General features: G+C 40.1%; 3 protein-coding genes, 1 long non-coding RNA gene and 1 other non-coding gene across 9 annotated transcripts in view; 3 read left to right on the top strand and 2 right to left on the bottom strand.

The window, feature by feature from the left end:
* Nucleotides 1-22361: 22361 nt before the first annotated feature.
* On the bottom strand, nucleotides 22362-33075 carry rps27.2 (ribosomal protein S27, isoform 2). Of its 4 annotated transcripts, none has more exons than XM_061881687.1 (4): nucleotides 32963-33064; nucleotides 32604-32712; nucleotides 29446-29556; nucleotides 22362-22937 (listed from the first exon to the last, which is right to left on the bottom strand). In XM_061881687.1, the coding sequence occupies exons 1-4, from the start codon at nucleotides 32966-32968 to the stop codon at nucleotides 22909-22911; spliced, it is 255 nt and encodes an 84-aa protein (XP_061737671.1). In that variant the 5' UTR covers nucleotides 32969-33064; the 3' UTR covers nucleotides 22362-22908. The 4 variants fall into 4 exon arrangements, with proteins under 4 accessions (XP_061737671.1, XP_061737670.1, XP_061737669.1 ...); XM_061881686.1 differs by lacking the exon at nucleotides 22362-22937 and adding an exon at nucleotides 26969-27108 and having other exon boundaries at nucleotides 32963-33075; XM_061881685.1 differs by lacking the exon at nucleotides 22362-22937 and adding an exon at nucleotides 26969-27104 and having other exon boundaries at nucleotides 32963-33075.
* LOC133540265 (small nucleolar RNA SNORA13) lies at nucleotides 28291-28422 on the bottom strand. Its single transcript, XR_009803595.1, has one exon. It is a non-coding gene; the product is annotated as a small nucleolar RNA SNORA13 (small nucleolar RNA).
* Nucleotides 32972-36721, top strand: LOC133539630 (uncharacterized). Of its 2 annotated transcripts, none has more exons than XR_009803454.1 (4): nucleotides 32972-33504; nucleotides 33577-33668; nucleotides 33741-33832; nucleotides 35589-36721. It is a non-coding gene; the product is annotated as an uncharacterized LOC133539630 (long non-coding RNA). The 2 variants fall into 2 exon arrangements; XR_009803453.1 differs by having other exon boundaries at nucleotides 35577-36721.
* A 3629-nt stretch (nucleotides 36722-40350) lies between these two features.
* On the top strand, nucleotides 40351-63324 carry rab13 (RAB13, member RAS oncogene family). Its single transcript, XM_061881683.1, has 8 exons — nucleotides 40351-40825; nucleotides 43021-43081; nucleotides 45099-45159; nucleotides 45251-45328; nucleotides 51085-51174; nucleotides 51366-51431; nucleotides 55924-55974; nucleotides 61050-63324. The coding sequence occupies exons 1-8, from the start codon at nucleotides 40702-40704 to the stop codon at nucleotides 61119-61121; spliced, it is 603 nt and encodes a 200-aa protein (XP_061737667.1). The 5' UTR covers nucleotides 40351-40701; the 3' UTR covers nucleotides 61122-63324.
* A 3478-nt stretch (nucleotides 63325-66802) lies between these two features.
* Nucleotides 66803-72089, top strand: part of fam189b (family with sequence similarity 189 member B) — a 44748-nt gene continuing 39461 nt past the window's right edge. Inside the window, exon 1 of the mRNA XM_061881679.1 lies at nucleotides 66803-67675. Within this exon, the coding sequence (XP_061737663.1) occupies nucleotides 67442-67675 (234 nt within the window). The 5' untranslated portion in view covers nucleotides 66803-67441. The remainder of the gene's footprint in view (nucleotides 67676-72089) is intronic.

The raw sequence follows: 72089 nt of genomic DNA, 5'->3' as shown, positions 1-72089 counted from the left end.
GCACACACTTTGTCAAAATCTCTCCAAATAGCTCTCAAATAAATGTTTGTGCTGCAAACATTTTTTGATCTATTAACATAAAATTATATTGTGAAAAATGTTGCAAAAGAAACATAGCAATGTAAAAGTTGGACAAAAAGGTTAAAAACCCCTGTTAATGTTTTTATATTAACGTGTGAAACACCACCACAACTTGGACACACCTTGTCAAAATCTCTTCACAATTGTCTCAAACGTTTGTGCTGTTTATTTGTCTTAGTTTGGTATTTTTTTTATATTTTTTTACATTAAATTTTATTTTTTTAAATGTTGCAAAATAAATGTAGCACAAACTTTCCAGTGGAAAAGTTGGGCAAAAAGGTTAAGAACCCCTGTTTAATATTTTTTTATATTAACATGTGATTATTCATAACCAGTACTCCCTCTTATCAAAATTTCCCCAAACCTGTATCATTCGTTTGTGCTTTAAATTTTTTTGGACTTCTATACTCTTTTGTTAATGTTTTATTATTCATAAACAGCCCCCCTGCTTTGATTTTTAAAAAATCCTTACACATTTGTCCTAATAGTTCGTACTGCATATTTTTTTCTACTATAGTTTTTATTGTTTTATCATCTACCATCACCATAACATGCACACACTTTGTCAAAATCTCTCCAAATAGCTCTCAAATAAATGTTTGTGCTGCAAACATTTTTTGATCTATTAACATAAAATTATATTGTGAAAAATGTTGCAAAAGAAACGTAGCAATGTAAAAGTTGGACAAAAAGGTTAAAAACCCCTGTTAATGTTTTTATATTAACATGTGAAACACCACCACAACTTGGACACACCTTGTCAAAATCTCTCCATAATTGTCTCAAACGTTTGTGCTGTTTATTTGTCTTAGTTTGGTATTTTTTTTTATTTTTTTTTTACATAAAATTTTATTTTTAAAAATGTTGCAAAATAAATGTAGCACAAACTTTCCAGTGTAAAAGTTTGGCAAAAAGGTTAAGAACCCCTGTTTAATGGTTGTTATATTATTAACATGTGATTATTATGTAACCCCTCACCCCCCTTCTTATCAAAAATAACCTAAACCTATCCTATTCGTTTGTGCTTTAAAATGTGTTGTCTATTATACTTTTGTGTTAACATTTTATTATTCATAACCAGCCCCCTACTTTGATTTAAGAAAAAATAAATCAAAATTGTGCTAATAGTCTGTGCTGCAAATTTTCGGTCTTATAGTTTTTATTATTGTTTTATTATTATTCATCCCCATCACCATAACATGTACACACCTTGTCAAAATCTTTCCAAACTTGTCTCAAACGTTTGTGCTGCAAAGTTTTTTTTTTGTCTATTACTTTATTTTTTTACAAAAAATTAAAAAAAAAATTTAAACAAACGTAGGACAAACTTTCCAGTGGAAAACTTGGGCAAAAAGGTTAATAGCCCGTTTAATGATTGTTATTTTAACATGCGTATATATTGTTTTATTATTCAAAACCAGCCCCCTACTTTAATTAAAAAAAAAAAAAAAAAATTAAAAAAATGAACAAAAAAGCCCCCCAAAGTTGTCCTAATAGTCCGTGCTGCAAATTTTTGATCTATTATAGTTTTTATTGTTTTTTTATCCTCTACCACCACCATAACATGCAAACACTTTGTCAAAATCTCACCAAACTTATTTCAAATGTCTGTGCTGATAGTTTTTTTTTTTTTTTTTACATATATTTATATATTTTAAAATGTTGCAAAACCAAATGTATCAGACGATTGGGACGAGAGATTCTGACAAAGTGGAGGGTGGTTATGAATAATAACAAATTATTACCAAAATAAACTATATTAGTTCATAATGTAAAAGCTATAACGGAAAAAACAAATGTAGCACGAAAGAGAGGGACGCACTTGGGAAGATTTTAAGGTGTGTGTGTGTGTGTGTGTGTGTGTGTGTTTGGGGGAGGGGCTATGAATAATTACACAATAATACAATAACTATGGAGGTTAGCATAAAAAATATTAGTTCGACAAAAAAAATGTGTAGCATTAATATTTGTCACTAGACTGAAAAGTTATTTTAGAATTTTAATCATTGAATTAAGGAGGTGGCGACTTGTCCAGGGTGTACCCCGCCTTCCGCCCGATTGTAGCTGAGATAGGCACCAGCGACCCCAAAGGGAAAAAGCAGTAGAAAATGGATGGAATAATTGAATTAAGGAGGTGGTGACTTGTCCAGGGTAGAAAATGGATGGATGGATGGAATTAAGGAGGACCAATTTCTCACGTTGATAAATAAAATAAAGTCCCTAAAACTAATGGAATATTCTAAGACTTGCTGTCATGACCCCATTTCACTCAATAATTGAGCCAAAAATATGTTTATATTTGCAATGTACAGGACAAGCAGTAGAAAATGGATGGAATAATTGAATTAAGGAGGTGGTGACTTGTCCAGGGTAGAAAATGGATGGAATTAAGGAGGACCAATTTCTCACGTTGATACATTTTGGGCAATGAAGTCCCTAAAACTAATGGAATATTCTAAGACTTGCTGTCATGACCCCATTTCATTCAATAATTGAGCAAAAAATATATTTTTATTTGCAATGTACAGGCAGACCAATTTATATTTGCAATGTGCAGGACAAGTGGTAGAAAATGGATGGATGAATGGGACAAACGGTAGAAGATGGATGGATGTACAGAATTGTAGACCAATTGCACAATAGAATACGTTTGTATAAGACAATTGTGATTTTTGTCATGTAGATTATCGGCACGTAGATTTGTGTCAAAGTTGACAAGGCAAATCAATATCTTATTAATCAAGGATTTTTTTTTTTTTTAGAATATAAAAAACTAAAATAGAGCTGAAAATAGGGGACACTTTGGTCACCACTGTTTTCTAAAACTCTTCCGTGTCAGCAGCATCACGTAGGCCTGCTTCCCGTTTCCCCGGCAACCACAGTTGGCAACACGTGCAGGTCTGTACATGAATGTGTGTGTTCTCGGGTGCAAAGGCGAGAGTGGGCAGAAGAAACAAGATGAAACGAGGAGTGATGTTGAGCAGGACAAACAAAAAAAAAAAAACACACAGCTTTGAGGAAACGTAATCAAACCCCAGCTCTCGTCTTCCTATGTTGACTTTATTCTTTTTTTACACTTTATGATGTCGTCACTGATTGGCTTCCATCCATCCATCCATTTTCTACCGCTTATTCCCTTTGGGGTCGCAGGGGGTGCTGGTGCCTATCTCAGCTACAATTGGGCGGAAGGCATGGTAAGCCCTGGACAAGTCGCCACCTCATCGCAGGGCCAACACAGATAGACAAACATTCACACACCAGGGCAGGGGTCGTGAACCTTTTTGTCTGAGAGAGCCAAGAAGCCAAATATTTTAAAATGTATTTCCGTAAGAGCCATATAATATTTCTTTTTAACACTGAACACAACTAAACGTGTGCATTTTTAAGTAAGACCAACATTTCCAGATTATAATAAGTCTCTTATTCTTTGTAATAACATTGTTATTCTGAAGCTAACAGTGGGGGGAGCGTGGCCTGCGAGCCTGTAGCAAAGCGGGATGTTGCTCTGTTATAAGCAGCAGCCAGGGGGAGAGACAGTGTTGGGGTTGGTGCTGGAGCCAGAGCGCGAGTGAGGACGAAGGAGAAAGACAATTGCTGGAAAGCAACTGAGAGACTAATTAAAAAAAAAAAAAAACAGTATTTTACCCTAAAACAGGCTCTCATGTCGGTGCTTGGTGGGCTGAAGAACCCCCAGGAGGGCAAGCCCCACACTAACCAATAATAAATAAATTAATTCTTACCATTAACGCAACTTTGTGAACATAAAAATGCATGAGAATGTTTTATATTTTTAACGTTATTTTTAACACTATGATTACAAGCGGAATTATTCATTACTTATCGTGTTAAGCAATGTCAGTTCAGATTTATCCGAGAGCCAGATGCAGTCATCAAAAGAGCCACATCTGGCTCTAGAGCCATAGGTTTCCTACTCCTGCACTGGGGCCAATTTAGTGTTGCCAAGATTGACTTCCTTACGTTCAAAATATTCCATAGCAAATAATGTAGTGCAGGGTTTATTATACTTTCCACCAAAAAAACTCTTCCTGTGCTGTGCTCTTAATTTGGTGGATTGGTTTCCTGTTTGGTGCCGTTTTGCGGTTGTTTTACTGCTGTCTTGGGAAGTTGCTGGAGGCAGTTGTGATTGTTGGAAAGCATGCGTTTGATATTATTTTGTGGTTTTTACTTTTTATTGATGTACAAACCCCGTTTCCATATGAGTTGGGAAATTGTGTTAGATGTAAATATAAACGGAATACAATGATTTGCAAATCCTTTTCAACCCATATTCAATTGAATGCACTACAAAGATAAGATATTCGATGCTAAAACAAAAACTTTATTCGTTTTTGCAAATAATAATAATTAACTTAGAATTTCATGGCTGCGACACATGCCAAAGTAGTTGGGAAAGGGCATGTTTACCACCTTTTCTGTTAACAACACTCAAACGTTTGGGAACTGAGGAAACTAATTGTTGAAGCTTTGAAAGTGGAATTATTTCCAATTCTTGTTTTATGTAGAGCTTCAGTCGTTCAACAGTCCGGGGTCTCCGCTGTCGTATTTTACGCTTCATAATGCGCCACACATTTTCCATGGGAGACAGGTCTGGACTGCAGGCGGGCCAGGAAAGTACCTGCACTGTTTTTTTAGGAAGCCACGCTGTTGTAACACTTGTCTTGCTGAAATAAGCAGGGGCGTCCATGATAACGTTTCTTGGATGACAACATATGTTGCTCCAAAACCTGTATGTATCTTTCAGCATTAATGGTGCCTTCACAGATGTGTAAGTTACCCATGCCTTGGGCACTAATACACCCCCATACCATCACAGATGCTGGCTTTTCAACTTTGCGCCTATAACAATCCGGATCATTATTTTCCTCTTTGTTCCGGAGGACACCACTTCCTCTGTTTCCAAATATAATTTGAAATGTGGACTCGTCAGACCACAGAACACCTTTCCACTTTGCATCAGTCCATTTTAGGTTAGCTCGGGCCCAGCGTTCCTGGGTGTTGTTAATAAATGGCTTTCGCTTTGCATAGTAGAGTTTTAACTTGCACTTACAGATATAGCGACCAACTGTAGTTACTGACAGTGGTTATATGAAGTGTTCCTGAGCCCAGGTGGTGATATCCTTTACACACTGTCGGTTTTTGATGCAGTACCGCCTGAGGGATTAAGTCTGTGATATCATCGCTTACGTGCAGTGATTTCTCCAGATTCTCTGAACTTTTTGATGATTTTACAGACCGTGGATGGTAAAATCCCTAAATTCCTTGCAATAGCTCATTGAGAAATGTTGTTCTAAAACTGTTCGACAATTTGCTTACAAAGTGGTGACCCTCACCTCATCCTTGTTTGTGAATTACTTAGCATTTCATGGACGCTGCTTTTATACCCAATCATGGCACCCACCTGTTCCCAATTAGCCTGCACACCTGTGGGATGTTCCATATAAGTGTTTAATGAGCATTTTTCAACTTTATCAGTATTTATTGCCACCTTTTCCCAACTTCTTTGTCACGTTTTGCTGGCATCAAATTCTAAAGTTAATGATTATTTGCACAAAAAAAAAAGTTTATCAGTTTGAACATCAAATATGTTGTCTTTGTAGCATATTCAACTGAATATGGGTTGAAAAGGATTTGCAAATCATTGTATTCTGTTTATATTTACATCTAACACAATTTCCCAACTCATATGGAAACGGGGTTTGTATATATATACATAGTATGTATGTGTCTGTGTGTACAGTCCTGGTCAAAAGTTTACATACACTTGTAAAGAACATAATGTCATGGCTGTCTTGAGTTTCCAATAATTTCTACAACTCTTATTTTTTTGTGATACAGTGATTGGATTTGGTGATTGGTTCTTGTATGAATTTACGGGTCTACTGAAAATGTGAGCAAATGTGCTGGGTCAAAAGTATACATACAGCAATGTTAATATTTGCTTACATGTCCCTTGGCAAGTTTCACTGCAATAAGAACGCTTTTGGTAGCCATCCACAAGCTGCTGGTTGAATTTTTGACCACTCCTCTTGACAAAATTGATGCAGTTAAGCTAAATTTGTTGGATTTCTGACATTGACTTTTTTCTTCAGCATTGTCCACACGTTTAAGTCTGGAGTTTGGGAAGGCCAGTCTAAAACCTTAATTCTAAAGTTCAAGTTAAACTTTCGAATTAGACGAGACTAGACTGAATTAGTCATTCCTTTACCACTTTTGAGGTGTGTTTGGGGTCAGCGCCCTTTTGCCCAACCCACCCCTTTGACCACTTAACTTTCCTCCAGGAGATTTTATCTTTGTCCATGTAATGTCAGATGAAACAAAAATTGATCTGTTTGGCCAAAATACCCAACAATATGTTTTGGAAGAGAAAAGGTAAGGCCTTTTTAATCCCAGGAACACCACACCTACCGTCAAGCATGGTGGTGGTAGTATTATGCTCTGGGCCTGTTTTGCTGCCAATGGAACTGGTGCTTTACAGAGAGTAAATGGGACAATGAAAAAAGGAAGATTACCTCCAAATTCTTCAGGACAAGCTAAAATCATCAACTCGGAGGTTGGGTCTTGGGCACAGTTGGGTGTTCCAACAGTACAATGACCCCAAACACACGTCAAAAGTGGTAAAGGAATGGCTAAATCAGGCTGGAATTAAAGTTTTAGACTATCTCTCTACACATGTCTATATGTATATCTATATGTACATAAGTATATAAATGTATGTATATGATACAAGTGTGTATATACTTGTGTATATGTGTAAACACATACATGCACGGGTGAATGCGTGCGCATATACGCATTCCGTATTTTCTTGAATTGCCGCCGGGGCTCTAATTAATTTAAAACCTCTTCTCACTCCGGCACTTACCAAAGGCATACAGTAAAAATTTGAGTGTGATGTAAGGATACCATCATGAAAAGCACATTTAATAAAAAAAAAAAAAACCTTATTATGGTCTTACCTTTACTTATAAATGAAGTCCATGCCGGCTCCTTCCGATCAAAATCATCGATAACTTGTTTATAGAAGTCTTCCTTATCTTTCTTCAGTTTTAAAAGTCTCTCTGTCTCGATGGAGATCTTCCTTTATTACCTTCTGCTTCGATTGAAAGTCCAGTTTAGAAAACTGCTATCAGTTAGCTCGGCTCCTCATGTGTAGTGCGGGCGATGACCGAATTATCCTCGGACAACTCCCCCTCCCGTTCTGCTCCGTGGGTGATCTCTTTATCCCACCTCTGCCACCATGAAGTGTTATTGTATAAATAATACACTGGGTATTTAGGATTGGAACATGCTTCATTTCAGCCCGGTTGTTTACATAGCCAGCATGGGAGTAGTGGTGTTACATCCTTAAAGGTCCGTCGTGCACCCCTCACGTCAAATCGGTTCCCAGCACATATCACGTCACTCGTTGTCACTTCTTCTGCAGCCGAGTAGTCGCAAAAAGGATCACTAGCGCCCTCTACCACCAGGAGGCGGGAGTCATTTAATGACTCATACTTGACACACGCAGCTACGGTATATTAATAAAACATAGCTGCTTACTGTTCTTTTTAGCATATTCAATAGTAAATAAGTTGTCATTTTTTAGGAATCAAGCCAAAATATTACGCAGGTGGAACAGTTACCTTGCATAAATAAATAGTAAAACTATATTACAAAAATTGATTACTGTATTTCCTGGAATTGCCGCCGGGGCGCTAATTTAAAACTTCTTCTGACTCCTGCGCTTACCAAAGGCATGTGGTAAAAGTAAGCATGCGCTAAATAATTTAAAACCTCTTCTCACATCGGCACTTACCAAAAGTATGCAGTATAAATTTGAGTGTGATGTAAGCTTGGACCTTAAATCCTACTGAATAGCTCTTAATCCACTTCCCTTTTACGCGATTTCATTTTACCGGTATTGAAATCAGCCTCTATTTTGAAAATGATGACAGGGGGAAGTGTCACTCGTGACGTCACGAATTTGACCCGGCGGTAATACTGAGCATGCGCTAATTATTTTGCAAGCGAGTTTGTAATTCAGACAGGTGCATACAATATGCACCTGTATTCAAAGGCAATTCAAATACGGTATATTTATTTATTATCTGTCTTATCCAGCCACTCAGGCAAATCATTACTTTATAGATGCCCATATTTGCTGTTTCATATTTACTTTAGAAAAGTGTTGGATACTTAACTCTATGAAATGTTTGGGTAGAATTGTGTTAAACAAAACCCAGTGGCTTTTTAAGTAATAGCAGTGGTTGCTATGCTAGCTGAACATCCGATGGTGACCATCATCTCCATAGCAACCAACGAGTCCCCTGCTTATATAGTAGGCTGCATGCTCGGGGAGACGCTGTACCAGTGAACGTGAGAAGAGGGTTTTTTTAATTGACCTATTTTTCAGACCACTTGAAATTACTTGAAGGGAGAAGAGGTCTGCTTATTTTTAATGATGCCGCCGGGGACTTGAGCGCCACTTCCTCCCCTGACAGGACTATTACTGCTGGCACTACCTGGAAGTCCCCTGCACAGCACAAAAAGGAACATTCCTACTTTGTTTCTGTGTGTGTGGCCCTGATAAGTGGTGCAGACCGCCTTATTTAAATGACTTTTTGCCTGTATTAAGTGGCTTTCACCATGGAGACACTCATTTACTGTGCATTCATTATCTTGCTACCTGGGGTGTTCTGCTATGACAGGGGTCGGCAACCCAAAATGTTGAAAGAGCCATATTGGACCATCCATCCATCCATCATCCTCCGCTTATCCAAGGTCGGGTCGCGGGGTAAACAGCCTAAGCAGGGAAACCCAGACTTCCCTCTCCCCAGCCACTTCGTCTAGCTCTTCCCGGGGGATCCCGAGGCGTTCCCAGGCCAGCCGGGAGACATAGTCTTCCCAACGTGTCCTGGGTCTTCCCCGTGGCCTCCTACCGGTTGGACGTGCCCTAAACACCTCCCTAGGGAGGCGTTCGGGTGGCATCCTGACCAGATGCCCGAACCACCTCATCTGGCTCCTCTCGATGTGGAGGAGCAGCGGCTTTACTTTGAGTTCCTCCCGGATGGCAGAGCTTCTCACCCTATCTCTAAGGGAGAGACCCAAACTCATTTCGGCCGCTTGTACCCGTGATCTTATCCTTTCGGTCATGACCCAAAGCTCATGACCATAGGTGAGGATGGGAACGTAGATTGACCGGTAAATTGAGAGCTTTGCCTTCCGGCTCAGCTCCTTCTTCACCACAACGGATCAGTACAACGTCCGCATTACTGAAGACGCCGCACCGATCCGCCTGTCGATCTCACGATCCACTCTTCCCTAACTCGTGAACAAGACTCCTAGGTACTTGAACTCCTCCACTTGGGGCAGGGTCTCCTCCCCAACCCGGAGATGGCATTCCACCCTTTTCCGGGCGAGAACCATGGACTCGGACTTGGAGGTGCTGATTCTCATTCCGGTCGCTTCACACTCGGCTGCGAACCGATCCAGTGAGAGCTGAAGATCCCGGTCAGATGAAGCCATCAGGACCACATCATCTGCAAAAAGCAGAGACCTAATCCTGCGGTCACCAAACCGGAACCCCTCAACGCCTTGACTGCGCCTAGAAATTCTGTCCATAAAAGTTATGAACAGAATCGGTGACAAAGGACAGCCTTGGCGGAGTCCAACCCTCACTGGGAATGTGTCCGACTTACTGCCGGCAATGCGGACCAAGCTCTGACACTGATCATACAGGGAACGGACCGCCACAATAAGACAGTCCGGTACCCCATACTCTCTGAGCACTCCCCACAGGACTTCCCGAGAGACACGGTCGAATGCCTTCTCCAAGTCCACAAAGCACATGTAGACTGGTTGGGCAAACTCCCATACACCCTCAAGAACCCTGCCGAGAGTATAGAGCTGTTCCACGACCAGGACGAAAACCACACTGTTCCTCCTGAATCCGAGGTTCGACTATCCGACGCAGCCTCCTCTCCAGTACACCTGAATAAACCTTACCGGGAAGGCTGAGGAGTGTGATCCCACCATAGTTGGAACACACCCTCCGGTCCCCCTTCTTAAAGAGAGGAACCACCACCCCGGTCTGCCAATCCAGAGGTACCGCCCCCGATGTCCAAGCGATGCTGGACATATTGGACCAAAATTACAAAAACAAATCCGTCTGGAGCCGCAAAAAATTAAAAGCCATATTACATACAGATAGTGTTTCATGAGTTATCAATTGAGTTATGAGGACTTAAAATGCAACTAAATGAGCTCAAATATAGCTACAAATGAGGCATCATGATGCAATATGTGCTACAGCTAGCCTAGATAGCATGTTAGCATCGATTAGCTTGACCAAATATGTCGGATTAGCCCTCCACACAAGTCGATAACATCAACAAAGCTCACCTTTTGTGCATTCTTGCACAACGTTAAAAGTCTGGTGGACAAAATGAGACAGAAAAAGAAGTGGCATAAAACACGTCTTAGAGAGTCGGAGAAAGTTAGACATGTAAACAAACTAGGGTGAGTTCAAGGACCGCCAAAATTAGTAGGACAAAATTGTGCTCGGCAAATACTCATATCAGTTAAGCATGTTTAATATAAACAGTGTGCTTTGTAACAATTAGGGATGTTTGTGTCATGTTTGTCCTCCTACAGAAACCATTTTAAAACAAAAAAAAAAATTTTTCCCCTCACCTTTTTTCATTTATTTTGGAAAAAGCTCCAGAGAACCACTGTTGCGGCTCTCGAGCTGCGGGTTGCCGACCCCCGTGCTATGGTTTCAAACATGCAGCAAACAAATATAGTATTTACCACTTTTTATGGGCATTTTGAGACGAAGTCCTGCAGTGTATCTACAACAGAACCCAAGGTTTTAGCTTTTGGAAGATGTTGGCACTAGCTCAGGGGTAGGGAACCTATGGCTCTAGAGCCAGATGTGGCTCTTTTGATGACTGGATCTGGCTCTCAGATAAATCTGAATAAATAATGATAAATAATGAATAATTCCACTTGTAATCACAGCGTTGAAAATAATGTTCAAAATATAAAACATTCTCGTGCTTTTTTTATCCATCCATCCATCTGTTTTCTACCACACCTGTTGAAGAAGTTGTGTTAATGGTAAGAAGTAATTTATTTATTATTGGTTAGTGTGGGGCTTGCCCTCCTGGGGGTTCTTCAGACCACCAAGCACTGACATGAGAGCCTGTTTCAGGGTTACAATATTGTTTTATTTTTCAATAAGTCTCTCAGTTGCTTTCCAGCAATTGTCTTTTTCTCTATTGTTCTCGCTCGCACTCTGGCTCCAGCCCCAACCCCGTCTCTCCTCCTGGCTGCTGCTTATAACATGTGATTAGATAACAAGGCCCAGGTGGTCCATCTACGCACCTGTCGCTGATTTCGAGGCTAATCCTGGCTGCAGGCCACGCCCCCTCCACAGTTAGCTTCAGAATAACTATTTTATTTATTTACTTATTATACTCTAGAAAAGTTGGTCTTACTTAAAAATGCAAGCGTTTTGTTGTGTTCAGTGTTTAAAAAAAAATATTCCATGGCTCTTACAGAAATACATTTTTAAATATTTGGCTTCTTGGCTCTCTCTGCCAAAAAGGTTCCCGACCCCTGCACTAGCTGGAATGTTCCAGGCATAAGAAAATGCATATTGCAATAAGGTTTTTTTTTTTTTTTTTTTTGACTGTAGATGTTTGAAATCATGGATGGCGGACTGTTCACATTGGAATGGATACGGAATCTATACCCGTACTCAACAGTACCGATTTTTGGTACTTTCTTTAATAAATATTGTTTTGGATAATAATTTTTTTCTTATCACATTTCTGAGTCTCATTTGCAAGTCCATCCATTCAACCATTTTCTACCGCTTGTCCTTTTTGCGGTCGCGGGGGGTGCCTGTCTCAGGTGCATTCGGGCGGTAGGCGGGATACACCCTGGACAAGTCGCCACCGCATTTGCAAGTATAAGTTGTAATTACAGCTGCACGTCCTATACCAGGGGTCGGGAACCTTTTTGGCTGAGAGAGCCAAAAAGACAAATATTTTGAAAAATATTTCCGTAAGAGCCATATAATATTTTAACATTGAACACAACTAAACGCGTGCATTTTTAAGTAAAACCAACATTTCTAGAGTATAACAGGTCTCTTATTCTTTGTAATAACATTGTTATTCTGAAGCTAATTGTGGAGGGGGGTGGCCTGCGGGCCTGCAGCGACAGGTGCGTAGATGGCCCATCTGGGCCTTGTTATCTAATCACCTGTCACTCTGTTATAAGCAGCAGCCAGGAGGAGAGATGGGGTTGGGGCTGGAAATACAATTGCTGGAAAACTGAGAGATTTATTGAAAAATAAAACAATATTATAACCCTGAAACAGGCTCTTATGTCGGTGCTTGGTGGTCTGAAGAACCCCCAGGAGGGCAAGCCCCACACTAACCAATAATAAATAAATAACTTCTTACCATTGACGCAACTTGTTGAACCGGTGCGGTAGGAAACGGATGGACAGATTAAAAATGCATGAGAATAATTGATATTTTGAACGTTATTTTTAACACTGTGATTACAAGTGGAATTATTCATTACTTATCGTGTTAAGCAACGTCAGCTCAGATTTATCCGAGAGCCAGATGCAGTCATCAAAAGAGCCACATCTGGCTCTAGAGCCATAGGTTCTCTACCCCTGTCCTATACGTTAGGTGTGTTGGCTAATCAGTCCTTGCTGTGTTTTTGTTGCGCCCTAAAAAGTGTTACTACTGTAAGGATTGTACTTATTGCGCACCATCTTTGATTGTAACGTCCATCTCAATTGGAGTTTTCGTTAACAAATTTGGAAGGTGTTGAAATCGCCATGTACAATCGCTAATGCTAAATCGGTAGCATGTCAAAGGCAAAGCGTCAAGCTCGCGCATTTTTGGAAAAACTTAAGTTGGAGCATTTTTTTTTGGGAGTCGTTATTTTGTTGGCATTGACGATTGCAACAAAACCTAGAGGTAGTTTGGCTGAGTCTGCTCTCAGTGCTGCTGGAGTGATCGCCAAGGTCCCAAGTGTCGACTGAGGTATGCGCAACCTAGGTATCGTAACGTGGTACAGTTGGATTTTAAGTTAGGACCGGTGGGATTCAGTACCCATCTTGATAATCAATCAATCAATCAATGTTTACTTATATAGCCCTAAATCACTAGTGTCTCAAAGGGCTGCACAAACCACTACGACATCCTCGGTAGGCCCACATAAGGGCAAGGAAAACTCACACCCAGTGGGACGTCGGTGACAATGATGACTATGAGAACATGATACTGTGATACTGATGACTATGAGAACATGAGAACATGATACTGTGAAAGATCAATCCATAATGGATCCAACACAGTCGCGAGAGTCCAGTCCAAAGCGGATCCAACACAGCAGCGAGAGTCCCGTTCACAGCGGAGCCAGCAGGAAACCATCCCAAGCGGAGGCGGATCAGCAGCGCAGAGATGTCCCCAGCCGATACACAGGCGAGCAGTACATGGCCACCGGATCGGACCGGACTCCCTCCACAAAGGAGAGTGGGACATAGAAGAAAAAGAAGAGAAACGGCAGATCAACTGGTCTAAAAAGGGAGTCTATTTAAAGGCTAGAGTATACAAATGAGTTTTAAGGTGAGGCTTAAATGCTTCTACTGAGGTGGCATCTCAAACTGTTACCGGGAGGGCATTCCAGAGTACTGGAGCCCGAAATGAAAAAGCTCTACAGCCCGCAGACTTTTTTTGGGCTTTGGGGATCACTAATAAGCCGGAGTCCTTTGAACGCAGATTTCTTGCCGGGACATATGGTACAATACAATCGGCAAGATAGGATGGAGCTAGACCTAGCGGCAGCATGTAGATGCTGAAGAGTGCAGGGCCAAGGACCGAACCCTGGGGAACTCCACACGTTACCTTAACGTAGTCCGAGGTCACATTGTTATGGGAGACGCACTGCATCCTATCAGTAAGATAAGAGTTAAACCAAGACAGGGCTAAGTCTGACATACCAATTCGTGTTTTGATACGTTCTAATAAAATATTATGATCGACAGTATCGAAAGCAGCGCTAATTATATCTCTTAATTAATATCTCTTCCTTTTATGAGAAAAAACTGCATTTTTAAAAATACTAGCATGCACCAAAAAAAATATTATTTTGAAATCATCCCCATTAAGTCATCCAGCGGCTATTAAATGATAAAATCATATTGCTGAATAAACAAGTTGAATATTTGTATTTTTGACAACCCATATATGCACAATTGCCTCTTGCCAGATTGCACGTACTTTCTGGACGTACTAAAAGATGCAAAACTGCGGCCGCAGAACAGTTAAAATCTTGATAGATCACACTGCATGTGCTCAATAATTGTATTTGCATCGTCTCCTCCCAGTATTGATGATGATAAGCATACAGTCTGTAGGTTCTAAATGGGTTCCGCTCACATTTAGTAGTTTATCTTTGCGCGTGCTGTTGAGTTTGCACTTGTTTTAGTACACGCAAAACCTTAGCTCAGGCCCTAGGTTTATCAAATGAATACAATTTTTTCCGGACCAATTCATTGAAATCTGATCATGTCTCACCGTAATGATTGACCTGAAAATGGCATCAGAATATACACCTTGAAAAACTTCAAAAAGCTGATTTCCTTGCATATTTAGTGATTCATAACGTTCAATTTGCATTTCACCAGCAAGGCTCAGGTTCCCGGCTACCCACTTAAATGTGCTAATTAACGTAAACAACATTTTTTTTGCATCCCTGCCAATCAGTGTGCTTTTAAATATGGATGATAATCAGGGCTGGCAAGTGAAGCAGCTGTCTTGATGGAAAATAAAAAATAACGTATAATTACTCCTATTCAACAATTGATGTGCTATATAATGTCTTTTCAAATGACTGCAATCATTTTTTTTTTTTTTTTTTTAACAATTGCGGAACATTTCCATTTCCAGGTCGTGCTCTAAATCAGGGGTCACCAACCTTTTTGAAACCAAGAGCTACTTCTTGGGTACTGATTAATGCAAAGGGCTACCAGTTTGATACACACTTAAATAAATTGCCAGAAATATTAAATTTGCTCAATTTATCTAGAATAAATAAATCTATATATATAAAAAAATGGGTATTTCTGTCTGTCATTCCGTCGTACATTTTTTTTCCATTTACGTAAGGTTTTTTTTATAGAGAATAAATGATGGAAAAAAACACCTAATTGAACGATTTAAAAGAAGAGAAAACAGGGAAAAAAATGAAAATTAAATTTTGAAACATTGACTTTTTAAAATTCTAAATTCAACCAAAAAAACGAAGAGAAAAAATAACTAATTCAAATATTTTTCTAAAAATTAATACAACAATTTATGGAACATCATTAGTAATTTTTCCTGATTAAGATTAATTTTAGAATTGTGATGACATGTTTTGAAAAGGTTAAAATCTAATCTGCATTTTGTTAGAATATATAACAAATTGGACCAAGCTATATTTCTAACAAAGACAAATAATAATTTTTTCTGGATTTTCCAGAACAAAAATTTTAAAACAAATTCAAAAGACTTTGAAATAAGATTTAAATTTGATTCTAAATATGCCAGTATAATTTTTTTTGAATTTTAATCATAAGTTTGAAGAAATATTTCACAAATATTTTTCGGCGAAAAACAGAAGCTAAAATGAATAATTAAATTAAAATGTATTTATTATTCTTTACAATAAAAAAAAATGAACATTGATTTAAATTGTCAGAAAAGAAGAGGAAGGAATTTAAAAGGTATTGGTTAAAAAATCCTAAAATCATTTTTATGGTTGTATTTTTTTCCTCTAAAATTGTCTTTCTGAAAGTTATAAGAAGCAAAGTAAAAAAAATAAAAAATTAATTTATTCAAACAAGTGAAGACCAAGTCTTTAAAATATTTTCTTGGATTTTCAGATTCTATTGAGTTTTGTCTTTCTTAGAATTAAAAATGTCGAGCAAACCGAGACCAGCTTGCTAGTAAATAAATAAAATAAAAATAAAAAAATAGAGGCAGCTCACTGGTAAGTGCTGCTATTTGAGCTATTTTTAGAACAGGCCAGCGGGCGACTCATCTGGTCCTTACGGGCGACCTGGTGTAACAGTCCATTTAGTTTTTTCAGTGTGTCCTCAAAATAATATTTACTAAATGTATTACAAGTATATGCCAAGACTTGTCTTGTAGGTGACATCAATGATCTTACTAATAAAACAACAAACTGAAGTTCTGGGCAGAGGTTAATCTAAACAGACTCAATAACCACTGAGACAAAACTGACAATACAAATGGAAAGCCATTGTAAATTAATACAGACACTTGTAAACATGTTGACATATTCGCTAAAGCCTTGATTACATTACGATAGCGCATACAAATATGCATGAAAACACTCTTAAAGGGATCGAATATGGGACAGTTTAGTACGTATGAATAGTTTTAGTTGTATTGTAAAACTTACCAATTCCTCTGAGTAATGAATGAAGAATCCTTTTTAAGCAGGAACGCTGTGGACGGTTATACTTCTGGTTCAAGGCACAAAACAGGAAGTACATTGACAACCCGCAGCACCTAAAGTGAGCAAACTCGCCCAAAAGATGGCACCATAGCACTAACAATAACAGCTTTTCAGAGTCTTCTCATGTGTTTAATGAAAACTATTAGCATTATCGTCATTAGCGGGAGAAAAATCCATAAATTAGCCGCGAGATGCAAAGCGTGGGGAAAAAAAGCAGTGGCTTATAGTACGGAAACTATGGTAAAAGTTATTTACCTTCCAATTACAGTACAATAGAAAATTATACAGTAATGACGAAGTGGATTTCCTTTTTAAATGGTTATTTTCATTATTATGATTATATCAGTGTTTTCGGTCACAAAATAACGCTGACAATATAGTTTGTCTGCAAATTGTGAAGACAATATATCGATCAGAGAAGTCTGAAAAACACCCTAACTGTACGGTTATCTAATATATCTTTGGTTATAGAAGATGATGTTAAAAAAAGCGCTGGGTCTTTCAGCATGAAGCCAAATATTTTTTAAGTAAATTATTGCATATTCTCGTGATGCACCTGAAGTCTGAGTAAGATGTCTTAAATGCAGCTGTCGCATATACTGTAATATTGTACATGGTAATTGTTATATATATGAGACGAAATATATCAGTGTATATAATATACTGTACATATATTATGTATATGTTATTTTATATCGCGATATAAAGTCTATTCATTCCTGCATTGTCCTTTCCATCCTTACACTTTCCATCATTGTAACTGAGTTACTGTGTGGAACAATTTCCCTTGTGGATCATTAAGTTTGTCCAAGTCTAAATCTTATTTTTGCAGTTTTTTGCAATTTCATGTATATAATATCCATCCATCATCTTCCGCTTATCCGAGGTCGGGTCGTGGGGGCAGCAGCCTAAGCAGGGAAGCCCAGACTTCCCTCTCCCCAGCCACTTCGTCTAGCTCTTCCCGGGGGATCCCGAGGCGTTCCCAGGCCAGCCGGGAGACATAGTCTTCCCAACGTGTCCTGGGTCTTCCCCGTGGCCTCCTACCGGTTGGACGTGCCCTAAACACATCCCTAGGGAGGCGTTCGGGTGGCATCCTGACCAGATGCCCGAACCACCTCATCTGGCTCCTCTCGATGTGAAGGAGCAGCGGCTTTACTTTGAGTTCCTCCCGGATGGCAGAGCTTCTCACCCTATCTCTAAGGGAGAGCCCCAAACTGATTTCGGCCGCTTGTACCCGTAATCTTATCCTTTCGGTCATGACCCAAAGCTCATGACCATAGGTGAGGATGGGAACGTAGATCGATCTGTAAATCGAGAGCTTTGCCTTCCGGCTCAGCTCCTTCTTCACCACAACGGATCGGTACAACGTCCGCATTACTGAAGACGCCGCACCGATCCGCCTGTCGATCTCACGATCCACTCTTCCCCCACTCGTGAACAAGACTCCTAGGTACTTGAACTCCTCCACTTGGGGCAGGGTCTCCTCCCCAACCCGGAGATGGCATTCCACCCTTTGCCGGGCGAGAACCATGGACTCGGACTTGGAGGTGCTGATTCTCATTCCGGTCGCTTCACACTCGGCTGCGAACTGATCCAGCGAGAGCTGAAGATATGGATAAAATATAGCAATCTCAAATCAAATTGCAATCTTGTAGAGAATAATCGTAATGAGGTTTTTCCGCACAATCGTGTCGCCCTAATGTTGACGCTAATAAAGTTGAAATGCAGGTGGTTTCCTTTCTTAAAAAATATATATAGATTGTTTTGGTTTTGAAACGGGTGGAAATGGATTAGACATGCATAGAGCGGAAATGGTTACAAATACAAACGCCAACAAAATTTTATGGGGGAAATATTCCTGTTTTTTGTATGTGCTGACACAAAGTGTGCTAAAAACCATAGAAAAAAACTGGAAAGCATCTTAGGTCATATTGTGCTGTATAGCTATTTGGTTAAATATTACATATTTAGGTTGATTGGCAACACTAAATTGGCCCTAGTGTGTGAATGTGAGTGTGAACGCTGTCTATCTGTGTTGGCCCTGCGAGGAGGTGGCGACTTGTCCAGGGTGTACCCCGCCTTCCGCCCGATTGTAGCTGAGATAGGCGCCAGCACCCCCCGCGACCCCAAAAGGGAATAAGCGGTAGAAAATGGATGGATTACATATTTTATTTACTAAGATTGTGTTATGGTCAGAGGTGGGTAGTAACGCGCTACATTTACTACGTTACATCTACTTCAGTAACTTTTGGGATAAATTGTACTTCTAAGAGTAGTTTTTATGCAACATACTTTTACTTTAAAGACTGATCGCACAGTTCCTGTCTTCACAATAAAAGCGCCGCTCCATCGCGCCTGCGCTAACAAAATAAGAGTCTCCGAAAGCCAGCGCTAACAAGCTACGGCGTTTGCCGCCTATGTATTTCTTGTAAAGTGTATAAAAACAAATATGGAAGCTGGACAAATAAGATGCCAAAAACCAACTACTTTCATGTGGTATTAAAGAGAAAAGAGGAACTTTTTTTCTCCTCCATTTGAAAACGTGGACGTTAATTCCAATCAATGCAAGTCATCAGAATCAGGTAATACACCAACTTATATTCTTGTCTTCATGAAAGATAGGAATCTATATGTTAAACATGCATGTATATTCATTAAAACACCTTCAACATGTCAACAAAAACGGCAAAATAGATAAATATAAATTATATACTATATGTGTGTGTATGTATACATGAGGTAGATCACCTCGACTTGGTCATTTATTAAGTAATTGATTAACGTTGAAAAACGTATTGGGGTGTTACCATTTAGTGGTCAATTGTACGGAATATGTACTGTACTGTGCAATCTACTAATACAAGTTTCAATCAATGAATCAATGAATCAATGCCTACTGAGCCTATGGTGCTGTTAAGTTATTGTGGCTCAATGTGCCTTATTTTTATTTTAATGTACTAATTTTTAATATATATTATTGTTTTAGCTGCTTAAGAGATATTCCTGGCTCTGAATTTGCTCGTTGCTATTTTTGTGTTTTATTTGTTGCCGTCATCATTAAACAAACAGGTTACTCATCAGTTACTCAGTACTTGTAGTTTTTTCACAACATACTTTTTACTTTTACTCAAGTAAATATTTGGGTGACTACTCCTTACTTTTACTTGAGTAATACATCTCTAAAGTAACAGTAATCTTACTTGAGTACAATTTCTGGCTACTCTACCCACCTCTGGTTATGGTAAATTGTATATACATTTAAAGGCCCACTGAAATGAGATTTTCTTATTCAAACGGGGATAGCAGGTCCATTTTATGTGTCATACTTGATCATTTTGCCATATTTTTGCTGAAAGGATTTAGTAGAGAACACCGACGATAAAGTTCGCAATAAATAATAAAAAACCCTTGCCTGTACCGGAAGTAGCAGACGATGTGCGCGTGACGTCACTGGTTGTAGGGCTCCTCACATTGTTTATAATCATAGCCAGCAGAAGCAAGAGCTATTTGGACCGGAAAGCGACAATTTCCCCATTAATTTGAGCGAGGATAAAAGATTTGTGGATGAGGAAATTTAGAGTGAAGGACTAGAAATAAAAAAAATAAAATAAAAGGCCATTGCAGTGAGAGTGATTCAGATGTTATTAGACACATTTTTCAGGATAATTCTGGAAAATCCCTTATCTACTTATTAGAAATGCGTGTTTTGCGGTCTCAGCCGCGGATAAACCGCAAGTCGGGTGGGTGACATGACGAAAAAATTGATTTTAATTAGATTCGGGCGGTTGAATCATTCGGAAATATTTGATATACATGGTTCAGGGGTCAGTATCCTTTACCATTCAAAGAGCCATTTAGGACTCGTGTCACAAAGCGAAGAAGACAATAGGAGACTCAAACATTTTCTAGAATGACTGCCGGCCGTCACCCAGTTAATAAGTACTAGGGCGTGCTATGAAGCTATTGGCTTTGTCGCCTACCACAGCATGTCCGACCTGCTTGTCAGTCCAGAAACGTGTGTGGCTTCCGCAGACTCATGCACACGACTGGAAGGCATACTGGGTGACAGAGTACACTAATGGTTGTGATTCGACAATTTTAACACTCTTAGTAATATGCGCCACGCTGTGAAGCCACACCAAACAACGACAAACACATTTCTGGAGAACATCCTCCCAGTAACACAACATAAACGCAGCACAACAAATACCCAGAATCCTTTGCATCCATGACATTTCCTGACTATTTTATACACCCCGCTAGCAGCAAACCCCCCCCCCCCCGTGCGTCGGTAAGGTGGGCGGGGTTGGGGGCGCAAAATATATTCAGGATTATCACGGATGCAAAGGATTCTGAGTATTTGTTGTGTTGAGTTTATGTTGTTACTGTGAGCATGTTCTCCCGAAGTGTTATTCATTCTTGTTTGGTGTGGCTTCACAGCGTGGAACATATTAAAGTGTTAAAGTTGTTTATATCACAACCATCAGTGTACTCTGTGTCACCCAGTATGCCCTTCAATCTTTAACGTGTTTGCGAAATCTGCATACCACATGTTGCTGGACTAACAATCGGTTTGTACACGTTGTTGAAGGTGTCAAAGGCAATGGCTTCACAGCACGCCATTATTCTTGTCATCAGGATGAACACCAGTGGATATTCACGAGGACGTTAACGGTTACCATTTTCTTCTTTACTCTGTGAGACGGGTTTAAATAGCTCTTTGAATGGTAAAGGTGGCCGACCTCTGATGTATTAAAACGGTTGCAGTTCTGATAAAATGTTGGTGCGGGTGGATGACTACACTGGTGATGCGGTTGCGGATGATATAATTGCCTATCTGCGCATCTTTACGCTTATTGTTTTAGTAAGATTATACAGTACCCAATGTCGAAAGGGGTGTGGCCACGGGTGTGTTGACGCCAGAATATCTTAAGGAAGTCACATGCTGCAGCAGGACGACTGTCCGCTGGTGTCTCCGGTAAAACCATAATTTTCTACCCGAAAACTGCCGGTTAACATTTGGTTGGGATCCATGTTCGCTTGACCGCTCTGATCTATAGTAAAGCTTCACATTCGGGAATTTCAAACAAGGAAACACTGTGTGTTTGTGTGGCTAAAGGCTAAAAGCTTCCCACCTCCATCTTCCTACTTTGACTTCTCCAATATTAATTGAACAAATTGCAAAAGATTCAGCAACACAGATGTCCAGAATACTGTGTAATTATGCGGTTAAAGATGACTACTTATAGCTTAGATCGAGCTGGAAAATAATGTCCGCTACAACCAGTGACGTCAAACGCACGAGTCATCATACTTTAACATTTTCAACACATTTCGCGGGAAATTTAAAATTGCAATTTAGTAAACTAAAAAGGCCGTATTGGCATGCGTTGCAATGTTAATATTTCATCATTGATATATAAACTATCAGATTGTGTGGTTGGTAGTAAAGGCTTTCAGTAGGCCTTTAACATATAATTTCTTGCAATTCACCACTAGGTGCCAGCATTTATTTACCCTCTTCACTGGTCCAGAGACATTGGATGGAGAGTATTTTTACAGTAAGTGGCCTCCTCATGCCTTTTTTATTGTATTTTAATTAGTCCTAGATGTTCTAATGGTGCCAGTTCTACACTGGAACAGATAACATGTAACACGTTGAAAGTACAAGAGACAATATTTGTTGTCCCACTATTGAAGTTCAACTGAGACTAGACAAGGGAACACAAACTTTATCCAGGTTTTATTTGGTCAATAAACATGACATACACAACAAAAAAAACAGCATAAAATATTTTAAGTACATTTTGTTCCTCTTATATAATGATTTTGTGCAACGGTATAAAAACTTCTCACAAGAAACTTATTTAAAAGGGGCAAACTGTTTAACAGTTTGAAAAAGTTAACCACCACCAAGTCTTTGTGTCAGAGGGCAAAAAGACACGTGTCTCACCCTAAATCACACATTGACTTTAATGTTTACATACTTTAAAAGAGTCATGCAATAATCCGCTTTTCATACACCGAGCAATTATAAATTAAAGTTGAGCCACAGTGTGTCTCCAATCCCTAAAATGACTTAGACGTCTGAGTTTGTCATCTTTCCCTGATAAGTCTGTCCACCTCCATTTAATTGATCTCAAGCGCAAATTTGTGACACAAAGATGTTTATGCATGATGATTGGATAATGAGCATCACATGCTTCCCTGCACCAACTCCCCGGCAGTGACACTTGGTGACAAAGCGTACTTTCTCCTCAACTCCCATCCTGGCTACGGTTGTTTCCTCCTAAATGAACATCCTGGAAGACATGGACAAAGACCTTTTATTCAGGTACGTTATGTAGGCATTGTATGATTGATACATATACTGTACTTGGTGTGTGCACGAGCAAACATTCTGTGTGCATATGTTTTGTGGTAGTTTAATATTTATTCTTATTAATAACGAACTTGCAAAGAACTGGCAGAAGGAGAGATCACATTCATTCTACAATACATCTGTTGCATGAGTGTACTACGGGGATTTGACTGCTTATATCAGGCATGTGATTTGACCAAAATGGAAGACTGAAAACATTTCCGGGGGTCTGGGGGACGAAGCTCCTGTTTTTTTACCAATTTAACATGCTAAAATTAAATTGTGATTTGACCAACACGAAAGACTGAAAACATTTTCAGGGATCTGGGGGACTAAGCTCGTGTTTTTTTTTTAACCAATTTAACATGCTAAAATTGACAGCACCATTTGAAGAAAATGTGTGTCTAAAGACATGAAAACATCATTAATAGAACATACATACCCCAATTATCCTAATGAATCACTGTATATGGTTCAGTCCCAACAGTATTTAGTCACTAATATTTACATCTCGCGTTCATGTCACATTGATCAGTGTTATTATTTACAGTATCACATTACTTCAGTTCACTCACACATTTACTTGCTCGGAGAACTCTAACATGAGCTTTCCTTGCAAATTTCTGAGCAGCCTGCTTTTTCCTTTTGGTCTGCTTTTGTAGCTTCTTTTTTGGATTTCACTGCCAACTTTTGCCTCTAGTATTATATGCAAATTTATTTCAAATTAACTGGGATCAATAATGCGACTCTTTGAATATCTGTAATTTCATAATATATTTTCATGTGTTTTTATTTTTAGAAAAACCCATTTATATTTCGCAAAGCAATAATTGGTTAAAATTTTAAACAAACATGCGTATTTCGCAAGAAAATAATTTTTTAGCTTACCTCATTATTAACTACCCTGTCTGCAACTGAAGTGGGTTGTTTGGATGGATCTTTCCTCTCGATGTTTACGGCAGTTGTCGATGTAAACAAAGGATGAAGTCCATAAGGTTTGCTCACTTTTGGTTGACATCCAAAAGTACCAGCCAGTGAAAAGTTCGTCTTCCTTGCTTCAGGTTGTTTCATATGTTTTTGGCCTTTGGCATGTACTTCCAAAGCCTTGAAACCTTGTGATCCATAGTCAATATTATCATGACACCATGTGCACAAAACTTTTCCGGGACAATCGATTTTCCGAATAAAATCGAACAAAGTCGTAACTTCCTCCTTCCCGACAGTATCAGTGATTTCCCTTTCCATCCAGTCCCATTGAAACTTATTTTTGACATGTTTATCAATTTCTTTTACTCGTGAAGCGTCCTTTCTCTCGAGAACCGACATCGTTTACATTTGGAAAATGGCGCTGATGACATCATCATTCATAACAATGTCCTGATTGGTCGATATGTTCCTTGTGACAATCAACTACAGCTTAATATATTACGCCGTAGTTGATTGGTCAACCCCCGAGGGTAAAAAAGACTTAATTCCGACTTTGGACAAAAAAAATCACTTGCCTCTTATATATTTTATTTAATGCAATATTTGTTATCAATAACAGGTGGGAGGCTAGAACTACATTGATACATCTACATCTTGTGCGCACACGCTTACTATGCATTTTTTAGTATGGCTGGGCGAAGAAACAATATATATCGTGTTAGACAATCGATATATTAAAAAATGGGTTTAATGAAACATTCAACATCTTTTTCTCTTCGCAGGGAGAAAGTGGAAGTTGCAAAGCAAGGTTCGGTTGCATGAACAAAGGCACTAGCTCTCTGGTAATTGAGCAAGGCAGGAAGTCAGCACTGATCAGTGGGAGTGACACACTAACAGCCATTCAGGTAACAGTATCAACAATCACGTTTGGTTGTGCTATTTTAATTTTTTAATTTTCCTGAAGGAACTCTCCTGACGGAATAAAGTACTATCTAATCTAATCTATTTTGTCTGAGTCTTTGCATGGAGTGAGAAAGTAAAAATGAAGCAATTGATATACCAGGAAATGTCACGCTTTAAAGCAGTGGTCCCCAACCTTTTTGTATCCGCAGACCGGTCAACAGTTAATAATTTGTCCCGCGGCCCGGGGGAGGTGTCCTTTTTTTTTTTCTTTTCTTCTTTGTCATGAAAAAGGGACGTTTTTGTCATGAAAAGGGAGTTTTTTTGTGGTTGGTGCACTATTCGTAAGTGTATATTGTGTTTTTATGTTGATTTAATAAAAAAAAAAAATAATATTTTTTTATATAAAAAATTATTCTGCGGCCCAGTACCAATCGGGCCGCGGCCTGGTGGTTGGGGACCCACTGCTTTAAAGCACAGCTGTAAACCTGCAGACAATGGTTCTTCTCAGGTTTCTGTTTACATTTTCACACTTTTGTTACATTTTATTAAGCATTTTTTTTACATATTACTTATTTTAAGAGGCTATTAAAGGGGAACATTATCACCAGACCTATGTAAGCGTCAATATATACCTTGATGGTGCAGAAATAAGACTATATATTATTTTAACCGATTTCCGAACTCTAAATGGATGAATTTTGGCGAATTAAACGCCTTTCTGTTTATTGCTCTGGTGGCGAGGACGTCAGAACGTGACGTCACCGAGGTAATACAGCCGCCATTTTCATTTTCTACACATTACACACACGGGTCTCAGCTCTGTTATTTTCCGTTTTTTTGACTATTTTTTGGAACCTTGGAGACATCATGCCTCGGAGGGTGTAACAACACTAACAGGGAGGGATTCAAGTTGCACCGAAGATGCGAAAGTGTCTGCCGCCAGACCCCCATTGAATGTACCAGAGTGTCTTCACATTTGACCGGCGATGCTAAGACAGACATGGCACAGAGATGTATGGATAACCTGCAGATGCATTTGCAATGATAAAGTCAACGAAATCACAAAGGTGAGTTTTGTTGTTGTTGACTTATGTGCTAATCAGACATTTGGTCGCGGCGTGACTGCCAGCTAATCGATGCTAACATGCTATTTACCGGCGGTGCTAAAGCAGACATGGCACAGAGATGTATGGATAACCTGCAGATGCATTTGCAACTATATTAAGTTTCCTTCCACCCACATTTGATGCGAAAAAAACACTTACCAATCGACTGATTTAAGTTTCTCCAGTGTCAAGAAATGCGAAAGTCCTGATCGTTTGGTCCGCACATTTTACTGCCGATGCTAAAGCAGCTATTCGGCTATGCTATGGCTATGAATAGCGTCAATAGCTATTTGCTCAATAGCTTCAGTTTCTTCTTCAATACTTTCATACTCCAACCATCTGTTTCAATATATGCGTAATCTGTTGAATCGCTTAAGCCGCTGAAATCCGAGTCTGAATCCGAACTAATGTCGCTATATCTTGCTGTGGTACTCCCATTGTTTGTTTACATTGGCAGCCCTGTATGACGTCACAGGGAAATGGATAGTGGTTTCGAAGATAGCGAAAATAAAGCACTTTAAAGCTTTATTTAGGGATATTCCGGGACCGGTAAAATTTTGAAAATAAATTCAAAAAAATACAACAAGCCACTGGGAGCTGATTTTTATTGTATTTAACCCTTTTGAAATTGTGATAATGTTCCCCTTTAAGTGTTCAATGCAATTTTACAAATTGGGTTTACATTGAGTGTTTTCCAATTTTGTGTTGACATTTCCTTTCCTTTTTGCCTTGTTAGCTGAGGGGATTATAATCAGAAACTTACATTTGAAATTAAACTAATATATTTTTCTCTTGGTCCTTATATTCCATGGGTCATAATTATCAATATCACCCAGCCATACTTTATTTTATTTGTTTTAAATCCATTTTAAGCATTGTTGCAGTAAATAACTGACAAAAGCAGAATCACAACTATACAAAACATCTGTTGTGTGCATGGCAAGAAGCAGCATGTTTTTGGCGTTGTGGTTTGTTCCTGCAATGCGAGGCTGCAGTCAATAACTGGCGGGAAGATTAAACACATTATGGAGACCTCTGGCCATGAACAAACATTTTTTATTCCTCAGTATGTCTTTCACGTATGAAAAGTAGAATAATTTTGAAGTCTAGAAGTATGTGAACGTTGTCTGTGTTGGCCCTGTGATGAGGTGGCGACCCGTCCAGGGTGTACTCTGCCTTCCACGAAAAGGGAAAAGCGGAAAAAAATAGATCTTAGTAATGGTCATCTTCACACCTTTTAAGTAAAAAAAAAAGCATGCATCTTAATAACCCGAAGTGACAGTATAGAATAACGTTTCAAGTGTCCTTATATATGTAATCTGTGTGAATGTGGAAGTAGTGTCAAAGCGCTTTGAGTTCCTTAAAAGGTAGAAAAGCGCTATAAAAGTACAACCCATTTAATATTAGCGTCCTTTTTTGCTAGTTTCAATTACTTTATTTTGTATGTAAAACTATGCTGCAAACATGGTACATTTAACACTAGTCTGTCCTATCCTTTAACTTTTGTTGAACTGAATGTTGTTTACAGGATATTTCATACCAGAGGTGCCCAAATGAATAAATGCTTTGCTAATGCAATAACTTCTTGTGATTAATCACATTAGACAACTTGTTTTTTTAACCGCCCTCGTTTTGACCTTATTTTTTGTGAATGTTTTGTATCAGCCATGCAACGGCAATTTCCCTAGGTGTGTAAATTTGTTCAATCAAATCCAAAGTAGGTATTGAAGTCACAAAATCATTGATTGCATTTTTTGCACTGATTACAGTAAGTTTATTATAAAATAAAAATCACTGTTTGGCCTGTGGCTCATATTCACTTTGGCCCTTGGAAGCAAAAACTTTGGCCACTTATATTTCTCTGCGGTAATATCCTTTGTGTAGTAAATTAAAACCATTAAGTCCCAAGTAATTAATGTTTTTATAATAGATTTACTGTAATAGCTTTTGAAATAAGAGTAAAATCTCAGCATGGACTCAAACAGGTACATAAACAATACGAAATAACTGTATGACTAATCGAAAAGTTAAATCGCTGACTTGTCAACTTTTAAAATCTTTAATTTGCATCCTAAAGTGCTCTCCCACTAAGACAAACCTGGCTTTAGAGCACAGATTACCCTCTTGTGAGCGAATTTGCTCCATTAGAATGCCAACCTGACAAATTTAGTGTCTCCTTGTCACCTATCATAACAGCAGGATAGGAAGACACAAACCAGGCACGATGCTCCACAACTAACTCTGACCAGAAACTGTTTCTGAACGCCTTTATATAGATCACAATTTAAAGACAGCCTTCTGAATACAATCCCTCTACGACCCCCCCACAACCGTTCACCCTCATAAACATTGCGTATTGTTTGTACTTGCAGCACACGGTGTAGAAACGCATCGCTGATGATGAATTTCTGTCACAGCTGCAAGAATCAATGTCTGCCTTAGTTGACACCCTGTTCACGACTGATTCACTGAAAGGGCAACACAAAGGCAATGGTTGAAAACTCTAAAGATGGATTCGGCACGTCACGCTACCCCAAAATACTAAATAATTAAAAATCTTCACACTGTTTTTGAATTAGCATTAACTCACTGTTGATAGGTGTACACTTGGTTAATGTGGTGTATTGGCTCAAAGCCTAAACAGCTAACAAACTGGTTTTAGTACAAAAGGTTTATTTACCCATATTCAAAAGTACAAGTTGGATTGAATTGCCAATGCAAACAGACAGCATCCTCCGAAGGATCCAGAATCAAGCAAAATCATATCAAATATTGGTCTACTGGCTTTTTATATGTTTCCCTCGTGTCAAGGTCTCGTTGTTTTGCAACTGCTTGCTCCACAACATCCTTGAGTCCCTTAGTCATAACAAACAAAACATTTTGTAGACTGGTTAGAGTGACCACAAAATCAACTTTCTCCTACATATGATCCCTTTGGTTTTGAATAGGAAAAAAAGAAAAGAGCAGACCTCTTAAGGCTTTTTGACAGATTTTCTTTTAGGACTTCAACAGACACAAAATATGGTATAAAAGTCAGAAAATCCACTACATTAACATCTAAACTTCTGCATTCGAGAGGGCCAAATTATTTACAACTGTAAGTAGAACGCTACTGTCAAGAGGCAACACCACAAGGCTGAAAAACTGTACATACAATATAGGAGCAACAAATATTAATGTGTCTACAGTTCTTTGGCAGTTGAGTAGTGACAGTAGTATGAACAAAGGTAATGGAACAGTAACTTCTTTCTACTCTTGTTTTTACATTTACAGTATAGGAAGCAACAAATATTAAGGTGTTTAGTTTTTTTTGCAGTTGAGTAGTGACAGTAGGATGAACAAAAGGTAATGGAACAATATGATTTCTTTATACTCTTGTTTTTACATTTACAGTCATTAAATGAACAGTATTGTAGTTAATGGTAAGTAAAGTGATTCTTGTGCATGTGGTTTTGTGCAAATTGTGATAAAGTGTTAAATCTATATTTATAATACATTTGAAGAGTTTCATACCTTCTGTCAGACGTGCTTTACCCCCCGTAGGCTGGCAGAGGACCGTGGAGCAGCCGACACACAACACCACAGTCTGTGCGTGACTGAACACGGTCGTAATTTTGTAGCAACCTGTAGCACAGAATAAAACATTACATAAAAAGGTTCTTTAACGTTGGATGCTTATGACACATAACACATATTTGTGTGCTTGTGGCAGCGCTTGCGAGGAGTCAGTAATCAAACTCATTTTTAAATGGCAGCCACAAGGATTCTGTATGCCTTATTTGACACCCTCACCACTACTGACAAATGAGAGGGCAACACATAAAGGCAAAGTAACCTCAGTAATAGGGCTGGGCGATATATCGAGTCTGCAGGATAATTCGATATATTTTTAAACAAGATAAAATTGAAAAAATATCGTAATATCGATATAATCTAAAGGCCTACTGAAAGCCACTACTAACGACCACGCAGTCTGATAGTTTATATATCAATGATGAAATATTAACATTGCAACACATGCCAATACGGCCTTTTTAGTTTACTAAATTGCAATTTTAAATTTCCCGCTAAGTGTCGTGTTGAAAACGTCTCGGTATGATGACGCGTGTGACGTCTCAGGTTGTAGCGGACAATATTTTCCAGCCCGATCCAAGCTATAAGTAGTCTGCTTTAATCGCATATTTACACAGTATTCTGGACATCTGTGTTGCTGAATCTTTTGCAATTTGTTCCAATAATAATGCAGAAGTCCAAGTAGAAAGATGGCGGTGGCAAGCTTTTAGCCTTTAGCCACACAAACACAGCCGGTGTTTCCTTGTTTAAAATTCTCAAAGGTGACGCTTTAATATGGAACAGAGCGGTCAAGCGAACATGGATCCCGACCACATGTCAACCAGCGGTTTTCGGTGAGAAAATTGTGGTAATAAGTCGGCTCTTACCAAGGACATCAGAGGAGCTTCCGTCCTGCTGCAGCTGCTGCGACTTCCCTCAGAGACTTTGGTGTCAACACACCCGTGGCCACACCCGTCCGACTTTCAGGTACTATTTAATTTCACTAAACCGGCAGTTTTCGGTGAGAAAATTGTGCTAATAAGTCGGCTCTTACCGAAGATCAGCGGAGCCAGCTTCCTCCTGCAGCTTCGTGACTTCCCTCAGAGACTCTGGTGTCAACACACCCGTAGCCACACCCCTCCGGCCGTCAGGTACTAATTAACTCACTGAAACACTAGCAACATAATAGGCAGATAAGGGATTTCCCAGAATTATCCTAGTAAATGTGTCTAAAAACATCTGAATCGCTCCCACTGCAATCGCCTTTTTTTCCCCCCTAGTCTTTCACTCTTTTTTCATCCACAAATCTTTCATCTTTGCTCAAATTAACGGGGAAATTGTCGCTTTCTCGGGTCCGAATAGCACTAGCTGCTGGTGGCTATGATTGTAAACTCTAGCCTTTAAATAAACTCCCTTTTTAGACCAGTTAATCTGCCGTTTCTTTTCTTTTACTCCTATGACCCACTCTCCCTTGTGGAGGGGGTCCGGTCCGATGGCCAAGCTGGCTGTCCAGAGTCGGGACCCAGGATGGACCGCTTGCCTGTGTATCTGCTTGGGACATACCTGCGCTGCTAATCCGCCTCCGCTTGGGATGGTTTCCTGCTGGCTCTGCTTTGGACTGGACTTTGGCGGCTGTGTTGGATCCACTATGGAGTGAACTTTCACAGTAACATGTTAGACCCGCTCGACATCCATTGCTTTCGTCCTCTCCAAGGTTCTCATAGTCATCATTGTCGCCAACGTCCCACTGGGTGTGAGTTTTCCTTGCCCTTATGTGGGCCTACCGAGGATGTCGTAGTGGTTTGTGCAGCCCTTTGAGACACTAGTGATTTAGGGCTATATAAGTAAACACTGATTGATTGATTGAAACAATGTGAGGAGCCCTACAACCCGTGAGGTACCCCAGCACCTCCAAAACCCTCAAATCTAGACTCCAAACATCCCAGAATAAGCTAGTCCGGTGACTTTTAGACCTCCACCCCAGATCACACCTCAATCCAACCCACTTCTCCAAAGTGGGCTGGCTCAGGGTGGAGGACAGAGTAAAACAACTTGCACTGAGCCTGGTCTATAAAATCCGCTACACCTCCTTGATACCGAAGTACATGTCAAATTACTTCCTTAACGTAAATGACCGCCATAACCACAACACCAGGGGGAGCTCCACAAACCACGTTAAACCCAGATTTCGATCTAACAAAGGTCTTAACTCATTCTCTTTCTATGCCACATCAATGTGGAATGCACTCCCAACAGGTATAAAAGTAAGTGCATCTCTATATTCCTTCAAAACCGCTCTAAAACAACACCTCCAGGCAACTTCAACACTTTACTAATACCCTCCTCCATTCACATCCCATCTCCCCGGATTATAAACAACTCAAATGTACTTCTAATGTATATACTTGTTCTTATGCTATGTGAACTCACTATGTTCTCTGCTGGCTGTACATATCCTACTAAATAAGACCTACACTGTTTCAATGTCCACATTTCTCTGTTGATGACTGAAGTTCTGATATCAACCAAAGCTCCTCATCCCACCCCCCGGATTGTAAATAATGTAAATAATTAAATGTACATACTATGATGATTAACTTGTGTGATGATTTTATTATGTTGATAGTATATATTTGTACCACAAATTGATTAACGTGGACCCCGACTTAAACAAGTTGAAAAACTTATTGGGGTGTTACCACTTAGTGGTCAATTGTACGGAATATGTAGTGAACTGTGCAATCTACTAATAAAAGTATCAATCAATCAAAGTGACGTCACGCGCACACAGTCTGCTACTTCCGATAAAGGCAAGGCTTTTTTATTAGCGACCAAAAGTTGCGACCTTTATCGTCGATGTTCTCTATTAAATCCTTATTAAAGCAAAAATATGGCAATATCGCGAAATGATCAAGTATGACACATAGAATGGACCTGCTATCCCCGTTTAAATAAGAAAATCTAATTTCAGTAGGCCTTTAAGTAAAAATATGTCGCGATATACTTTTTCGTCTATATCACCCAGTCCTATATAAATATATATTAGGGGGAAAGTATCAGTTTTAATACGAATAGTATTAGTATTAAACATAATATACACTTTTTTTTTTTTTACCAACCTGGACATTTAACATCCATAAAGTATGAATTCGGGCACTGGACGAGACGTTTTTTCTTGTGTGTCCTCCTCTCCTCCTCGGAGCTGGGATGCAACAGATCCTTGGCGAGCTGAAAAACAAAGAAAAAACGTCGTGGAAACAACAAATCCTGCCATCACGCAACGTGGGCCGCTTTGTCGGCCGTCCACGTGTTACGCCATGTTGCGTTCAATCTCCCTGGTTTAGTTCCACACTTTGTGAGCGCCAACTCGACGGCAACATAAAATAACAAGACTTCGTTGCTTAAAATTAGATAAAATAGCAGTTTAGATACTTTTTAAAAGGCGGATTCGTACTTCAGCGAAGGTTAAGGTACTTACGGGCATGTCTGGGCTTGTTTGGGACTCTCACCGGAAAGAGACACGCCGATGACGTAACGGAAGTTGGCCGCGGGATAGGCACCGCCTCCTGTCACGTGACCCGGAAATAGTTATTTTAACGCGCTTGGTTTCAAAGCAGGAATTGTTGGGACCGCTAACTAAAGGAGTAAAACATAATTGTGTTTTTAACACGGACGTATTAAGTGCATCGGTATCCAAAGTGCGGACCGCTGGTAATTTTTAATGCAGAAGTCAAAGTAGAAAGATGGCGGTGGCAAGCTTTTAGCCTTAAGCCACACAAACACAGCCGGTGTTTCCTTGTTTAAAATTCTCAAAGGTGACGCTTTACTATGGAACAGAGCGGTCAAGCGAACATGGATCCCGACCACATGTCAACCAGCAGTTTTCGGTGAGAAAATTGTGGTAATAAGTCGGCTCTTACCAGGGACATCAGCGGAGCTTCCGTCCTGCTGCAGCTGCTGCGACTTCCCTCAGAGACTCTGGCGTCAACACACCCGTGGCCACACCCGTCCGACTTTCAGGTACTATTTAATTTCACTAAACAGGCAGTTTTCGGTGAGAAAATTGTGCTAATAAGTCGGCTCTTACCGAAGATCGGCGGAGCCAACTTCCTCCTGCAGCTTCGTGACTTCCCTCAGAGACTCTGGTGTCAACACACCCGTGGCCACACCCGTCCGACTTTCAGGTACTATTTAATTTCACTAAACAGGCAGTTTTCGGAGAGAAAATTGTGCTAATAAGTCGGCTCTTACCGAAGATCGGCGGAGCCAACTTCCTCCTGCAGCTTCGTGACTTCCCTCAGAGACTCTGGCGTCAACACACCCGTGGCCACACCCGTCCGACTTTCAGGTACTATTTAATTTCACTAAACCGGCAGTTTTCGGTGAGAAAATTGTGCTAATAAGTCGGCTCTTACCGAAAATCGGCGGAGCCAACTTCCTCCTGCAGCTTCGTGACTTCCCTCAGAGACTCTGGTGTCAACACACCCGTGGCCACACCCCCCCCGACCATCAGCTACTATTTAACTCACTGAAACACTAGCAACACAATAGGCAGATAAGGGATTTCCCAGAATTATCCTAGTAAATGTGTCTAAAAACATCTGAATCGCTCCCACTGCAATCGCCTTTTTTCTAGTCTTTCACTCTAAATTTTCTCAACCACAAATCTTTCATCCTTGCTCAAATTAACGGGGAAATTGTCGCTTTCTCGGGTCCGAATAGCACTAGCTGCTGGTGGCTATGATTGTAAACTCTAGCCTTTAAATAAACTCCCTTTTTAGACCAGTTGATCTGCCGTTTATTTTCTTTTACTCCTATGACCCACTCTCCCTTGTGGAGGGGGTCCGGTCCGATGGCCATGCATGACGTACTGGCTGTCCAGAGTCGGGACCCAGGATGGACCGCTTGCCTGTGTATCGGCTTGGGACATCCCTGCGCTGCTAACCCGCCTGCGCTTGGGATGGTTTCCTGCTGGCTCTGCTTTGGACTGGACTCTCGAGACTGTGTTGGATCCATTATGGATTGAACTTTCACAGTAACATGTTAGACCCGCTCGACATCCATTGCTTTCCTCCTCTCCAAGGTTCTCATAGTCATCATTGTCACCGACGTCCCACTGGGTGTGAGTTTTCCTTGCCCTTATGTGGGCCTACCGAGGATGTCGTAGTGGTTTGTGCAGCCCTTTGAGACACTAGTGATTTAGGGCTATATAAGTAATTTTTTAAATACCCCACGTCACATTTTAAAAATACGATTGAAAAAAATTTAAAACGTGATATAAAGGAGCAAACGGGTGAAATGTAACAAGAAAATGTTGCAATGTTTACTGTAATAACACAAAGCTGCCATGCAGGCTGTTTCTTTCCTTAAAGGCCTACTGAAATGAGATTTTCTTATTCAAACGGGGATAGCAGGTCCATTCTATGTGTCATACTTGATCATTTCGCCATATTGCCATATTTTTGCTGAAAGGATTTAATAAACCAGCGACCCCAAAAGGGAATAAGCGGTAGGAAATGGATGGATGGATGGATTTAGTAAAGAACATCGACGATAAAGTTCGCAACTTTCGGTGCTAAGAGAAAAGCCCTGCCTCTACCGGAAGTAGCAGACGATGACGTCACCCGTGTGATGGCTCCTCACATATTCAAATTTTTTTAATGGGAGCCTCCTACAAAAAGTGCTATTCGGACCGGGAAAAAGACAATTTCCCCATTGATTTGAGCAAGGATGAAAGATTTGTGTTTGATGATATTGATAGCGACAGGCTAGAAAAAAAACAACAAAAAAACATCATTGCATTGGGAGGGATTCCGATGTTTTTAGACACATATTCTGGGAAATCCTTTATCTTTCTATTGTGTTACTAGTGTTTGAGTGAGTTAAATAGTACCTGATAGTCGGAGGGGTGTCTCCACGGGTGTGTTGACGCGCAGTGTCTCAGGGGAGTCGACGGCAGCTATGGACGCCACAAGCTCAGCTTTTCTCCGGTAAGAACTGACTTTTTAACCACAATTTTCTCACCGAAACCTGCTGATTGACATTTGGTAGGGATCCATGATTGCTTGACCGCGCTCTGATCCATAGGAAAGTTTCACCTACAGGAATTTTAAACAAGGAATCACCGTGGCTAAAGCTTCCCAACTCCATCTTGCTACTGTGACTTCTCCAATATTAATGGAACAAATTGCAAAAGATTCAGCAACACAGATGTCCAAAATACTGTGTAATTATGCCGTTAAAGCAGACGACTTTTAGCTGTGTGTGTGCGCAGCGCTCATACTTCCTAAAAACCAGTGACGTCTTGCGTAAACGTCATCATTACACAACGTTTCGAAGAAGAAACTCCCGGGAAATTTAAAATTGCAATTTAGTAAACTAAAAAGGCCGTATTGGCATGTGTTGCAATGTTAATATTTCATCATTGATATATAAACTATCAGACTGCGTGGTCGCTAGTAGTGGCTTTCAGTAGGACTTTGAAGGTGTACTGAAATGAGATGTTCTTATTTAAACGGGGATAGCAGGTCCATTCTATGTGTCATACTTGATCATTTCGCGATATTGCCGTATTTTTGCTGAAAGGATTTAGTAGAGAACATCGACGATAAAGTTTGCAACTTTTAATCGCTAATACAAAAGCCCTGCCTTTACCGGAAGTATGTGCGCGTGAAGTCACGAGTTGCAGGGCTCCTCACATTGTTTATAATGGGAGCCACCAGCAGCGAGAGCAATTCGGACCGAGAAAGCGACAATTTCCCCATTAATTTGAGCGAGGATGAACGATTTGTGAATTAGGATATTGATAGTGAAGGACTAGAAGAAGAAAAAAAAAGCGACGGCTTCGGGGTGCGGCAGTGTGAGCGTTTCAGATGTTATTAGACACATTTAATAGGATAATTCTGGAAGATCCCTTATCTGCTTATTGTTTTAATAGTGTTTTAGTGAGATTCTATAGACATACCTGAAAGTCGGATGGCTGTGGTGAACGCCAGTGTCTCTCAGAGAAGCCAAGATCACAGCTGCCTTTTTGAGCTGCAGGAGGAAGTCCCATAATCCAACTGTTATGTATTACACATTTTTTGCCGTAAAAGTTTCTATTTATAGTATATAAAAATTCACGATTCTATTAAATTTTTGTATTTTTTTTTTTATTAGTATATATAATTATATAAAACACACAATTGTTATGTCTGACATGTTTTGCTGGGAAAGCTTCTATTTATAGTATATAAATAATCACAATTGTATTGTATTCATTTTGGATTTATTTGTTTCATATTATTGTATATAAGAATCACATATTTCATGTTTCAATTGTTTTATAAAAAAGTACAATTCTAAAAAAAAGGTTATTTTTGGTGAAGTGAAGTGAATTTTTGGTGGTTTCTTATTATACATAAAATTATAAGAGACACACAATTGTTACATGTTACACATTTTTGGCTGAGAAAGCTTCTATTTATAGTATATAAATAATCACGAATAATTTTTTTTTTGTTTGCTTTATTATTATTATATTTAATTGTATAAAAACACATTTTTTATGTATTACACATTTTTTGCTAAGAAAACTTCTATTTATAGCATATAAATAATCACAAATGATTTGTTATTTGTTTGGTTTATTATATAACTATATAAAAACACAATTTCATGTATTACATTATTATATATAATTATATAAAAAACTAAGTTTTTATGTATTACACATTTTTTGCTAATAAATCTTCTATTTATAGTATATAAATACTCAAAATCCTATTTTATTTATCAAAATGTTTTGAATTGTATTATATATAAAATGATGAGTTTGTTTCTGGTCTCCAACCAGTATATTGGCAATGCTGAGCAGAAAGTACGGGACGGTATAGCTCGATTGGTAAAGTGGCCGTGCCAGCAACTTGAGGGTTGCAGGTTCGATTCCCGCTTCTACCATCCTAGTCACTGCCGTTGTGTCCTTGGGCAAGACACTTTACCCACCTGCTCCCAGTCCCCACCCACACTGGTTTAAATGTAACTTAGATATTGGGTTTCACTATGTAAAGCGCTTTGAGTCACTAGAGAAAAGCGCTATATAAATATAATTCACTTCATTTCTCCGGTAAGACTTAATATCTCAATTTTCCCATCCAAAGACATGCTGGTCACAACAAAGAAACACCGGCTGTGTCTCGGTGCTAAAGGCAGCTGCAATCCACCGCTTTCCACTGACAGCATTCTTCTTTATAGTCTCCATTATTAAATGAACAAATTGCAAAAGATTCAGCAACACAGATGTCCAAAATACTGTGTAATTATGCAGTTAAAGCAGACGACTTTTAGCTGCGAGTGGTGCAGCGCTAATATTTCCTAACGCGTACGCGTCATCATTCCGTGACGTTTTCAACAAGAATCCCGCGGGAAATTTTAAATTGCAATTTAGTAAACTAAAGCGGCCGTATTGGCATGTGTTGCAATGTTAATATTTCATCATTGATATATAAACTATCAGACTGCGTGGTCGCTAGTAGTGGCTTTCAGTAGGCCTTTCAAAAATAATAATGAATCAAAATCAATGTCATGAATTATTGACCTATTCAAGGCTCCAATTACGTCATGTTAAATTATCCACTTTGAGATATTTTTGGGGGAAAATGTTGCATTTCATGTGTTTGCCATATAAAAAAAACTGAGCGTTTTTTTTTTTTAAAGAAGGGCCTAAAATGAACAAACAAAAAACATAAACAACAATAGAACTTGTAATTGACTGATAGATCTGAAATTGATCTCGAGATTATTGTGTTAAAAGTAAACAGTCAAAAAATGTATAATTTATTTTTTAACACTTTAATGAGTAGGACCCTTTTAGATCCCCAATAATTTTAGTGTGATTTGTTTCTAAGTGTCATTGCTCAAAAAATAATAATGAATTAAAATCAATGGTGTTATTAGTTATTGGCTTTTAAGGCTCCAATTATTATAAAATCTCAAATAATCCACTTAAAAAAATATTGGGTGATAATATTGCATATTTTGTGTTTTTTCCCATCAAAAAACAGGGTTTCCTTTGAAAAAAAAGAGCATACAACTTAAATCTTTAAAATCATTATATTGACAGATGGACCTAATGTTGATCTGGAGATTTAAAACTTGAATAATAATAAAACAGAAATAGTACTGAATAATGACACACTTTTATGTTTTTTTTTTACCAAAACCCTTTGGGGTCCCCGGGATCAATCCTGAGTGGAGGCCTAAATGTATATTGGTTATAACAGGGGTCACCAACCTTTTTGAAACCAAGAGCTACTTCTTGGGTACTGATTAATGCGAAGGGCTACCAGTTTGATACACACTTAAAAAATTGCCAGAAATAGCCAATCTGCTCAATTTACCTTTAATAAATAAACTTATATATAAACGGGTATTTCTGTCTGTCATTACCTAATGTCTTACATTTTTTTTAACATTTACGGAAGGTTTTTGGTGGAGAATAATTGATGAAAAAAACACCCAATTGAACAGTTGAAAAGAGGAGAAAACCGGAAAAAAATGAAAATAAAATTTTGAAACATAGTTTATCTTCAATTTTGACTCTTTAAAATTAAAAACTCAACCGAAAAAAAGAAGAGAAAAACTAGCTAATTCGAATCTTTTTGAAAAAAATTTAAAAAATTATTTATGGAACATCATTAGTAATTTTTCCTGATTAAGATTAATTTTAGAATTTTTATGACATGTTTTAGATAGGTTAAAATCCAAATCTGCATTTTGTTAGAATATATAACAAATTGCACCAAGCTATATTTCTAACAAAGACAAATCATTATTTTTTCTAGATTTTCCTGAACAAAAATTTTGAAAGAAATTCAAAAGAATTTGAAATAAGATTTAAATTTGATTGTAAAGATTTTCTAGATTTGCCAGAATATCTTTTTTTAAATTTTAATCATAATAAGTTTAAATAAATATTTCACAAATATTCTTCGTGGAAAAAACAGAAGCTAAAATGAAGAATTAAAATGTATTTCTTATTGTTTACAATTAAAAAAAAAAAAATGACTTGAACATTGATTTAAATTGTCAGGAAAGAAGAGGAAATAATTTAAAAGGTAAAAAGGTATGTGTTTAAAAATCCTAAAATCATTTTTAAGGTTGTATTTTTTCTCTAAAATTGTCTTTCTGAAAGTTTATAAGAAGCAAAGTAAAAAAATAAATGAATTTATTTAAACAAGTGAAGACCAAGTCTTTAAAATATTTTCTTGGATTTTCAAATTCTATTTGAGATTTGTCTCTCTTAGAATTAAAAATGTCGAGCAAAGTGAGACCGGCTTGCTAGTAAATAAATACAATTTAAAAAAATAGAGGCAGCTCACTGGTAAGTGCTGCTATTTGAGCTATTTTTAGAACAGGCCAGCGGGCGACTAATTTGGTTCTTACGGGCTACCAGGTTCCCGCGGGCACCACGTTGGTGACCCCTGGTTTATATATGTTCAGTTTTTTTTTAAATGTCAAAATCAATCAATTAATCAATGTTTACTTATATAGCCCTAAATCACTAGTGTCTCAAAGGGCTGCACAAACCACAACACAAACCACTACGAGATCCTCGGTAGGCCCACATAAGGGCAAGGAAAACTCACACCCAGTGGGACGGGCCCCCACTTGCTTTGATTTTTCAGTCTGTGGCCCTAAGTGGAAAAAGTTTGGACACCCCTGGCATAGTGCATTGCTATCTATTTTTGCTATTATTTCTGTAAAACCAGATTACATTGCAGTAAAATAAATTAAACATCAGTTTAATTGTATCGCCCAAAGATGGTCAAGTGGCGACATCGTGCGTTCAATCTGAGTACTGCATGCCACAGAGTCACTCCCCCTCTTTGCAATCTGGGCTGACTGCGACACAAGTTTTTTTTTTTTAGGGGGAGAAAAGGCTGAGAAAACCCCACACGTCGACACTCTGGTATGTTTGCAAATGGTTGAAAGACGATCTATCTTTATTTTTGGAACGAGGATCACTTTAATCTGGCGATGAAGGCGGTTGTGAAGTCCACGTCAACTTTGGATGCGGCGGATTTCTCGATCGGACAGAAGTGAGAGGCGCTAAGGAGGATCAAAGTGGACCGGTGTTCAAGTTGGACAAGAAAGAAAAAGAAAAAGGAACGTATCAAATAGGGAATCGTGCCAACTTTTAAGGATCTGGTCCAGAGTTGAAGGGAGCATCTGTGAAATATGGCGAAAAAGTATGATTTTCTCTTTAAATTGTTGCTCATCGGGGACAGTGGAGTTGGAAAAACATGTCTGATCATTCGCTTTGCTGAGGACAATTTCAACTCAACCTACATCTCGACCATTGGTAAAGTTCTTTTAACCTTTTTCTCATTAAACTTCACAATGCTGACATGTTTAGACATGCCTGTCTTTTTTTGTAGCTCCACTCTCTAGTCCCATTTCTATGTACTGACTGCACACACACACACACTTTCTTGTATTTTTTACATTCTTGAGACCTTTTGAAAAATGCCTACCTCTTCAGGACCACCATTTTCTAGATACATACAGATTTATATTTACAACATAATAGTATATACATGCTATGCAAAAATAAAAAAGCTTGTTGTGAAAAATGAGTTGAAATTTCACCAAAAAAAGGTCAAATTTTCACTAGAAAAACTTAGAATTTTGGCAGTATTATACTAAAAGTTGTCATTTTACGCAACGCAAGTCAGAATTGGACAAGAAAAACTGAATATTTGTGCAATGTAATGATAAAAGTTGGAATTTTACTCAATAGCAGTTGAGATGAAAAAAAAAACCTTATCATTTTGGCAATCTTATGAAAGAGTCGTAATTTTACTCGACACAAGTCAGTTTTATAAAAAATGTTTGCAATATTATGATAACATTTAGACTTGGCAAAATTATGTCAAAAGTCATCATTTTACTCAAAAAATGTCACTATTTTTCAAGAACAACCCAAAAAAATTGTCAATATTGTGATATAAATCGGAATTTTATGACAAATGTCACCATTTTGTATTAAAAGGTAATAATTTACATAAAAAAGTAATAATTTTAATTGAAAAAGTAATCATTTTAAGAGAAAATATTGAAATGATACAGAAAGAATATGGGAAATTATTTCCAAATTTTATAAGAAGTCAACACATATTAGGACAAAAAAACTTTAGTTATTCCATCCATCTTCTTCCACTTATCCGAGGTCGGGTCGCGGGGGCAGCAGCCTAAGCAGGGAAGCCCAGACTTCCCTCTCCCCAGCCACTTCGTCCAGCTCTTCCCGGGGGATCCCGAGGCGTTCCCAGGCCAGCCGGGAGACATAGTCTTCCCAACGTGTCCTGGGTCTTCCCCGTGGCCTCCTACCGGTTGGACGTGCCCTAAACACCTCCCTAGGGAGGCGTTCGGGTGGCATCCTGACCAGATGCCCGAACCACCTCATCTGGCTCCTCTCGATGTGAAGGAGCAGCGGCTTTACTTTGGGCTCCTCTCGGATGGCAGAGCTTCTCACCCTATCTCTAAGGGAGAGACCCAAACTCATTTCGGCCGCTTGTACCCGTGATCTTATCCTTTCGGTCATCCTTTCGGTCGGTTTAGTTATTATTGTTATTGTAAAATGTTTTGTTAGTAATTGGTTTTCAATCTTCATTATTTACTTCAAAGTATTACAGTATGTCTCTATATGCATATTTATTTTGGCCAAAGGGGGCACATTTCAATTTCTTACACACACTTGTTATTACATATGTTGGCCAGAGGGGGAGCCCTTTTAAAACCGACACAGTCAATTTGAGAAATCCCTCCTTTTTGGGACCACCCTCATTTTAATAGATTTCACCACCAGGGGTGCAAATGAGACATTTTCTATTAGATGCAATGGTTTTCCCAATTGGGACCATGATTTATATCCTAATTTGTTCACCGGTCCCCATATGGAAGGTACTTTTCCTTGTTGATGTCTCAGGAAGGGAAAAATACAAGAACACGCACGCACGCACACAATCTAACTCTTCTTCCACCCACACTCATTCCTATCTTTCTGACAATCTCTCGGTCATTTTCAACCAGTCCCCACCCAGCTGACTGTGACCTAAATATGAAACTCTGCACTATGTATGTACAGAACAGGCTAACAGTTTGGACACACCTCATTTCAATGCATTTTGTTTATTTTCATGACTATTTACATTGTAGATTGTTACTGAAGGCATCAAAACTATGACACAACCATTTCAATTAACTACCTCTTGAAGGTCATTGAGAAAATGCCAAGAATGTGCAAAACAGTAATCAGAGCAAAGGGTGGCTATTTTGAAGAAACTAGAACATAAAACATGTTTTCAGTTATTTCGCCTTTTTTTTTGTGAAGTACATAACTCCACATGTGTTCATTCATAGTTTTGATGCCTTCAGTGACAATCCACAATGTAAATAGTCATGAAAATAAAGAAAAAGAAGGTGTCCAAACTTTTGGCCTGCATGGTGAGGTTTTTCAGTCGTTGTTTGTTTCCCACCAATCTTTTTTTTTTCCCCCAGGCATCGACTTTAAAGTAAAAACAATTGAGGTGGATGGCAAGAAAGTGAAACTGCAAGTATGGTAAGTGATGATGTCTGCTTGTAAATTGCACATGTGCTGACGGTGGAACCTCGATGTACAAAGTTCAACGGTCCTTGAACAGGGTTTGTGAAAAGAGAAGTTTGTATAGAGAAGAATTACAATGTAAAAAAAAATAATAATAATAATGCATTCCACCCTTGACAAAAGTCCATTTAGTGAAGGTTTTGATTACAAAGTGAAATCCACATTTAGTGATAGTCCTGTATATCAAACAAATATAACACATTGGTGATGGATGAACTTTCTATTTAAAAGCCTACTGAAAGCCACTACTAGCGACCACGCAGTCTGATAGTTTATATATCAATGATGAAATATTAACATTGCAACACATGCCAGTTTACTAAATTACAATTTTAAATTTCCCACGGAGTTTCTTGTTGAAAACGTCGCGGAATAATGACACGTTTTTGTGACGTCTCGGGTTGTAGCGGACATATTAGCCCAGCACCACACACAGCTAAAAGTCGTCTCTTTTCATCGCATAATTACACAGTAATTTGGACATCTGTGTAGCTGAATATTTTGCAATTTCTTCAATTAATAATGGAGACGTCAAAGAAGAATGCTGTTGGTGGAAAGCGGTGGATTGCAGCTGCCTTTAGCAACCGAAACACAGCCGGTGTTTCTTTGTTTGTTGTGAAGCTTTAACACAGAGCGGTCAAGCGAACATGTTTCTCTAAGTCAACCAGCAAGTTTTTGGATGGGAAAATTATGATATTAAGTCGGCTCTTACCGGAGACTTCAGTGGATTATGCGACCTCCTCCTGCAGCTCAAAAAGGCAGCTGTGAGCTTGGCTTCTCTCAGAGACACTGGCGTTCACCGCAGCCGTCCGACTTTGAGATATGACTTTGCAATCTCACGAAAACACTATTAAAACAATAAGCAGATAAGGGATTTTCCGGAATTCTCCTAGTAAATGTTAGTAAATGGGTTGTACTTGTATAGCGCTTTTCTACCTTCAAGGTACTCAAAGCGCTTTGACGCTAATTCCACATTCACCCATTCACACACACTGATGGAGGGAGCTGCCATGCAAGGCGCTAACCAGCACCCATCAGGAGCAAGGGTGAAGTGTCTTGCTCGAGGACACGACGGACGTGACAAGGTTGGTACTAGGTGGGGATTGAACCAGGGACCCTCGGGTTGCGCACGGCCACTCTAGTCACAGACCAGAACTTTTTTTGTGGGCGCATTGATATCAGCGCACATAGCAACGCACTTCCTACTTCTGTCAAAGAATGTGTGCAAAAAATTAATTAGCATGTGCTTGGAGAGGCCACACGCACGCAAAGTGTGGTTTTTAAGTGTTGAGGACTTTGGCACTGCTTTGAGACTGTATGTTTTAATGTTTGTCCAAAGACATGTGCGAGGTGTGTTGAAATGTGTCTAATTACATCTGAAACGGTCCCACTGCCGCCGCCTGGAGCCGTCTTCTTTTCTTTTTTTTGGTGCTTCACTCTAACTTTCCTCATCCACAAATCTTTCATCCTCGCTCAAATTAATGGGGAAATTGTCGCTTTTTCGGTCCGAGTAGCTCTTGCTGCTGGAGGCTATGATTATAAATGATGTGAGGATGTGAGGAGCCCTACAACCCGTGACATCACGTGCAGATAGTCTGCTACTTCCGGTAAAGGCAAGGCTTTTTTATTAGCGACCAAAAGTTGCGAACTTTATCGTGGATGTTCTCTACTAAATCCTTTCAGCAAAAATATGGCAATATCGCGAAATGATCAAGTATGACACATAGAATGGACCTGCTATCCCCGTTTAAATAAGAACATCTCATTTCAGTACACCTTTAAATAGCTAAAGTAAAACAACAATACTGAACTGTCCTGTATGCGCTGCTCTGTCAACACAACCTCACACGAGTGTTGTCCTGACACTTACTTGTTTGTGTTCACACACATTCCCGGCAGCCATGTTTTTTTCATGCCACCATTTTAAATAAGGCACGTCAGACGTTGTTTTGACCTCTTTTGCCTTGTGCAGGGACACAGCAGGCCAGGAGAGGTTCAAGACCATCACCACTGCCTACTACCGAGGAGCCATGGTGAGCCCTGGCCGTGACGTCTTCGTGCCGGCTACTAGATGACTGCTAGTTGACCTCTTTCTCTCTCTCTCTCTCTCTCTCGCTCGACCAGGGCATCATCCTGGTGTACGACATCACTGACGAGAAATCCTTCGAAAACATACAGAACTGGATGAAGAGCATCAAAGAAGTGAGGCTGTGTTTCTACTCTGTAAAACATTTTTAAAAGTGCTTAGTTCACACCTGGGCGAAATACGGCCCATTAACATTTTCGACGTTCTACATAATTTTTTTTTATCGTTAACGTCAAAACTGTCGCCGCCATTATGATGTGCATTGCTGTTTTTTAAATGACTCTAAGTCTTGAACCATAGAAAGTATTTAAATGGTCAAAATCTGCGCTTTTGGGTGTTGTACGAGTTATTATGGCTTATGGAAAATCAGAAGTGTGAGCACTAGAACTCTGCCCCGTTTGTCCATATTACACATTTTGGACAATTCCATGCTTTCAACCTTGTGGGAACAGTTTGCACATGACTGTGCACAAAGAAAGGTCCATAAAGACATGGGTGACAGTCTGGTGTGGAGGAACTTGACTGGTATCAATCAATCAATCAATGTTTATTTATATAGCCTCAAATCACAAATGTCTCAAAGGACTGCACAAATCATTACGACTACAACATCCTCGGAAGAACCCACAAAAGGGCAAGGAAAACTCACACCCAGTGGGCAGGGAGAATTCACATCCAGTGGGACGCCAGTGACAATGCTGACTATGAGAAACCTTGGAGAGGACCTCAGATGTGGGCAACCCCCCACCCCCTCTAGGGGACCGAAAGCAATGGATGTCGAGCGGGTCTAACATGATACTGTGAAAGTTCAATCCATAGTGGCTCCAACACAGCCGCAAGAGTTCAGTTCAAAGCGGATCCAAGACAGCAGCGAGAGTCCCGTCCACAGGAAACCATCCCGAGCGGAGGCGGATCAGCAGCGTAGAGATGTCCCCAACCGATACACAGGCGAGCGGTCCATCCTGGGTCTCGACTCTGGACAGCCAGTACTTCATGCACAGAGTCCTGACCTGAACCTGATAGAAGACATTTGGGATGAATTAGAACAGAGACAGAGAGCCAGGCCTTCTGGACCAACATCAGTGTGTGACCTCACCAATGCGCTTTTGGAAGAATGGTGGAAAATTCCAATAAACACACTCCGCAACCTTGTGGACAGCCTTCCCAGAAGAGTTGAAGCTGTAATAGCTGCAGAAGTTGGACACCTATTTGTTGTAATAATTGTTATAAAACTTGTTCAAAACAGATTATAGGTTAATAAGGCTCCTGGTTGCATGAAGATGGCCTAATAATCCATCCATTCATCATCTTCCACTTATCCGAGGTCTGGTCGCGGGGGCAGCAGCCTAAGCAGGGAAGCCCAGACTTCCCTCTCCCCAGCCACTTCGTCTAGCTCTTCCCGGGGGATCCCGAGGCGTTCCCAGGCCAGCCGGGAGACATAGTCTTCCCAACGTGTCCTGGGTCTTCCCCGTGGCCTCCTACCGGTTGGACGTGCCCTAAACACCTCCCTAGGGAGGCGTTCGGGTGGCATCCTGACCAGATGCCCGAACCACCTCATCTGGCTCCTCTCCATGTGGAGGAGCAGCGGCTTTACTTTGAGTTCCTCCCGGATGGCAGAGCTTCTCACCCTATCTCTAAGGGAGAGACCCAAACTCATTTGGGCCGCTTGTACCCGTGATCTTATCCTTTCGGTCATGACCCAAAGCTCATGACCATAGGTGAGGATGGGAACGTAGATCGACCGGTAAATTGAGAGCTTTGCCTTCCGGCTCAGCTCCTTCTTCACCACAACGGATCGGTACAACGTCCGCATTACTGAAGACGCCGCACCGATCCGCCTGTCGATCTCACGATCCACTCTTCCCTCACTCGTGAACAAGACTCCTAGGTACTTGAACTCCTCCACTTGGGGCAGGGTCTCCTCCCCAACCCGGAGATGGCACTCCACCCTTTTCCGGGCGAGAACCATGGACTCGGACTTGGAGGTGCTGATTCTCATTCCGGTCGCTTCACACTCGGCTACGAACCGATCCAGCGAGAGCTGAAGATCCCGGTCAGATGAAGCCATCAGGTCCACATCATCTGCAAAAAGCAGAGACCTAATCCCGCGGCCACCAAACCGGAACCCCTCAACGCCTTTACTGCGCCTAGAAATTCTGTCCATAAAAGTTATGAACAGAATCGGTGACAAAGGGCAGCCTTGGCGGCCTAAAAATGTATTTGAAAAAATTTACTGTGATAAAAAAAATAATATTTTTATGTATTTATTTATTTACATTTTTTCATTTTGAGAATTTTTGTAAAATTCGAAATCGATTTTTGAGTCGTGATTATTTATTTAATATTTCTAAGTCTAAATCTTTTGTCTGTTCACTTCCTGTGTTTAACATGTTCACATATTACACTTTTCTAAGAGGGAAAGAATGGGCTAGGTACCGTATTTTTCGGGGTATAAGTCGCTCTGGAGTATAAGTCGCACCTGCCGAAATTGCATAGTAAAGAAGTGAAGTGAATTATATTTATATGTAGTGAAGTGAATTTATATAGCGCTTTTCTCTAATCACTCAAAGCGCTTTACATAGTGAAACCCAATATCTAAGTGACATTTAAAGCAGTGTGGGTGGCACTGAGAGCACGTGGGTAAATTGTCTTGCCCAACGACACAACGGCAGTGACTAGGATGGCGGAAGCGGGAATCGAACCTGCAACCCTCAAGTTGCTGGCACGGCTGCTCTACCAACCGAGTTATAGCGCTTTTTTCTGAAGACGTGCGGCGTCTTCAGTAATGCGGACCTTGTACCGATCCGTTGTGGTGAAGAAAGAGCTGAGCCGGAAGGCAAAGCTCTCAATTTACCGCTCGATCTACGTTCCCATCCTCACCTATGGTCATGAGCTTTGGGTCATGACCGAAAGGATAAGACCACGGGTACAAGCGGCCCAAATGAGTTTCCTCCGCCGTGTGGCGGGTCTCTCCCTTAGAGATAGGGTGAGAAGCTCTGCCATCCGGGAGGAACTCAAAGTAAAGCCGCTGCTCCTCCACATGGAGAGGAGCCAGATGAGGTGGTTCGGGCATCTGGTCAGGATGCCACCCGAACGCCTCCCTAGGGAGGTGTTTAGGGCACGTCCAGTCGGTAGGAGGCCACGGGGAAGACTATGTCTCCCGGCTGGCCTGGGAACGCCTCGGGATCCCCCGGGAAGAGCTAGACGAAGTGGCTGGGGAGAGGGAAGTCTGGGTTTCCCTGCTTAGGCTGTTGCCCCCGCGACCCGACCTCGGATAAGCGGAAGATGATGGATAGCGCTTTTTTCTCAAGTGACTCAAAGCGCTTTACATAGTGACACCCAATTTCTAAGTTACATTTAAACTAGTGTGGGTGGCACTGGGAGCAGGTGGGTTCAGTGTCTTGCCCAAGGACACAACGGCAGTAACTAGGATGGCACAAGCGGGAATCGAACCTGCAACCCTCAAGTTGCTGGCACGGCTGCTCTACCAACCGAGCTATAGCGCTTTTTTCTGAAGACGTGCGGCGTCTTCAGTAATGCGGACCTTGTACCGATCCGTTGTGGTGAAGAAGGAGCTGAGCCGGAAGGCAAAGCTCTCAATTTACCGGTCGATCTACGTTCCCATCCTCACCTATGGTCATGAGCTTTGGGTCATGACTGAAAGGATAAGATCACGGGTACAAGCGGCCCAAATGAGTTTGGGTCTCTCCCTTAGAGATAGGGTGAGAAGCTCTGCCATCCGGAAGGAACTCAAAGTAAAGCCGCTGCTCCTCCACATGGAGAGGAGCCAGATGAGGTGGTTCGGGAATCTGGTCAGGATGCCACCCGAACGCCTCCCTAGGGAGGTGTTTAGGGCACGTCCAACCGGTAGGAGGCCACGGGGAAGACCCAGGACACGTTGGGAAGACTATGTCTCCCGGCTGGCCTGGGAACGCCTCGGGATCCCCCGGGAAGAGCTAGACGAAGTGGCTGGGGAGAGGGAAGTCTGGGTTTCCCTGCTTAGGCTGTTGCCCCCGCGACCCGACCTCGGATAAGCGGAAGATGATGGATGGATGGATGGATAGCGCTTTTTTCTCAAGTGACTCCAAGCGCTTTACATAATGACACCCAATTTCTAAGTTACATTTAAATCAGTGTGGGTGGCACTGGGAGCAGGTGGGTAAAGTGTCTTGCCCAAGGACACAACGGCAGTAACTAGGATGGCACAAGCGGGAATCGAACCTGCAACCCTCAAGTTGCTGGCACAGCCACTCTACCAACCGAGCTATGCCGCCAAAGGTAAAAAACATAAGTCGCGCTGGAGTATAAGTCGCATTTTTGGGGGAAATTTATTTGATAAAACCCAACACCAAGAATAGACATTTGAAAGGCAATTTAAAATAAAGAATAGTGAACAACAGGCTGAATAAGTGTAAGTTATATGAGGCATAAATAACCAACTGAGAAGATGCCTGGTATTTTAACGTAACATTATGGTAAGAGTCATTCAAATAACTATAACATATAGAATATGCTATACGTTTACCAAACAATCTGTCACTCCTAATTGCTAAATCCGTTGAAATCTTATACGTCTACTCTGTTGCGATCTGCTGCTCGGATCTTCACGTTTGTTTTTCCGTTCTCAGTCTGACCCATTTATTTCCTGTTTTTGTCCATCACTATGGTTACACATCAGTTCACCTGCTGCTCACGCCCCGCACACCTGCTCCAGATAAGCACCGTCACTTTATAAGCCGTCCTCTTTTGTTTGTTCAGCCTGGGTTCATGATTTGCTTTTCACGCAACAAGTTACGCCTGCACTCTATATCGTATGTATATTCTCGCTAAGCTTTCCACGCTAGCCATTCATTGTTCATTCCAGTTCTCATGCCGAAGTTTTTGTTTTACTGTTTTATGTGCCTACGTGCCAGTTTTATTTCTCATTGTTGTATATCCTAGCTTTTATGCTTGTTTTATTCTACTAGCTCTAGCATTTTTGTTATATAGCTCTTTTTGTTATTTAAATAAATGTTGTATATCTTACCTTTGCTGCGTTCACTTGGCGCATCCTCGAGGGAATCGAACCCGGCATCACAATGCCGATCAGACGTAACATAGTCTCTTACGTCCATCCATCCATCCATTTCCTACCGCTTATTCCCTTTCGGGGTCACGGGGGGCGCTGGCGCCTATCTCAGCTACAATCGGGCAAAAGGCAGGGTACACCCTGGACAAGTCGCCACCTCATCGCAGGGCCAACACAGATAGACAGACAACATTCACACTCACATTCACACACTAGGGACCATTTAGTGTTGCCAATCAACCTATCCCCAGGTGCATGTCTTTGGAGGTGGGAGGGGCCTATCCCCAGGTGCATGTCTTTGGAGGTGGGCGGGGCCTATCCCCAGGTGCATGTCTTTGGAAGTGGGAGGAAGCCGGAGTACCCGGAGGGAACCCACGCATTCACGGGGAGAACATGCAAACTCCACACAGAAAGATCCCGAGCCTGGATTTGAACCCAGGACTGCAGGAACTTCGTATTGTGAGGCAGACGCACTAACCCCTCTCCCACCGTGAATGAGCTAAAATAATATTATTTGATATTTTACGGCAACGTGTTAATAATTTCACGTATAAGTCGCACCCACGGCCAAACTATGAAAAAAAAACTGAGACTAATAGTCCGAAAAATACGGTACTTTGCAATAGTAAAGTTAGGAGATGGACTTTGCAGATGCAGTAACTAAAAATGATAAAGACAAAAAAGGGGGAGTTGAAAACTGACATTTTGCCTGAAAACAGCCATTGTCTTGTTTGTTTGCAGACATGTGAATGCAGCTCAACCCCACCTAATCAATCACTTTCACCCCCCCTTTTGTCCCACTAGAATGCATCTGCCGGAGTGAGTCGAATGTTGCTCGGCAATAAGTGTGACATAGAGGCGAAGCGGAAAGTTACCAAGGAGACGGGAGAAAAGGTGAGGCGACCCCCCGGCAGATAGAGCGTTGGAAATAAAAGAACATTTCTGGGCTGTATGATAAATATAGGCAGGGATTATTTATATAAGGAGCATGGTGGCTCAACTTTCTGTTTACTTCAGATAAGCAACAGGAAGTGATTATCGTCACATCCTGGTTCGGTGGATTCATGCCCTGTTTGTGTTTACAGCTGGCGAAGGATCACGGCATCAGGTTCTTTGAAACCAGCGCCAAGTCAAGTATTAACGTTGAGGAGGTGAGCCGCAATGACATCAACTTTAAAAAGGAACAGCACGTTTTTTTTTTTCTGGCCTATTATTCACAGTCCTTATTTAAGACGAGAACACACGTCTTTCTTTTTTTTATGCATTCTAACTCGTAAACAAATGCTAGCAAGAGTCAGCAAACTATGCAGGTAATGAGATTCAATATGTTCCGCCTATAAAACATCAAAAAGCTTCAATCAATGTTTTATAGACATAAGTATACATGTAATGTAGTAACAAGCACATTCATAATGACATTTAAAAATGTACATATTTTGCTAATTGATTTCACAGACATACCATGTTGGCTATTCCCTTCAACAACAACCCTACTAATCATGGCCGAATTCATTGAAGCAACAAAAAAGGCTATTTTGGGACAAATTATGGTCCAAGAACTTACATTTTTGAGCCTGAACATTCCGAGGATGATCTACTAGTTTAAGAATAAGCAGATCCGACTCGAGTACAAATGTAAGCATCATGTAGCAGTATTGCTAAGTGATAAACAAGTTATAGTATACAAACTACGAACATAATAAAACATTCACTTACTGTACGATGTCTGCCCTCAGTGGGATGCCGACAAATTGCATGTTTCTATCTTTCTGCACAAGACTTGTGTTCTCTGTTTAGAACAAGAGTTCATCATAATCCTCACTCCTAAACCAGGATGGCTACCGAATCTAGTATGTATTATTATTATTATTATTATTATTATTACATATTTTTTTAGCACCTACCAAATCGATTCACTTAAAATCTAACGGTGCTATACTACGATGAATGGGTTGCCGACTCTCAAGTGCACTTTGGCATTTGGCGATCACTCCAGCAGCACTGAGAGCGGAGTAAACCAAACTGTGCTAGCTTGATGCTAATATACATTGACTTTGCTATTGACATGCTACTGATTAGCATTTGCGAATTTACATGGCGATTTCAACAACCTACGATTTTGTTTGTTCATATTACATCTAAGATGCTCCTTAGAATCAGACAGCTGGTGTGTAGTAAGTACAATACTTATATTATTAACACCTTTCAGGGCGCAACAAAAAATTACTGCCATATAATGTTTTGGACTTGCAACTGTAATTGCAATTTAATGTCATACTTGAGAATGATAATCTGATGATAATAAAACAGGACAGCAGTTATCATAATCAGCTAATATTTCAAAGGTTGCAATAAGGAAAAAGATTGTATAATGGAAAATATTTAATAAATATTAACACACGCAAAAGTACTGACAATAGGTAATGGTATCGATTCTTTGATTAAAAAGTTAAAAATTGGACACAATTTAAATGAGCATAGTTCCGTGTTTTTCTTGCAATGTCTTCAGTGCTGAGAAGAATTTTAAAGTCGAAAATTTTCCGTTCATGGCCACAACCTTTCACTATACAAGTGTGAGGTATGATTTATAATCCAGCGCAAACTTTTGCCAACTCAGAGGCGATGCAGCCGCTCAGTATGTCAATAGCTGCGTAACATAGATACAGTTGTGATCAAAATTATTCAACCCCCACAGAATTTTGGTGTTTTAGCAAGTTGGACATTTATTCCGTATTTTGTTTATAGTCATATCAAATAAAGATGCATTAAATAGACAAATGCAACCTGAATTACATTATATTTTGTAACATACCAAACAGTGTCATTTCTCTTAATATCTCATTGACAAAATTATTCAACCCCTTGAAGATCATAACTCTTAAGAACAGAATTTGAATAAGGTCTTTTCAATCAGGTGTTAAACACCTGTAGATGTGATTAGAACCATAACGAGCAACAATTAAACTGATTGAAAAAGACTGTGACGCTCAGCTTCTTGTAGATGGTCAATGGAGTATTTGCAACATGGTGAAGTCCAGGGAGTGGTCAAAGAAGTCAAGAGAGGAGGTAATTTCTCTTCATAAGAAAATAGCAAAGACATTACACATTCCAAGAGACACAGTTGGGAGCATAATTCGCAAGTTTAAAGCTAAAGGCACAGTGGAAACACTACCTGGGCGTGGTAGAAAGAGGATGCTGTGTGCAACTGCTGTCCGGTATTTGAAGCGTACAGTGGTGAAAAACCCCCGGGTAACAGCTGAGGAGCTACAACAGGACATTGCAAAGGAAGGAACGCAGGTTTTGTCCCAGACAATAAGGCGCGCACTACGAGATGAAGGCCTCCATGCCAGAACTCCCAGGCGCACTCCACTTCTGACTACCAGGCACAAGAAAATAGACAAATCATCTGGACAAACCCCAAAGGTTTTGGCAAACTGTTCTATGGAGTGATGAAACAAAACTGGAACTCTTTGGGCCTATGAATCAACGTTATGTCTGGAGGAGAAAAAAATGAAGCTTACAAAGAGAAGAACACCTTGCCTACTGTTAAGCATGGTGGGGGGTCAATCATGCTCTGGGGCTGTTTCTCTGCCTCAGGTACCGGGAATCTCCAGCGCGTTCAAGGCATTATGAATTCTATTTCCTACCAGGATATATTAGCTGCAAATGTCATGAAGTCAGTGACGAAGCTGAGGCTTGGGAGACGTTGGACCTTCCAACAGGACAAGGATCCCAAGCATAGCTCCAAATCAACATCAGAGTGATTGCAGAAGAAGGGCTGGAAGACTCTGGAGTGGCCTTCACAGTCGCCAGACCTAAATCCTCTAGAAAAGCTGTGGTGGGACTTGAAGAAGGCAGTTGCAGCACACAAGCCCAAGAATATGAACGAACTGGAGGCCTTTGTCCAAGAGGAATGGGCTAAAATACCTGTAGATGCTTGCAAGAAGCTTGTGTCCGCTTATGTATCACCTTTGAAGGATGTCATTACTGCCAAAGGGTGTTCTAATAAGTACTAAAGATGCATGGAACTAGGGCAGGGGTGCCCATTACGTCGATCGAGAGCTACCAGTCGATCTCGAGCCAGGCTTTAAAAAAAAATAGACCTAAAAATTAGTGATCATCAATCTTCACCAAGACGTCACTTAAATGACATTCACGGCACCGGAGGGTCTTGTGAGATGACTCTGGCTGCTGCAAGATCATTATTATGAAAATATGACCGAGAGGAAGGCGAGAAACACTTTTTATTTCAACAGACTCTCGCGCCGTACCTTCCGTCAAAACTCTAAAGGCCGACTGCACATTTTCTATCTTCACAATAAAAGCCCTGCTTCATGCTGCCTGCTCTAACTAAATACAGAGTCTCGGAAAGCTGGCGTGCACAAGCGATCCCTCAGAAAGCTGGCGTGCACATCACTTGTGCACGCCAGCTTTCCGAGACTCTTATTTTGTTAGCGCAGGCAGCATGAAGCAGGGCTTTTATTGTGAAGATAGGAAATGTGCAGAGTTTTGACGGAAGGGACGGCGCGAAAGTCTGTTGAAATAAAAAGTGTTTCTCGCCTTCCTCTCTGTCATTTTTTCATAATAATGAACTGGCAGCAGCCAGCGTCATCTCACAAGACCCTCGGGTGCCGTGAATGTCAATCAAGCAAGCTACGGAATTTGCCGCCAATGTTTTTCTTGTAAAGTGTATGGAAGCTGGATGAATTAGATGCCAAAAACCAACCACTTTCATGTGGTATTGTACAGAAAGGACAACTTTTTTTCTCCTCCATTTGAAAATGTGGGCGTTATCATCATTACTGTCTGATTCCAATCAATGCAAGTCATCAGAATCAGGTAATACACCAACTTATATTCTTGTCTTTGTGAAAGAAAGACATCTATATGTGTTACACATGCTTGTATTATCGTTAAACACATTTAACGTGTTTACAAAAATGTCTCTTTCATAAATAAATAAATAAATATAAATGATATATATAAATGAGGTAGAACCCCTCAAGTTGGTCAATTGAAAAGTAGCTCGCCTGCAGAAAAAGTGTGGGCACCCATGAACTAGGGGGTTGAATCATTTTGTCAATGAGATATTAAGAAAAATGTCCTTTTTTTGGTATTTTGTAAAATACAGTGTTACAATTTAAGTTACATTTGTCTATTTGACACATCTTTATTTGATATGACTATGAAAAAATTACGGAATAAATGTCCAACTTGCTAAAACACCAAAATTGTGTGGGGGTTGAATAAATTTGTCACAACTGTAGATATATAGTACTTTGATTCCTTCAGGAAAGTTCCTTCAGGAAAATGAAAATACTGACCTCTGAGATCAGAGCGCCACTAAAAGTAGTTCCTCGGCGTTAACTCTTGTGTTAACAATATCCCTATTTGGTTATTATTCAGGTCACACGTCATAAACTAGGTATTGTTAGCCTTTTTTGGATGTCTTTTTTTGAGGTCCCAATGGGCGCAATAAATTAATCCCATTAGCTACATGGTTAGCCGTCTCGTTAGAATGCATAAAGAAATAAAAACACATAAGATTGTGAATACTAGGCTAAAAAAAAAAAGTGCACTTCCCCTTTAAGCCATGACTGACTTATTCATGACTAACATTCACCATTTTGCCAAATTTTGCAGTCCTTTCTGGCGTTGGCACGGGACATACTTCAGATATCCAGCAGGAAACCGGTAAGTGTTGTGGTTTAATGCATCGCCATGACAACACACGTGCGCATGACAAACACTGCCTGGATTGTTATGGCCTCTTAAATTTAGAAGTGTGCATCATTTTAAGGGCGTAGAAAAAAACCTAAGCACAAACAGGAGAATAGGACCCCTAATTTTTTTGGGATGGCTCTGCACAATCTGTTCTACAGTATATTTTTTTAAAAAGTGGGCTGGCGTTGACGTCAATGCTTGCCTTACGTACTTATATGGGCATGCCCATGTATAGGCTTTGGGCCTCCAAGACAGGGGTGTCCAAAGTGGGACCCGGGGACCATTTGCGGCCCCGCAGCTGATTTTTTTTTTTTTTAATGGCATGCAGCACATTCTGCAAATACTATTTAAAAAAAAAAAATAAATAAAATAAAACAGAAAAAAAAAGAAGAATGAAAGAGCAAAGAGGTGAAATGTAACGACTAAAAAATGCAGGCTGTTTGTTTCTTTTAAAGCGGTTATTGCTCAAAAATGAATCAAAATCAATGTTGATATGAATTATTGGCCTACTCCAGCTTTACATTTAAAAAAAGAAATCGACTTTGAAATTATTTTTGGGGAAAAATATTGCATATTTTAAGTTGTATTTGACAAAAAAAAATACATTAATACTTATAAATGACAAATAAATCTGAAGTTGATTTATAGCAGGGGTATAAATTATGTGCAGCTGTGGTTAAAATGTTCTACTCGCTGCCAGCGTGTGCAGCTAGATAGATAGTTAACAGTATTATGAAACCAAAGCTGGGTTTTTTGGATGTTTGACGTTCCTTCTTTTGAATTATTTTTCTTCCTCAGTTTTATTTCTTCCTTTTATTTATGTTTGTAAGACTGAAAATATAAACATTACAAAAGTATAACCTACGTTGTGTATTATACATTAATAATTTCCATTGTGTATGTTACATATACAGTCGTGGTCAAAAGTTTACATACACTTGTAAAGAACATGATGTCATGGCTGCCTTGAGTTTCCATTCATTTCTACAACTCTTATTTTTTTGTGATAGAGTAATTGGAGCACATACTTGTTGCTCACAAAAAACATTCATGAAGTTTGGTTCTTTTAGGAATGTATTTTGGGTCTACTGAAAATGTGACCACATCTGCTTGGTCAAAAGTATACATACAGCAACATACATTATCAATTTTGGTGATGTAAAAAAGGTACAATCAAATCAAATTAGCTTCATGGCATGGCCTCTTAACTTCATGTGAGTGATTATGATTGACGACACCTGTTGACTTCTCTGAGCCCATTTAAATAGGGCTCATGTGATGCAATTATTAGACTCGGTTGCAAAAGAACTCAGCACAGATCTAAAAGAACAAATCATTGACTTGATCGAGTCAGGAAAGTCACTTGGAGCCATTTCAAAGCAGCTTACAGCAACTGTGCAGACAATTGTTCTTAAGTATAAAGTGCATGGCACAGTTTTGTCACTGCCATGATCAGGAAGAAAATGCAAGCTATCACCTGCTGCTGAGAGAAAATTGGTCAGGATGATCAATAGTCAACCGAGAACCACCAAAAAGCAGGTCTGCGATGAATTGGAAGCTGCTGGAACACAGGTGTCAGTGTCCACAGTCAAGCTTGTTTTGTATCGCCATGGATTGAGAGGCTACCATGCAAGAAGGAAGCCCTTGCTCCAGAAGCCACACCTAAAGGCTTATCTTAAGTTAGTTGCTGATCACGTGGACAAAGATAATACCTTCTGGAGGAAAATTTTGTGGTCAGATGAAACAAAAATCGGCCGCAATATCCAGCAATGTGTTTGGAGGAGAAAAGGTGAGGCCTTTAATCCCAGGAACACCATTCATACTGTCAAGCTTGGTGGTGGTAATATTATGCTCTGGGCCTGTTTTGCTGCCAGTGGAACTGGTGCTTATTGGGACAATGAAAAAGGAGGATTTCCTCGAAATTCTTCAGGACAACCTAAAATCATCAGCCCGGAGGTTGGGTCTTGGGCGCAGTTGGGAGCTCCAACAAGACGATGACCCCAAACACGTCAAAAGTGGTAAAAGAATGGCTAGAATGATGGTTTTAAAATGGCCTTCCCAAAGTCCTGACTTAAACGTGTGGACAATGTTGAAGAAACAAGTCCATGTCAGAAAACCAACACATTTAGCTGAACTGCACCAATTTTGTCAAGAGGAGTGGTCAAAAATTCAACCAGAAGCTTGTGGATGGCTACCAAAAGTGCCTTATTGCAGTAAAACTTGCCAAGGGACACGTAAGCAGATATTAAGATTGCTGTATGTATACTTTTGACCCAGCAGATTTTCTCACATTTTCAGTAGACCCATAATAAATTCATAAAACAACCAAACTTCATGAATGATTTTGTGGGCAACAAGTATGTGCTCCAATTACTTTATCACAAAACAATAAGAGTTGTAGAAATGATTGGAAACTCAAGACAGCCATGACATTATGTTCTTTACAAGTGTATGTAAACTTCTGACCAGGACTCTATATGTTACATACACAACGGAAATTATTAATGTAAAACACACAACAGAGGTCATACTTAGTGTTTATATTTTCAGTCTTACAAACTTAAATAAAGGAAGACTTATTAAGAAATAAAACTGAGGAAGAAAAATAATTCAAAAGAAGGAACTCCGTCAATCATCCAAAATCTTCTGTTTCTTTATACTGTTAACTATCTATCTAGCTGCACACGCGGCAGTGAGTAGCAAGGGTGGAATAATGAATTTATTGACAGTGCAGTATGAAAGCTTGATGTGTTGACTTGGTAAATAAGTAAGCACAGTCTCAAAAAGGAATATAACCTGTGGAGGCACTTTCTAAAGAAACATCCAAATGTTGAGACCTTGGGCTCTTGAAACAGCGGTCCTCTTCATTATGAAGTTGACTTGCACTGCACTATAGCGGTGGTCGGCAACCCGCGACTCCTTAGTGCCGCCCTAGTAGCTCCCTGGAGCATTTTTTAGAAAAGGATTGAAAATGGAAAATGATGTTTTAGTATGTTTTTTGTTTGAGGACAAACATGACACATATTTTCCCAATCGTTAGAAAGCCCACTGTTTAATATGTTTGTGTGTATGCTTCACTAATGAGTATTGGGTGAACATTGTTTTGTCCTTTTAATTTCTGTGGTTCTTAAACCCACCACAGTGTGGACTGTGATGCAACAGTTTGTTTACATGTAAAATTTTCCTCTCCTTTGTCTCATTTTGTCCACCAAATGTTTTATGCTGTGCGTGAATGCACAAAGGTGCGCTTTGTTGTTATTGAATTGTTGGGAGTGCTAATCAGGCATATTTGGTCAGTGCTTGACTGCAAGCTAATTGATGCTAACATGCTATTTAGGCTAGCTGTATGTATTGCATCATTATGCCTCTAATGTAGCTATCTATATTTGAGCTCATTTTATATCCTTTTTTCATCTTTGTATATAATTTAGTTTTACACATCTCATGACACATTATCTGTGTGTAATATTGGCTGCATTCCTGATCGTTGTTCCAGACCACAGCAAACGTTACCCAGCTTGCAAAGATTGTAATATATTAGAAGAAGACAGCCTGTCGTTTCCTTTAACTTGGACACACACATTTATACCTTTTGGTCGTTAAAGCCAGTAATTTCCAGGAGTTATCTCACCTTCTGAGTAGCCTCTGATTTATTAATGGTTTCTAATGTTGTAAAAATGTGTAGAATAAATATTAAATGTCAACATTTCTGTCAACAAAGATTTTCTTCAGCCTGCGACACATACCGTATTTCCTTGAATTGCCACAGGGCATATAGTATGCGCCTGCCTGGAATTACTGCCGGGTCAAACTCTCTTCCCAAAATAATTACCGCCTGGTCAAACTCGTGACGTCACGAGTGACACTTCCCCTGTCATCATTTTCAAAATGGAAGAGGCTGATTTGAATACCGGTAATTTGAAATTGCATAAAGGGAAGAAGATTAAGAGCTATTCAGTAGGATTTAAGATCCAAGCTTACATCACACTCAAATTTTTACCGCATTCCTTTGGTAAGTGCCGGAGTGAGAAAAGGTTTTAAAATAATTAGCGCATGCTTACTTTTACCGCATGTTTTTGGTAAGCGCAGGAGTGAGAAGAGGTTTTAAATTAATTAGCGCACCGGCGGCAATTCAAGGAAAAACGGTAGTTATTTTGATATTAGGCTAATATAGACACTTACGTCATCTGTTGCCTATAAGACTTATATACAACTTTAAATTTTTTGCGGCTCCAGACAGATTTGTATTTTTTTACATTTTGGGTCCAATATGGCTCTTTTAACCTTTTGGGTTGCCAAACCTAGCTCTAGATGTTCCATTTTTCATTTATTTTTTTCAACACAGGTTGTCGTACAACAGGGGTGTCAAACGTACGGCTCGCAAACAGGTTTTATCCGGCTCGCAGGACGGGTTTGCCGAGTATAAAAATTTCCTGAAATTTTTGAATGAAAGAAACTGCTGTTCTAAATGTGTCCACTAAATGTCACAATAGCAATTCTTTGTATCTTTGTTGATCATGCTACATATGTACAAAATAAACCACATAATGTTAGTACATCAGTCGAGGAAAATGATTAAACTACATAAATAACATACTGTAATTGGATTTTGATATAGTTTTTTTATCTTAATAGATTGAAAATTGACACCAACATCACATAATTTATTCAGAAAATATAAATAACGACAAATTATATATACTATTAACCGCAACATATAAATGTAAAAAAAAAAAAAACAACATTATGATTTGTGCAATTTAAGAATGTTCCTGTTCAATTTTTAAACAAAGAAAACCATCTGAAGTTGTCTTTATTTTTAAGTTATCGTGCCGTGATTTTAACAGTTCGGCCCACTTGGGAGTAGATTTTTCTCCATGTGCCCCCCCCCCCACATTTATAATAAGTTTGATACCCCTGCCGTACACTTATACTTACCCTATACCACCTGTATCATAAAGTAATGTCAACATGTAAAAAAAAAAACACTAGATAGAAAAACCACAAAATTAAGCTTTTCCTTCTGTCTTTTCTGTGTTCAAAAGGGTCCCGCTGGTCGAGAAGTGAAGATCACCAGCAGAACTGAGAAAAAAACTTCCAAATGTGCTCTTCTTTAGACAAAACACTACACAAACCTGGCAACCTGGTGGCGTACATGTCAAAATCAGAATCAAAAATACTTTAATGATCCCAGGAGGCAAATTTAAGATTTTCAGCACAATCCCATTCAAGATCAGATAAACATTACAGGGAGACAGAACAGGATCGCTGACAGTTCTGCCAACTTCCGGCGCCCCTTACGCTGGGGAAGGGGAAGTGAGAAAAAAAAAAATTCAGTCCAAGCCTGGGCCTCTGGAAAGGGGGTCCAGACTGAGGCCAAGGAATAAAACAAAACCTCAGAGCCATAGCACACATAAACATGTGTGTGAGAGGGAAACATCAAAGGACATTAAAGACATTAAACGAGCAGAGCTGATGCAACCAGCTACTTCTAAACACAGCCACAAAAGTAAAACAACAACCACGCCATCGTCTGCTGGGGTAGGTGAGCATGGCCAGAGACAGGAGCAGACCCAACAAAGCAACCAAGAGAGCCGACTCCACCCTCGGATGCTCACCAACTCTCGGCCATAAAAAAAGAAAAAAAAAACCACACTACTAAAGGATGTTCTGAAAAAGCCCATACATTTCTACTTGTGGCCTGTGCAATATTTGTCGCCACCGAACCGCTTTAGTCTTTATTGGATGTAATTTTTGGCTCCCACTGCAGTCCCAACATTTTCAACCAACTGTTACTGCTGAGATGGACCTTGACCATTTCATCGCTTCTACTAAATGTTGCGAATCAAGCAGAAGTCGCAATCGGATCCTGAAACATTTTTTTTTTTACAGAGCATTTTAAATCAAGGAACGGAAAGTGACGAGACTGAAAAGGCCGCGAATGTGAATGTTTGTGCAATTGAAGCTGTAGGGACGAGAATGATGGATAAGGCAAAGTGAACGTGTAATTTGTGAGTAAAGTTTTACGGTAAAATGAGAGGTAAAGTTCCCACTCGGATGATCACCACATCCTGTCATACTTGCCAACCCTTCCGATTTGTTTTGCAATATTATGCAAATATTATGTAAGTCCTTCTGGTACCTGCTGATCTGTATTAGGGATATGCATAAGTCCTGAAAATTTGCGCGAGTTCGCCTTTGTAGTCCATGTCAACACCCTATGTATGAAAATAGACCTGTGCAGACCATACTTGCCAACCCTCCCGATTTTCCCGGGAGGCTCCCGAATTTCAGTGCCTCTCCCGGGGCAACCATTCTCCCGATTTACATCCGGACAACAATATTGTCCTCTCTCACCTGAAAAGGAGACTATTATCTATAACCCATAAAGTAGGCAGGCACAGAGCTATTTCTCAGCGTGTATTTATTCCAGCCGGCACGTTAATACACTGACACACAACATGAATTCCCATCATGCATTGCTTCAAAACTACGGCAAGTAGTAATGTCCAAAAGACACAACAGAGACAAAGCAGAAGAACGAAGAAGAGACATGGCGGCGACGAGTATATATATGTATATATATATGTATGTGTGTATATATATGTATATATGTGTGTGTGTGTATATATATGTGTATGTATATATATGTATGTATATATGTATATATATATGTATATATGTGTGTGTGTGTATATATATGTGTATGTATATATATGTATGTATATATATGTGTATATGTATATGTATATAGATGTGTATATGTATGTATATATGTATATATGTGTATATATATATGTATATATATGTATATATATGTATGTATATATGTATATGTATGTATATATATGTATATATATGTATGTATGTATATATATGTGTGTATGTATGTATATATATGTATATGTATGTGTATATATGTATATGTATGTGTATATATATATGTATATGTATGTGTATACATATATGTATATATGTATATGTATTTGTATACATATATGTATATATATGTGTATATGTATGTGTATACATATATGTATATATATGTGTATATGTATGTGTATACATATATGTATATATATGTGTATATATATGTATGTATGTATGTATGTATGTATGTGTGTTATGTATATATATATTTATGTGTGTGTATATATATATATATATATATATGAAATACTTAAATATTTACAACCCCCCACCCCAAAGTCCCAAATTCAAAGGTCTCAAGGTTGGCAAGTATGTGTCGTGTATCCAAGTGGAGTTCATGTAGAACCGATTTATGGCCACACTTGCTCAATAAAAACTGAAGACAGTTGACTATGTGTTGGAATTTGTAAACACTCTTATTAATGCTGTATTGATAAAATCGGCGATGTGATGCGAATAACTAGGATCGAATAGTCGGAAGCCAAGATGCAAGGCAAAGGTGAGGTCGTGCGAAAAGATTGTTTTTAAATACCAGATAAGTACCGTATTTTCCCGACTATAAGGCGCACTTAAAATCCTTTTTGTTCCTCAAAATTCGACAATGCGCCTTATAACCCGGTGCGCCTAATGTAATTAATAATTCTGGTTTTGCTTACCAACCTCAAAGCAATTTTATTGGGTAGATAGTGTAATAAGTGTGACCGGTAGATGGCAGTCAAACATAACAGATACATGTAGACTGCACTATGATGGCAATATGGCTGAAGTAAACAACACCAACATGTTTTGTGTTCCATTAAAAATATAGAACACTACACACGGCGCTCACAAATCTATCAAAATGTTTTCGAGGTACTACGGAGAAGGAGCCGGCACTCAGACATGGGCGTTGATTGTGCGAGGAGTGTTTATTAAACACAAGGAAGTTGAGGGTGTAGTTAAACCACAATGAGACTATGTGTTACTGGGGGTTGTTGAAGGTGCGTGTTGTCGTGGAAATTTCTTAAAGACGATCCTTTAGTGACAAATAGCTTTTAAAATGATTTATTAAAGTAACAAACAAATAATAACAAGCTTTGCAAAGCGAGACCAAACCAGAACGACACATCCGTTCGTTCCAGCTTGTTCTACCTGCCTTGGAATATGTCATGACAATTATACATTCTCAGAAGTCCCACCCTCCATGCTCATTTACATACAGTACACCAGTGGAATGAATACCCAAGTCCTGTGAAGAAGGAGAGGGTGTCGTTTGCCCAGAAGGGGAGTGGGTGACTCAGGAAAGGGCAACAGTTTAGCACGGGGGGGGTGCCAGGGAGAGAAAACACACATGCCCAGGTCAACTAAAGTCCACATGTCACATCAAAGACACAGCAAAAGATCTCTTATCTGATCAAGCTCTGTCTCCTAAGTGTCACATTCCTGGGCCCAATAAACAACTTTTAGTGACCCGTTCAAAGAACATCAATTAAAACAAGTACAAGTAATTTTGCTATCAGTGTTGAGTGAGGAAGCAGACAAGTCCAAAAGGAGCGAGGCAGAAGAAGGTCCGTAACACAAGCGGCAGGTCCGTGGGGCTGAAGAGAGATATTTAGAGGTCCGTGTCCAAAGCGGGGGTCGAAGATCGAGGGAGGGAGTCAGAATCTGTAGGGGGTCCTGGGAAGTGAGGCACAGCTCACTTCCAAGGCGACTAACGAAGGTTGCGCCGGCTTGAGAAGGATGATCGCTCATCACGGGAAAGTGCGCTGATTGCAGATTTCCTGCAGCCGTGCGGAGGTGCGCCCGCAGCGGACAGGGAACGCCGGTGGGCGCGGCCCAAGGTGCTTTCACTGGAGCGCACAGATGGATGAGAGGCGGCAGGAGTCTGAGCTGTAACATTAGTATGACTTTGGTAAGCTATGAAGCCGCACCGCTTGATGTACTTGGGGCGGCATAGCTCGGTTGGTAGAGTGGCCGTGCCAGCAACTTGAGGGTTGCAGGTTCGATTCCCGCTTGTGCCATCCTAGTCACTGCCGTTGTATCCTTGGGCAAGACGCTTTACCCACCTGCTCCCAGTGCCACCCACACTGGTTTAAATGTAACTTAGATATTGGCTGTCACTATGTAAAGCGCTTTGAGTCACTTGAGAAAAGCGCTATATAAATATAATTCACTTCACTTCACTTCACTACTTCAACATACGAGTATTACTATGGTGTGTGTATAACGTAAGACATATTATCTGGCGTTTTGTTTCGCAATATTATGCAAAAGCAACTTATCTTACCTTCTGGTACATGCTGATCTGTATTTAAGATCTGCATAAATCCGGAAATTCTGCGCATGTCTGCCTTTGTAGTCTGTGCTTACCCCGTTGTCGATAAGCTTCTTTTTCTCCATCTCCTTGTTATGGGACACTCATCCTCCACTGTTGCCATTTCTAATATAAAGTAGTGTAAAGTTCTTATATCTGTCAGTAAACTCGCCATGAAAGCGCTAAAACATACCATTGTGGTGAGTAGTGTTGTCCCGATATCAATATTTTGGTACCAGTACCAAAATTACTTCGATACTTTTCGGTACTTTTCTAAATAAAGGGAACCACAAAAATTGCATTGCAGTCTTATTGTATGTTTCTTATTACAAGCCAAAATGCGTCCGTTCTCTCTTTTCTGTCCACACACTGTGTCCGCTTGTTAATACTCAGTGATTGTGGGCTGCCGAACATGCTCCTCTGCTTTTAAAGCAGCAATGACACAACGTGAAGACGAACGGGGCTCAGGGGGGTGGAAGACTGGTATTTTTCAGGGGTGGTATAACACCGATTGATTCATTAGTATCGCGATACTATACTAATAAATATAAAGGAAAGTGAAGCTAGAGAGACAGCTTTACGCGGAAATCCGAAACAAATAACTAAAAAAATGCTGCTGAAAGTAGTTAAGGTTTGGGTTGGGAGGAGGCTTGTGTATATTCAGCCGAAAAAACACTCCATTCAACAACCGAAATAATAGCAACCAATGGTTTGTTGCATTAGCCATCTTGGATCACATTACCAATCAAGTGTCAGCGCCAGCGTGGGCATGCAGTAGTTCTGCCACCGCAAATGTAGTCCTCTCAGACATGGTGACATCACTGACATAGAACGGGAAATGGCATCTTGTGGGATTTTTATGGAAACGAAAGCCAGATTATCAATATTTCCAAATATTTCTCACCATTAGTGTCTATTTATGTAGTGTCTAGATTTCGATTTATTGACCAAACGTTTGGCTTATTTCTGACACAAGTGAATGATTCCTTGATGAAAACAAGTTACTTCAAAGAAAAATAGTGTGTGTGTGTGTGTGTATATATATATATGTATATATATATATATATTTAAAAGTTAAAGTACCAATAAGTGTTCCCTTCATTCTTCCTGCCTTCCTCTTTATTCCTTCCTCCCTTCCCTTCTTCCTTTCCTCCTTCTCTTCCTTCCTTCCTTTCGTTCCCTTCCTCCCTCTCTAGTTTCCTTATCTTCTTCTTTATTCCATCCCTCCATGCCTCTTCTCTTCTTTTCTTCCTCCTTTCTTCCCTTCATTCCCTTCCTCCCTCTCTCCCTTTCTAGTATCCTTCTCTTCCTTGTTCCATCCCTCCATGCCTCTTCTCTTCTTTTCTTCCTCCTTTCTTCGTTCCCTTCCTTCATCTCTCCCTTCATTTTGTCCTTCCTCCCTCTCTAGTTTCATTTTCTTCTTCAGTATTCCGTCCCTCCATGCATCTATCTCTTTTTTTCCTCCCCCTTCCTTTTTCTTTCCTTCGTTCCCTTCCTCATCTTTCCCTTCCTTCCTTCCTCTCTTCCCCCCACGCCCCACCATAGTCAACATCCGTGCGCTCTGCCGCATCTCAGGCGTCCCACGCAGGCGTTGCGCGTGACGTCATCGCGCACGGGGCAGGTTCAGGCTCAGACGTAGGAGGACAAAACACGAAGAAGGACTAAAGGGTGACGATCATAATTTAAAAAAAAAAAAAAAAAAAAGACGCGCTCGCACGGGTGGATTGTTCCGCGAGTGGACGTGATGCCCACGTGACCGCGGGTGCGGGAAGACAAGCGGGACGGGAAGGTGGACTTCATGGTCGACGTCCGGAGCGTCCGATCGCCGCCTTTTGCTGCAGTTGGAGCAATCGACGGACGCCGTCCGCGTGATGTCGTCCACGTCGCGCTGACGAGCAGGTGATGCTTGGCCCGGGAGATCACGCGAGTGGGGGGTCGTGTCCGAGACGCGTCCGCACGTGTCCCGCTTTGTGATGATCGAGAGCGTGCGGCCCGCAGCGCGTCTTGCCGCAATGCCGACGGGAGGGAGCGCGTGGAGGCACGGCTGCGGACAGCCAGCAGCGTCGTGGAAAGAAGACTTCTAGGACCCGTCATGGCGGGCCGATGAGGCGCACTGTCAGCGGGCCGCCTTCAACACCTGAGCTCCAAGCAAAGTGGAAGCGCACCTGAACTTGTCCACGCATCATCATCATCACCATCGTCACCATCATCACCATGCCCTCGCCGTCCGACTCCAGCAGCGTGGCGTCCGCCTCGGGGTCCCGCGGCTGGTCGGACAGCCGGCGGGGCATCTCTGGTCGAGGCCCCGGAGGCGCCCGCCTGCTTCTGTACCTGGGTCTGTGCCACCTGGGCCTCGGGGCCATGGTCCTGGCCTTCTCCTTCACCAGCATGGCCTTCACCTCGTCTGCGCGGGTCAGGCAGTCCTGTCCCTTCTGGGCCGGATTTTTTGTAAGTCCACATCAAATCCCAATCTTTTCATCACATGTACAACCTTGCACAGCCCGCGTCCACTACAGTGGACAATTAGACTGGATGCATCTTAACACAAATGTCCACTACAGTGGACAATTGGACTGGATGGGTTTTTAACACAAACGTCCACTACAGTGGACAATTGGACTGGATGGGTTTTTAACACAAATGTCCACTGCAGTGGACAATTGGACTGGAGGCATTTTAACACAAATGTCCACTACAGTGGACAATTGGACTGGAGGCATTATAACGTAAATGTCCACTACACGGGACAATTAGACTGGATGCATTATGACACAAATGCCCACTACAGTGGACAATTGAACTGGATGCATTTTAACACAAATGTCCACTACAGTGAACAATTGGACTGGATGGTTTTTTTAACACAAATGTCCACTACAGTGGACTATTGGACTGGAGAGTTTTTAGCATAATTGTCCACTACAGTGGACAATTAGACTGGATGGGTTTTTAACACAAATCCCCACCACAGTGGACTATCAGACTGGAGAGTTTTTAACATAATTGTCCACTATAGTGGACTATTAGACTGGATGCATTTTAACACAATGTCCACTACAGTGGACACTTAGACTAGATGAATTTTAACACAAATGTCCACTACAAGGGACAATTGGACTGGAGGCATTTTAACACAAATGTCCACTACAGTGGACAATTGGACTGGATGGGTTTTTAACACAAATGTCCACTGCAGTGGACTATTAGTCTGGAGAGTTTTTAACTTTATTGTCCACTACACTGGACAATTAGGCTGGATATTTTTTTTAACACAAATGTACAGTACAGTGGACTATTTATTGGACTGGGTAGGTTTTTAACATAAATGTCCACTACAGTGGGCGATTAGACTGGATGGGTTTTAACACAAATGTCCACTACAGTGGACAATTGGACTGCGTGCATTTTAACACAAATGTCCACTACAGTGGACAATTGGACTGGTAGGGTTTTTAACACAAACGTCCACTACAGTGGACAATTGGACTGGATGGGTTTTTAACACAAATGTCCACTACAGTGGACAATTGGACTGGGTGCATTTTAACACAAATGTCCACTACAGTGAACACTTAGACTGGATGCATTATAACACAAATGTCCACTACAGTGGACAATTAGACTGGATGCATTATAACACAAATGTCCACTACAGTGGACAATTAGACTGGAAGCATTTTAACACAAATGTCCACTACAGTGGACAATTGGACTGGATGCATTTGAACAAAAATGTCCACTGCAGTGGACAATTAGACTGGATGCATCTTACCACAAACGTCCACTACAGTGGACAACTGGACTAGATAGGTTTTAACGCAAATGTCCAGTACAGTGGACAATTGGAATGGATAGGTTTTTAACACAAATTTCCACTACAGTGGACAATTGGACTAGATAGTTTTAACAGCTAGCATTTACCACAGTGGTCAAATGGACTGGATAGGTTTTTGGACTGGATAGGGTTTTAACACAAATGTCCACTACAGTGGACAATTGGACTAGATAGTTTTAACAACTTGCATTCACCACAGTGGTCAAATGGACTGGATAGTTTTGAATGCAAACGTCCACTACATTGGACAATTGAACTGGATAGGTTTTAATGTAAATGTCCTCTAGAGTGTACAATTGGACTGGATAGTTTTAACTGCCAGTCCACTGCATTGGACAATTTGACTGGAGAGTTTTTAACGCAAATGTCCACTGTCGAGGACACTTGTTTATTAAGACACAAGAACCTGTCAAAGTATTATAGTTTTCATATTATTAACTTTGTTAACATACCCACATTTGTCCAAAACGTTTGTGCTGCAAACATTTTGTGTCTAACTACCATAGTTTTTGTTATTAAGGTTGTATGGTTTTTCTTGTTATTAATTCTCTCAACACTTTGTCTATTATATTTTTTTTGTTTAAAAACATTAATTATGCTTTTTTTTGGGTGTGTCTTTTAGTTTTTATTTAACCTTGTCAAAATATCCCCAAAACAAATGTCCACAACAGTGGATAATTGGACAGGATAGGTTTTTAACACAAATGTCCACTACAGTGGACAATTGGACTGGATATGTTTTTAACATAAATGTCCACTACAGTGGACAATTGGACTGGATAGGTTTTTAACACAAATGTCCACTACAGTGGACTATTGGACTGGATAGGTTTTTAACATAAATGTCCACTACAGTGGACAATTGGACTGGATAGGTTTTTAACATAAATGTTCACTACAGTGGACAATTGGACAGGATAGGTTTTTAACATAAATGTCCACTACAGTGGACAATTGGACTGGATAGGTTTTTAACATAAATGTTCACTACAGTGGACAATTGGACTGGATAGGTTTTTAACATAAATTTCCACTAAAGTGGACAATTGGACTGGGTGCATTTTAACATAAATGTCCACTACAGTGGACAATTGGACTGGATAGGTTTTTAACATAAATTTCCACTACAGTGGACAATTGGACTGGATAGGTTTTTAACACAAATGTCCACTACAGTGGACTATTGGACTGGAAGCATTTTAACACAAATGTCCACTACAGTGGACAATTGGACTGGATGCATTTGAACAAAAATGTCCACTGCAGTGGACAATTAGACTGGATGCATCTTACCACAAACGTCCACTACAGTGGACAATTGGACTGGATAGGTTTTTAACATAAATGTTCACTACAGTGGACAATTGGACTGGATAGGTTTTTAACATAAATTTCCACTAAAGTGGACAATTGGACTGGGTGCATTTTAACATAAATGTCCACTACAGTGGACAATTGGACTGGATAGGTTTTTAACATAAATTTCCACTACAGTGGACAATTGGACTGGATAGGTTTTTAACACAAATGTCCACTGCAGTGGACTATTGGACTGGATAGGTTTTTAACATAAATGTCCACTACAGTGGACAATTGGACTGGATAGGTTTTTAACACAAATGTCCACCACAGTGGACTATTGGACTGGATAGGTTTTTAACATAAATGTCCACAACAGTGGACAATTGGACTGGATAGGTTTTTAACATAAATGTCCACTACAGTGGACAATTGGACAGGATAGGTTTTTAACACAAATGTCCAATACAGTGGACAATTGGACTGGATATGTTTTTAACATAAATGTCCACTGCAGTGGACTATTGGACTGGATAGGTTTTTAACATAAAAGTCCACTACAGTGAACAATTGGACTGGATAGGTTTTTAACACAAATGTCCACTACAGTGGACTATTGGACTGGATAGGTTTTTAACACAAATGTCCACTACAGTGAACAATTGGACTGGATAGGTTTTTAACACAAATGTCCACTACAGTGGACAATTGGACTGGATAGGTTTTTAACACAAATGTCCACTACAGTGGACAATTGGACAGGATAGGTTTTTAACACAAATGTCCACTACAGTGGACAATTGGACTGGATATGTTTTTAACATACATGTCCACTACAGTGGACAATTGGACTGGATAGGTTTTTAACACAAATGTCCACTACAGTGGACAATTGGACTGGATAAGTTTTTAACACAAATGTCCACTACAGTGGACAATTGGACTGGATAGGTTTTTAACACAAATGTCCACTACAGTGGACAATTGGACTGGATAGGTTTTTAACACAAATGTCCACTACAGTGGACAATTGGACTGGATAGTTTTTTAACACAAATGTCCACTACAGTGGACAATTGGACTATACAGGTTTTTAACACAAATGTCCACTACAGTGGACAATTGCACTGGATAGGTTTTTAACATAAATGTCCACTACAGTGAACAATTGCACTGGATAGGTTTTTTAACATAAATGTCCACTACAGTGAACAATTGGACTGGATAGGTTTTTAACATAAATGTCCACTACAGTGGACAATTGGACTGGATAGGTTTTTAACATAAATGTTCACTACAGTGGACAATTGGACTGGATAGGTTTTTAACATAAATGTTCACTACAGTGGACAATTGGACTGGAAGCATTTTAACACAAATGTCCACTACAGCGGACAATTGGACTGGATGCATTTGAACAAAAATGTCCACTGCAGTGGACAATTAGACTGGATGCATCTTACCACAAACGTCCACTACAGTGGACAATTGGACTGGATAGGTTTTTAACATAAATGTTCACTACAGTGGACAATTGGACTGGATAGGTTTTTAACATAAATTTCCACTAAAGTGGACAATTGGACTGGGTGCATTTTAACCTAAATGTCCACTACAGTGGACAATTGGACTGGATAGGTTTTTAACATAAATTTCCACTACAGTGGACAATTGGACTGGATAGGTTTTTAACACAAATGTCCACTGCAGTGGACTATTGGACTGGAT

Source organism: Nerophis ophidion, linkage group LG21 (genome assembly GCF_033978795.1).
Source record: "Nerophis ophidion isolate RoL-2023_Sa linkage group LG21, RoL_Noph_v1.0, whole genome shotgun sequence".
Classification (NCBI taxonomy): Eukaryota; Metazoa; Chordata; class Actinopteri; order Syngnathiformes; family Syngnathidae; genus Nerophis; species Nerophis ophidion.
Note: the sequence above shows the minus strand (reverse complement) of the source record. Positions and strands in the feature narration are given on the sequence as shown.

Excerpts from the sequence above, each read along its gene's own strand:
- rps27.2 (XM_061881685.1), bottom strand. Across the intron at positions 29,557-32,603 it reads TATGGATGTTAAATGTCCAG|GTTGCTACAAAATTACGACC; the intron begins GTTGGTAAAAAA and ends TCTGTGCTACAG. Across the intron at positions 27,105-29,445 it reads TAAAGCACGTCTGACAGAAG|AGTACACCCTGGACGGGTCG; the intron begins GTATGAAACTCT and ends CGTGGAAGGCAG.
- rab13 (XM_061881683.1), top strand. The coding sequence starts at position 40,702 with ATGGCGAAAAAGTATGATTTTCTCTTTAAATTGTTGCTCATCGGGGAC. Across the intron at positions 40,826-43,020 it reads AACCTACATCTCGACCATTG|GCATCGACTTTAAAGTAAAA; the intron begins GTAAAGTTCTTT and ends TTTTTCCCCCAG. Across the intron at positions 51,432-55,923 it reads CAAGTATTAACGTTGAGGAG|TCCTTTCTGGCGTTGGCACG; the intron begins GTGAGCCGCAAT and ends CAAATTTTGCAG.